Here is a 69,672-nt window from a genome sequence, read left to right on the forward strand (position 1 = left end):
CATTTCTCCATGACCTCAAGTTTCCATATAGAGATTCCATGTAAAAGACCTTCAGGTAGAGAAACAATTTTAGTTTCAATTCGTCCCTTATTCATTCTTCACCTGAAAGAAAGAAATTGCGTGGTGGTAGATGGCATTCATTTGTCCATGATTATTAATTGAGTGCATCTAATGGAAGAAGCTAGATCTGTATTGTGCAGTAGTCATTAGCCACATGTGTCTATCTATTTTTAAATTAGGTAAAGTTAAATTAATTTGAATTAAAATTTCAGTTCTTTATTCACACCAGCCATATCAAGTGTTTAATAGCTACATATGGCTAGTGACTACCACATTCAGATAGAGGACAGTTCCATCATTACAGAATGTCCTATTGGATAGTGCTGGTCTGTACACACAGGGAAGGACACTGTAAGAGGATATTAGAAAGTTCTCTTAACTAAAGAACTACAGTTTTTTTCTTCTATTATCATCTGTATCGGTAATAAATCTGACATTTTGATCTATATCTTGCATCTATCTCTCAATTGGTCCCTATCTTCAGAGGGAAGAAAGGAATTTTATGTAACCACCTTTTAAAATTCATGAAAAAATGCTCAATATTGCTAATTATCAGAGAAATGCAAATCAAAACTACAATGAGGTATCACTTCACACAAATTAGAATGGCCACCATTCAAAAGTCCACAAATGATAAATGCTGGAGAGGGTGTGGAGAAAAGGGAACCCTCCTACACTGCTGGGGGGAATGTGGTTTGGTGCAGCAGTCATAGGAAACAGTATGGAGAGTCCTCAAAAAAACTAAAAATAGACCTACCACATGATCCAGCAATCCCACTCCCAGGCATATATCCAGAGGGAATTGTAATTTGGAAAGGTACATGCACCCCAATGTTCATAGCAGGACTATACACAATAGCCAAGACACGGAAACAATCTAAAAGTCCATTGACAGATGACTGGATAAAGAAGTAATGGTATATTTATACAATGGAATACTACTCAGCCATAAAAAAGAATAAAATAATGCCAGTTGCAACAACATGGATGGGCCTAGAGATCATCATTCTAAGTGAAATAAGCCATTAAGAGAAAGAAAAATACTATATAATGTCACTCATATGTGGAATCTGAAAAAAAGAAAAAAAAGAGGACACTAATGAACTCATCTACAAAACAGAAACAGACTCTCAGACGTAGTAAACAATCTTATGGTTACCTGGGGAAAGGGAGTGGGAAGGGATAAATTTGGGAGTTTGAGATTTGCAAATGTTAGCCACTATATATAAAAATAGATTTAAAAAACCCAAATTTCTTCTGTATAGCACAGGGAACTATATTCAGTATCTTGTAATAACCTTTACTGAAAAAGAATATGAAAATGAATATATGTATGTATATGCATGACTGGGACATTGTGCTGTACTCCAGAAATTGACACATTGTAACTGACTGTACTTTAATTAAAAAATAAGATAAATAAAATAAAATAAAATAGAAAATAAAATAAAATTCAATACTGTTTATCAGGGTAAAAATGTAACATAATCCCTAAATCTTATCTCATATAAAAACACATGCCAAATGGATTAAATATCTAATTATAAAAATACAATATTTCATCTATCTTAAGATACATATTTATTTTGCACATTCTAACATCTGAAATGGGATATGTCTTACGATCAGTGGTGTTTTACAATTGCTTGTAGACAGATGGCAGTCATGACATAGTTGTCACTGCTTGCACATGCCCAAGTTTGGTTGTCATTTCTGGTAAAATGACTGTAGAGCTGCTTTCCTTGAAGATTAATTCAATAAACCATACCAGAATCATTTGATGAAGGAATATGAGTCCATTGACGCCCACTGGTAAAGTAGAAAAAGAGAACTCATTAAAACTTACAGAACAGGTGCTTGAGGTTACTAGCAAAATCCAGCAGACAATAGTAGAGTACTCTTGAAGGCACAGAAGTCAATATTTTGTGGCAAAATACATAAATATATGATTTTGAATTTGAAAAACAATTCAGAACAGCTGGATCTTCAGAGTAAAGAAATATGAGGAATATTTTCATCAATTTACTTCCCTTTTGTTTCCCTTTATATACATGCACAATAATGGTATAGTATAAAATCTCTATCTAAATAAGTGTTAAGTTTTTCAACAGGATTTTTTAAAGTTATAAGTGATAATTTAAGTATTGTATTGTTGAATTGGCAGTATCATTTTTTCTTTGCAGTATATAAAATAACAATGCATCATAAAATTGATAGTATCTTAATAGACAAATATAATATATAATATTATTGCTAGGAGAAAATTTCGTAAAATATTTTGTATAAAGATAAGATGTGGGGAAATGATTAGGCTAGGAAGCGAATTCATAATCTGTAATGCCAATTATCGATATTTTGATTGCCTAAAAAACGTCATTTGGAAACGAAGCCATAAACAATGACAAACTATGAACAACAGATGAGAATAAATATTTGCAAAGCATATTACAGAGTAAGTATTAATAGCCCTAATAATAGAAAAAGCTTTTAAAAACTGCAGAGATAAAACAAATAGCCCTGTTAAAATATGAGAAAGGGGTATTGAAAGAAAATACAATTAAGAAAAATATTTTAATAAAAAGTCAGAATATTCCATTCACTAAGATCATACTCTAGAAATTCATTGCAAAGTCCAAAATCCTGCTAAGGCCTCAGTTCTGTCATCTATTCCAATCACAAGTAAGCAATGGAGACCAGATATATCTAAACATCTGTTGTTTCTTAGTTTCAGAGAGCAAAGATATATTGTTTATCTGAAAGGAACTCTTAAGGGTGAGATAGCTCTTTGGCCAATATCTGTTTCCTGAGTTCCTAAATTTTTCATCTGAATGTAATTTGAAAAAAGAAAAAGTATAATCTGTACAGGGAAATGTGGCAGACTACATATGCTCACACATTCTTTGATACTGATCCCATGGAGAGGTTTATGACATTGACCATAAATTGGGTGGACTCCCTTACTGCTTTGACCATCAGAATATAATAAAAGCAATGCCAAATCAGATTCTAGACCTAATCTTTAAAAAACTGGCAGCTTCTACTTCCTGCATTGCAGAACACTTGCTCCAGGAGCCCTGAACCATCATATTCAAAGAGTTACTACCCTACTGTAGAGGTGATGTGCACAGGTTCTGAGATTACACAGACAGAGAGAAGCCCAGATAAGTGCAGCCTTCTAAGCATTGCCTCCAAGGTGACAGACATGTGATTGAAGCCATCTTGGACCCTTCAAACAGGATCAAACTTCACCAAATATCACTGAGTCACATCAGTTAACATTATGTCTCCACTGAGGGATACTCTGTGAAATGCTGCCAATTTGGCCACTATATTTCAGGAGGCTGCAGTGCCCTTGAATTTGATATGTAACAAGGGAGTTAGGAAGCCTTTCTGAATTTTGTTTTATTTGGAATACAAGCCCCCAAAGATATATTAATTATCCAGAACTGCCATTTCTATTTTAAGAGGAAATAAGATTTTCCCAATCAATAGCACTTTCTCTTTCATATTCCTACATAATATTGTTTAAAGAGAACTCTTGTTCCATAACTTTTAGGTAGTCTGGAAAGCAAGGCTTCTATAATAGTCTTACTGAAATGTTGAATTCAAACTTTAACCATGATTAAACAAGTATTATATCTAGATTATAAGAAATTCTAAAATATAACTGGCCGGGACTCTTCCAATTATCAGTATAATAAAAGAGAGGTAAAGGTGGAGGAACTATACCTGATAAAGAGAGCCCAGTGACAACCAAGTGCAATGTGTGTTTCTTGATTAGATTCTGATTTGTGTGTGAGAGGTGACAAGGACGCCCTCCTTGACCAAACTTTAGTCAGGTTTCTGTCAGCCCTCTTCCCAGCTAGGAGGCTTGTCCAGTTTGGGCAAAGAATTCTGTCAATCCCAGTCTTAGCAAGAATCCTGCTAAGACAGTTTAGTGAGAACAGCCTCATTCTTAACACCTAATCAAATTCCTCTTCCTCCACCCTTAATATCTAATTAAACTACTCTTAGTAATGTTTTTATTCGCTGACTCCCTCACCCTGCCCATTGACTATAAATCCACATCTGCCCTGGCTGTATTTGGAGTTGAGCTCAGTTTTGTATTTAAGTCTCTCCCTCTACTACAATAGATCAAATAAAATCTATCTTATCATTTTTAACAAGGGTCCATCGCAATGTCCTTTCAACAAGCAGGACAGCTCCATAGAATATTTTTGTGACTTTTGAAGAAATTGCAACATAGATTGTATTTTAGGTATGATTATTGTTTCAGTTCTAAATATTTTAAGTATGATAATGGTATGTGTGTCCTTGTCTTAGGAGATACATGTTGAAGTATACACTGGTGGAGTTTCAAGACATCTGAAACATATTTTCAAATGATTTATGTGCTATGTCAAATGAGTGTGTGTATGTGTGTGTGTGCGCACGCGTGCACATGTAGAGATATAGATAGAAAGAAAGAGAAAGAGATTATTGCAGGTGTGCTCATTATGTTATACTTTAACATTGCTGTAGCATCAAAAACTTTCAACATATAAATAGTTGGAGAGAAACAAAGAAATAGTCTCTTGAAAGCTAGTAATGGTTGTTCCTTTCAAAAGAGGGGCTTATTAACAGGAACATGAGAGACAAGTGGGTCTTTACAGCTTATATCTTATTTGTAATGTTTAGGTCTTAAAAATCAATGCATATACATGTACATTATTTTATCTCAAATATGAGATAGCATTGATTCTTATACACTTTTAAGAAAAAGGATTCTGCTGACTAGACTATGACATAAAATTTAATGGTGATCATGACTAACAGAATGTTTTAATAATAATCCTGTACTACATATGAATGGATTATATCAGCCTCTCATTACATTGAATTTTCTTTCAACTATTCCCAGGTATATGGAAATTCTCTTGCCTTCAACTGCATTGCTTGTCATGTTATTGGCAAACTGTTTGCATATATCTCAGTAATAAAACTTAACAGAGCTTCATATACTTGGATTGTTCTTTCTGTGGTCTCTTAAAGCACCTGGTTTTAGTCTTGCAAGAAAAATGAAACTATCCTCTGGTGGATACTGTAATGCGCCTTCTGAATCTTTCAGAAATGAAGGATGTAATCTTCCAGCCCCTAAGAGTGTTGCCACTAGGCAGCCCACAGGTGTCAACTTTCTTCAGAATTGTCTTGGCCAAAGACAATTGCCACATCCAAGGGCACATTTCATTCATGGAGCAACTGATATCAAGTGCCTAAAGGCCCACTCTATTTCAACTCTGGATGATTCTGAAGGACAAACCAGCCCAGCATCCCAGCTCTTTATGAGTACAGTCAAGGCATTGTAAAGATGCAAATCTTGCCCCCACTTTCTCCCGTCCAGTTCCGCTTCTTTGTTTTCTTTCAAGAAGTGTTGATCACAAGAACACTCCCTAATAAATATCCTGAACACTAATACTCATCTTGCAGTCTACTCTTAGGGGAATTAAATTTGCAAAAAGGTCATTCCACTAATGAGATTATTTTGTTTACTGGTATCAGATTCATGACCCCTGATCTTTTTCCTGCTTTTCTGCATATCCAGTAGCTTTTCATTTCAATGCTAAATCAGTGTGATATTTTTTGCAAATATTTTAAAGAGCAATTAAGTCCAATGTCTGTACTACAGTAATGTCCATAACTCAATTTGAGTGATGACAGTATGAAAAGTTTGATTGCATTTGAACATGTGCAGGTAGTGACAATTATATACCATGACTGCTTCCTGGACAAAGGCAATTACAAGACATCATCAATTGCAAGTTGCATCCTGTTTTCAAATATGCTATTTTGTGAAAAAAAAAATGGATGCCTCAGAATTTGTGTAATATATTTTAAAATTTTATGTTAGTGATGGTTATCTGGACAGAGAGACTATTGATTCTTCCTGATATAAATTCTGCATTAAAAACAAAGTTATTTTTAAATGGAAATATCGTCTTGAATCACACCTGGATATTTGGAAATGCTAATGTATGTCAACCAGAGTTTAAAAAAAAAAGAGATGACTGCAGTATGTAGTTTGGTGTGAATATAGTGGTGGGCTGGAAGGATAATCTCTGTGGAAATACAGTTTAGGAGCACTTTTCTCCTGCTAACCTGAAACTGTATGATCTGGAGCTTTGAGTATGGGAATGGGGATAATTATAAAGTTTACAAATAAGGCTGAAGGCTAAGTTTTGAATGATTTGAAAGAAATGTAAAGGTATCTTACTTCTAACTACATGATAAATAATCTTATGGTTCATTTCAAGATTTTTCAGTTACCTTTGGCACAGGGCATAGTCATTGAATATTGTACAGTTCTCAGTGTGACTTTCTGAGTCAAACTAATGTTAAATTTATTTGACCTTGTTAATATGTGTTATTTTTGACAGTTTGACAGTTCTGGCAACTCAGATTTGAGCATCTGGCCTGCCTAGTACAGTTTTTAACTAAATTTGCTTTATTGAAAACTTACCAAATTTAGACTATATAAACATTTCATTAAAAATATATATATATTTGAGAAACAATCCAATTTCCATGAGTCACATCTGAGCTAAATAACACTATTTAATTCATATGGTAAACAAATGTTAAATAAAAAGATAATGTATTTTGATAAGTTCTTTGCCTGTTTGAATATACCATTTTTATAAGACTTTTCACAACTTTTCTTCTTAATGGTTTTATTTTTCATATTTTTTCTGTCTGAAATGTTGACATTTTTCAGATTATGTTATTGAATAATTGCCATCAACTTTAAGATGACTTGATGCCTAAAAGTATCTGAAATATAAACATATTTCTACTTCACAGAGACAAATTCTTTTAGCCTTTGTTCTATTACTCAGTTACTTTTCAGAGTTAATTGTTCAAAATTGTGATAAAGAAAATAAATTCTACTAGAGGTAGGATCTGGATGGAGGAGTAGGAAGATCCTGAGCTCACCTCCTCCCACAGTTACACCAAAACTAAAACTACATATAAAACAACTCTTTCTGAGAATAACCTGAAGACAAGCAGAACAGCTATTCTACAATTAAGGATATAAAGAAAAAAAACACATTGAGATGGGTAGGAGGGGCAGAGATGCAATCTAGTCAGGACCCAGATCCTCACTGTGGTGACCCACAAGCAGAAGGGAATATCACAAATGCAGAGGTCCTCCTAAGGAGTAAGGGGTTCAAGTCCCACATTGGGCAGCTCAGTCCTTGTGACTAGTACCAGAAAGATAAGCCCCTACAATTAGTTTTGAAAATCAGCAGGGCTTACTTCCAGAGGGCTATAGGAAACCAAGACTCCACTCTTAAAAAGCTTGCACATAAACTTTGAGTCCTAGTGCAGAGGCAGCAGTTTGAAAGCACCTGGCATTCTAGCTGGCTTCCCAAGGCCACCCCAGCGTGCCTCTGGCCCATGCCTGCACCAGCTCCAGCTTTCCTGCCAAGGAGGTGGCCCCAACACATCCCAAAAAAGATCTAGCCTGTGTCCACTCCAGTTCCAGCCATCCCACCAAGGTGGTGGCCTCAGTGTGCCCTAGGAAATCTCTGGCTGGCACCCACTATAGCTCCAACCATTCCACTAAAGTAGTCCTAGCCCAGGCCAGTATACCCCAGGATCACCCTGGCCCATGCCTGCTCTAGCCCCAGCCAGCTTACTAAAGTTGCTGGCACACACAGTCTATATAAGGGACACTCCTACACAAGACCATGCCTTCAAGACCAGGAGAGGTACTTATTTCATCTAATTCATAGAAACAAACACAGAAAGACAAACAAAATGAGGAGACAGAGAAATTTTTTTCCAAAAGAAAAAAATAAAAGAAAACCCCAGGAAACAAACAAACAAACAAACCCTAATGAGATGGAGATAATTCACCTGATAAAGAGTTCAAAGCATCTGTCATGAAGATGCTCACCAAACTCAAGAGAGGAATGGAGAAACATAGTAAGAACTTCAACAAAGAGTTAGAAAATAAAAAAAGAACCAATGAGAGCTGAAGAATACAATAGCTAAGTGAAAAATACATTAGAGGGAATCAATAGCAGATTAGATGATACAGAAGAACACATAAGTGACCTGCAAGATAGAATAGTGGAAATTGCTCAGTCAGAATGGCAAAAAGAAAAAAGAATTTTTAAAAAATGAGGATGGTTTAAGGGACCTCTGGGACAATATCAAGCATAGTAACATTTGCATTATAAAGGTCTCAGAAGGAGGAGAGAGAGAAAGGGGTAGAAAGCTTGTTTGAAAAAATGTCTGAAAACTTCCCTAACCTGGGAAAAGAAACAGATATCCAGGACTAAGAAACACTGAGAGACTCAAACAAGATAAACCCAAGAGATTCACACCAAAGCATATTATAATTAAAAAGACAAAATTTAAAGATAAAGAAAGGACTTTAAAGGCAGCAAGAGAAAAACAATGAGTCACGTGTATGGGAACCCCCATAAGGTTATCAGCTGATTTTTCAGCAGGCCAGAAGGGAGTGGCATGATATATTTATTTAAAGTGTTGAAAGGAAAAATTCTACAACCAAGAATACTCTACCTGGCAAAATTACCATCCAGAATTGAAGGAGAGAGAAAAGTTTCCCAAACAAGCAAAAACTAAAAGAATTTATCACCACTAAACTGGCATTACAAGAAATGTTAAAGGGTCTTCTTTAAGTAGAAAAGAAAAAGCCATAACTAGAAACAAGAAAATATATGAAAGAAAAAAAAATCATCCCAAAAAAGACAAATATATAGTAAAGGCAGTGGACCAACCACTTAAAAAACTAGTATGATAAAAAAAAAAAATAAGCTAGTATAGAGGTTAAAAGACAAAAGTTGTAATATCAACTATAACTACAATAAGTGGCTAAGGGATACACACAGTAAAAAGATGTAAAATAACGTCAATAACATAAACACGTGGGCGGTAAAGTGCTGTGCTTTTACAATGCATTTGAGTTTAAGTAACTATCAGCTTAAAATGAACTGCCATATATACATATATAGGTCAATATATATAAACCTCATGGTAACCACAAATTAAAAAAACCTACAATAGATACACAAAGAATAACGACAAAGGAGCCCAAACATAACACTAAAGAAAATCATCAAAACACAAGAGAAAAGACTAAAAAAGAAGAAGAAAGTAACAAAAAAGAACTAGAAAAACACCTAACAAAATGGCAGTAAGAATAGACATATCAATAATCACTTTAAATGTAAATGGATTAAATTCTCCAATCAAAAGACATAAGGTGGCTGAATGGATAAAAACACAAGACCTATCTGCATGCTGCCAACAAGAGACTCACTTCAGATCTGAATACACACACGGACACACAAAGTAAAAGTATGGAAAACAATATTCCATGCAAATTGAAATGAAAAGAAAGATGTGGTAGGAATACTCATATTAGATAAAAGAAACTTTAAAACAAATACTATAACAAAAGACAAAAAAAGGTCATTAGATAATGATAAAGGGGACAACCCAAGAAGAGGTTATAACATTTATAAATATTTATGTACCCAACATAGGAGCACTCAATTATATAAAGCAAATATTCACAGATATAAAGGGAGAAATTGACAGTAATACTATAGTAGGAGACTTTAATACCCCAATTATATCAATGGATAGATGATTCAGACAGAAATCTATAAAGAAACATTAGCCTTAAATGACACATTAAGCCAGATTAACTTAACAAATATATACAATACATTCCATACCAAGACAGCAGAATACATATTCTTTTCAAGTGCACATGGAACATTCTGCAGGATACATCATGTGCAAGGCCACAAAGACGTCTCAATAAATTTAACAACATTGAAATCATAACCAGCATCTTTTCCAGCCACAATGATTTAGAATTAGAAGTTAATTACCAAAAGAAAACTGGAAAAAACACAAACATATGGAGACTAAATGATATGCTACTCAACAACCAATGGGTCCAAGAAGAAATCAAAGAGGAAATGAAAAAAATAAACAGATAAAAGAACCTTGAGACAAATGAAAATGGAAGCACAGCTTTCCAAAATCCCTGGGAAGCAGTAAAAGCAGTTCTAAGAGAGCCATTCACAGTGATGCAGGCCTAACTCAAGAAAAGAAAAAAAAAAACTTAAATAAACAACCTAACTTTTCACCTTAAAAGAACTAGAAAATGATGATTAAACAGAGTCAAAAGTTAGCAGAAGGAAGAAAATAATAAGGATCAGAGTGGAAATAAATAACATAGAGACTAAAAAGCAATAGAAAAGATCAATGAAACTAAAAGCTTTTTCTCTGAAATGATAAACAAAATCAAAACACCTCTAGCCAGACTGCTCAAGAAACAAAAAAGAGACACACATAGATCAAGAAAAAAAGAGAGAAGGCCGCAATTTATAAAAGCAGAAATGAAGAAGTTACAATCCACATCACATTAATACAAAAGATCACAAGAGATTACTATAAACACTTATATGACAACAAATGGAACAATGTAGAAAAAAATAGATAAATTCCTAAGAACAAATCTTCCAAGACCCAATCAGGAAGAAACAGAAAATGTGAACAGACTTACTTACTAGTAATGAAATTGAAAAAGTAATAAAAAAAAACCAAAACTCCAGGGCCAGATGGCTTCATTTAAGAAAAACATTTAAGAAAAAATTGAAGAAGGAATACTTCCAAATTCACTCTACAAGGCCAGCATTAATTACTCTGATAACAAAACCAGACTAAGACACTACAGAAAAAAAAAAAAAAAAAAAGAAGGAAAAGAAAGAAAATTACCAGCCAGTGTCCATGATGAACACAGGTGCAAACATCTTCAACAAAATATTAGCAACCTGAATTCAATAATATATTAAACAGATCATATCCCATGATCAGCAGGATTTGTTCCAGGATTCCAGGCATATAAGAATGGTTCAATAACTGCAAATCAATCAACATGATATATGCCACATTAACAAAATAAAGGGTAAAAATCATATGATCTTCTCATAGACACAGAAAAAGCATTTGACAAAATCCAACATCCATTTATGATAAAAAAAAAAACCTCTCAATGAAGTGGATACAGAGGGAAAATACCTCAACATAATACAGGCATATGTGGAGATATTGTGGATTTTTTTCCAGACCCCTGCAATAAAGCAAGTATAGCAATAAAACAACTCACACCAATTTTTTGGTCTCCCATTGCATATAAAAGTTACATTTACAACATACTGTAGTCTATTAAGTGTGCAATAACATTATGTCTTTAAAAAAAAACACTGTTCATACCTTATTTTAAAAATAATGCTGTTGGAAAAAATCATACCAATAGACTTGCTCAACACAGGGATGCCACAAACCTTCAATTTATAAAAAATGTGATACCTGTGAAGTACAATAAAGCAAAGCACAATAAAACTAGATATGCCTATAAAGACCATATATAACAAACCCACAGCTAAAATCATAATGCTGTTCCTTTAAGATCAGGAACAAAACAAGGATGCCCTTTTTTGCACTTTTATTCAACATAGGATTGGAAGTTCTAGCTACAGTAGTCAGAAAAGAAAAAATTTAAGTTGGAAAAGAAGTAAAGCTGTTACTATTTGCAGATAGCATAATACTATATATAGAAAATCCTAAAGATCCGACCAAAAAAACTATTAGAACTAAGTGAATTCAGTAAAGCTACAAGGTACAAAATTAATATACAGAAATTTGTTACATCTCTATACACTAATAATGAACTATCAGAAAGAGAAATTAATAAAAAAAAATCTCATTATAATTACATCAAAAAGAATAAAATACCTAGGAACAAGTTTATTTAACCAAGGAGGTGAAAGATCTGTACTTTGAAAACATAAGACATTGATGAAAGAAATTGAAGATGACACAGATTAATGGAAAGATGTCCTGTGCTCATGGATTGGATGAATTAATATTGTTAAAATATTCATACTACCCAAAGCAATCTACAATGATTCAATGCAATTCCTATCAAAATATCCATGGCGTTTTCCACAGAAGTGAAACAAATAATTCTAAAGTTTGTATGGAAACAAAAAGGACTCCAAGTAACCAAAATAATCTTGAGAAAGAACAAAGCTAGAGGTATCATATGCCCTGATTTCTAACTATACTGCAAAGCTACAGTAATCAAACAGCATGGTCCTGGCACAAAAACTGACACAAACTTACATCAATGGAACAGAATAGAGACCCCAGAAATGAACCTACATTTGTTTGCTCAACTAATGTATGAGAAAGAGGCAAGAATATATAATGGGGAAAATACAGTCTTTTCACTAAATGCTGTTGGAAACACCTGACAGGTGCATGTAAAAGAATGAAACTAGACAGTTTTCTAACACCATATACAAAAATAAACTCAAATGGATTAAAGACTTAAATATAAGACCTGAAACCATAAAACTCCTGTAAGAAAACATAGGCAATACATTCTTTGACATCAGTCTTGGTAATATGTTTTAGACCTGTCTCCTCAGGCAAGGGCAACAAAAGTAAAAATAAGCAAATGGGACCTAATTAAACTTAAAAGCTTTTGCACAGTGAGTGAAACCATCAACAAAACAAAAAGGTAACCTACTGAATGGGAGAAGATATCTGCAGATGATATGCCTGGTAAGGGGTTAATATTCAAAATATATAAAAAAACACATACAATTCAATATTAAAAATTTGATTAAAAATGGGCAGAGAATTTGAATAGACATTTTTCCAAAGAGGAAATGCAGATGGCCAGCAGACACATGAAAAGATGCTCAACATCACTAATCATCAGGAAAATGTAAATAAAAGCCACAGTGAGATATCACCTTACACTTTTCATAAACAAAGACAAGAAATAACAATTGTTGGTTTGGAGAAAAGGGAACCTTAGTGAACTGTTGGTGGGGATGTAAACTGGTACAGCCACTATGGAAAACAGTATCAAGATTCCTCAAAAAATTTAAAATAGAATTACCATACAATCCAGCAATTCCACTTCTGAGTGTTCATCTGAGGAAAATGAAAATACTAATTTGAAAAGATACGTGCACTTCAATGTTCACAGCAGCACTATTTATAATAGCCAAGATAGGCAAGCAACCTATGTGTCTATCAATAGATGAAAGGATAACAAATTGTAGTATAAAGAAGATGAAAACAAATATATGTATGTATATGAATGACTGAAACATTATGCTGTACACCAGAAATTGACACATTGTAACTGACTATACTTCAATTAAAAAAAGTGTGTCATTTGGGACAGCATGAATGGATGCAGAGGGTATCATGTTAAGTGAAATAAGTCAGACAGAGAAAGGCAAATAAATATTATCTGCTTTCACTTATATGTAGAATCTGAACTATAAAACAAAAGAACAAACATAACAAAATAGAAACATACTCATAGAGAATATACTAGTGGTTGCCAGAAGGGTTGGGCTAGGGGGAGGGGGTAAAATAGGTAAAGAGAATTAAGAAGTACAAACCTCCACTTACAAAAAAAAAAAAATAAGTCATGAGGACATAATGTACAGCATAGGGAATATAATAAATTTTTATGGTGACAATTGGTCACTAGACTTGAGGTGATTATTTCATAATGTATAAAAATATCAACTCACATTGTACACCTGAAACTAGTATAATACTGTAAGTCAACTATAATTCAATAGAATATATTCTAGAGAAAAGTAACTATTTTCTAGTTGTAATGTTATTGGAATAGTTAGGTGAGGCTAGGTTATGCTGAGTGAACTAACTATCATATAGTCTCATCAGCTTAAAACACAAATGTGCTGAGGATCCCAGTGACTCTCCAGGGTAGCATTCTGTTATGAGTTGCTTTACTATTCCAGGCTTCTTTAATTTTCCAGTTATACAGGTATTTCCATAAAGTAGAAAAGCTGGAGAGTTGAGCACAACAATTAAATATCTCCATTGGATGCTCAAACATCATTGGCCAAAGCTGCTCACCTAACCATGTCTAACTTTTGCTGGATGGGGTGATGGAATATTCTTGTGTCCCAGGATATAGAGAACCAGGTATTGGTGACCAATAGTAATGCCCACTACACTAAATGACAAATGCTATATAAAAATTTCATCATTTAGTTATAAAAATAGGTTTCAGTTTTTCAAACTCAGTATCTATATGTACCATCTTTCATTGTGTACATATAAATACAGCTTTTTAAATAAAGTTAATGATAATTCCTAGATACATACTCTTCCATAAGAAATTCAAGATCATCTTACCCAATCTCTGACCTATCTAAAGTTGGAAGTTAATTGGAATGTGCTGGAGTATCCTCTTTAAAATTGTTGACTCAAATGGTTGGTAAGTTAGTACTGACTGTTGGACCTGAGATTTTGGTCCTTTGGTTCCTCCCCAACCGGATCTCCCTACATGGCTGTTTGGATTTTCTCAGAGTTATACTGACCAGATTCTAGGAATGAGAAACCCAAGAAAAACAAACAGAAGCGTCATCACATTTTATGGTCTAGCTTCAGAAGTCACACATTGTCACAACGACACGGTCAAAAGGAGAATCAAAGTCATATTGTAAGAAGATTGTAAGAAGTGCTTGTGGGATTGGCCATCTTTTGAATTTACAATCTGACACACAGGTTTAAGGCAGAAATTGGGTAAAATAATTTTAAAGTTCAATGGAAAATCAAATAGATTAGAGTAGCCAAAAACATAGAAATATAGAAACAGAAAAACTAAAAAGGAATTTAGCTTTTCCAACATACCAAAACAATGGTATTGGCAAAAGCATGAGTAAATAGATTAACTGGACTGAAAGAGAGCCCAGAGGTAGATCCCAGTATATATTGCAATCTATTCAAAAGACTATGTTCTATGCAAATGGTAAAAAACGTTTATTCAATAAATATAATGGGCATAACTCATTATCCATCTGGGAGAAAACAAAGTTGGACTTCTATACATCATATTCAGAAATAAATTCCAGAGAGGTTAAATATGTAAATATAAAAACTAAAGCACCTGTAACATTTTTAAACTTATAGATTGTATATGTGACCAATGACCCGGAGAGAGTTTTCTAGGAGAGGAAATACAGAAGCTATAAAAGATAAGAAAGAAACACTTGATTCTTTAGGAATTAAAATTTTTTTTCTCAAAAAAAGAGTTAAATATGTTAACTATGTGCAGTGATTGATGTGTTAATTATCTTGATCTTGTATTCATTCTACAATATATATGAATATCAAATCATCATATTGTATACTTTAAATATATACAAATACATTTGTCAATTATTCATCAATAAAGGTATAAAATGAAAAAGTTTTTGTCACAGATGTATTACACAAGGTCAAAACATAAATAATGTATTAGGAAAAAAATATATGCAAGGCAGGTGACAAATAAAACATTGATACGAAAATGTACAGACTTCTCAAACTGAAAACAAAAGACAAAAATTTAATTGAGAAAAGAGTATGAGTAGATAATTAACAGAAGAACAAATCCAAATGACTGATAAATATCAGATCCTTAATAGGGAAATTCAAATTAAAATAAAAATGAACTGTTGTTTTCACCCAACAGATTTTGACCAAATTTTGAAAGGCCATAAAACTATTCCTGGCAAGGAAAGGTCTGTGGAAAATTATCCTCATTCATTGCCAGTGGATTTGTGAATTGTTTTAATGTGGAAAAGTACTCTTGCAGGAACTATAGAGAATAAGTGAAAATATACTATCACCTCTCTGTTGCTTTTAATATATTTGGTTCTCTCTCTTCTCTCTCGTCTCCTGTCTTCTCTTTTTTAAAATTAAAAAAAAATTTTTTCTCTCCTCTCTTCTGTCCCTTTCTTGATCTGTCCCTCTCCAGCTTCTTTTTCAGCTGTTTTATATCAGGGAATCTATCCAATAGAAAAACACTTACATAAGAAAAATCAAAGCCCTCTTTGCACAATATTTGGCAAAACGTGGAAAACACAGTGTGAATACTGATCACACAATGGAATATGATGCAGCCATTTTCAAAAAGATTTGGCACCGAACCACCTAATTTTGCCTAATTTCCACAACATACTTTTGATTGAGCAGAGATGCAGAGAAATATAGTACAATCTTATTCTGTTAAAAATTGCACATGTGAGTATAAATGTTTGTTTATGATAAATATGAACATGGAGAAAGGTATAGAGAGTCAAACCAGGATGTGACCATTGGTTATTTAGAGAGTGTGGTTGAGGTAGATGCCTGGAGGTAAGGGAGTGGGTAGTAGTGTAGGAAAAACTGCAAAGATTATCATTTTTTTTTTTTAAAGCAAGCAGACTCAGTGGCTGTGGTAGCTGGAATGAATTAAGGATCAGGAGGAGATAGAGCAAACAGCCTTGACACAAAATGTAGAAGACATTTAATTAAATAAATAATTATAAAGGCTATCTAGTGATATTTTAGCAAAATATGCTAAATATGTATGCTCATCATATGTAAAATAAACAAACATTAATATATCCACTATTTGACTATATATTTATATCTATGTTTTTATCTCTATTGTTATATATCTATAGCTGTCATCTAGGTAGCTGGCTAGCAATATTACACACACACACGTGAGCAAGTACTAAACGGGAACAGGGAAAAATTAGCATAGTATATTTGGTTTGGATGAAATATTGAGTTAATTTGTTATCATTTTTTGATTTGCTGTTTATGCCACCATTTGGCACTAAAAAATCTCTCCAGTACATACAAGAGTAATTGCAACACATTTTATACATAAGACATTTTTCCCTTTCTCTGTTTCTATCACTATTGTGTATTTCTTTTCTACCCTCTTTTTTCATATCTAAGCTTTACTCTTTCCATATTTTTACCTGTTCATTTTTTTTTGTACTATTAGTTTTAGCACCCATATTTCTTCTTCTCACTTTTTTTCCCCTTTCTCCAAGTTCTGTGTCTCCCACATTTTATTCATTAGATTCCTGTTGTGGTGCTTTACTACACCTCTTTTAAACTGGTGAATTTCTCATGTTAGCTTTCAATCAGGTGTTTCCACATGTGCAATACAGGGGTTCTGCCGAGATTTTGTACTGTGACAGCCTGCTCTTCCTTCAGCCTTGTGATCTTATACCATCAGCATCTACAATTACAGGTGCCATCTTACCAGATGGAAGACTTCTGCAGCACTAAAGAGCCATGGTTTCCCACAGGATGAAGTTTTGAAGACTATACACTTGTTTCCTCTTTCTCCTTATTTCTGTCTTTATTATAAAATTTTTCTGTCCATATGACTGTGCTTTTATTTGCTGTAGATAATTACATTATCGTGTATTTTTCCTTTTCTGTACTAGTCTTCCTCTTATCTATTTATTATGTATTTTATTCTATTTTATAGACTCCTCATTCCTACATTCTCTGGGTTAATAGTCTATTTTATCTTTTTTTTAACCTCTATTTTATCACAGATAGTGCTTCTTTTAATTTTTTTTTGCAAATTGAAGCTTTGTGACAACTCTGCACCGAGCAAGTCTATTGGTGCCAGTTTTCCAAGAGCATTTGCTCACTCCATGTCTCTGGGTAACATTTTGGTCACTCTCATGGTATTTCAAATTTTTTCATTATTATTATATTTGTTATGGTGATCTGTGATCAGTGATATTTGATGTTACTATTTCAAAAAAGATTATGACTCACTTAAGGCTCAGATGATTGTTAGCATTTTTTAGCAATAATTGAAGTATGTATATTGTTTTTTAAAGACATAATATCACTGCACACTTAATAGACTACAGTAGAGTGTAAACATAACTTTTACATGCAGTGGGAAACCAAATAAAAAATTGTGACTTGCTTTATTGTGATATTTGCTTTATTGCAGTGATCTGATAACAAACCCACAAATCTGAGGTAAGCCTGTAATTAATAAAGAACACAACCTTTACAATCAGTGTTGGGCTTATTTCCTGGTTCTGCTACAGGCATTTGCTCTGGCCCTCATTTCCTTTATATATGAGTAAAAATGATAATGTGAATGAAGTACCTATACAGAAATAATATGAAGTGACACCCCTCCACATACAATCAAAAAATGTGTCAGTTCCTATCTTATCTTAAAAAGGGGACAAAATGATTCAACATAAGTAGCTAGAGTAAATGTTGAGGATTAAATCTAGCTTGGACAGAGTGGAACTAGTTCAAAATATCTTGGCTGTTAGTTTGGCCTCAATACTGTTTGTATTTTCGTTTCAGACTCCTGTCACAGGAAGTCTAGGATTTATATTCTGATATATGTGGGAACTGGGTAGAGGATAATGCTAGTGAATTAAAGAACAAATGGAAATCTACTTTCTTCAGCAAATAGTATTCAAATAGCTCTTGATTTGGGTATAGACACCGTTGTACCTTTATCATAAAACAACAGAAAAAAAAAACACTATAGAAATCGCACATTTGCTTTTCTTTTATTTTTTTCTCCCAATTCTATGTTAAGCACTGCACTATTAGAGAAATGGTGTTGTTTCTTTTGCTTTATTGGTTGTCCCCTCCCACTCTGCACTGTGACAAATATTTCCTATAGGTTATTTAAACCACCTGTGCATAGGAGCAATAATAAAAGCAAAAGGAAAATCATTACAATTTTTTTGTACTAAATGCAAACCTTAAATTAAGCTCAAGAGATTCCAAGTTTTGAATTTAAAAAAGAAGCCTTTAAAAATGTCTAAGATTATGAGAAAAATTAGTGCATAACAGTGGCTATTTCATGATATTAAGGAATTGCTAATTTTAAGAGTGATGATTGCATTGTGGTTACTCTTTTTTAATTCTTAACTTGCAGAGGCATATACTTAAATATGAAAAAATATCATTATGTGATTTGCTTCAAAATAATCTCAGGTATGGGTGGGGCAGGGACTTGGTGGATGAATAGATTAAACAAGATAGGACATGAACTGTTGATGAATAATTTGAATAACTGAAGAGTTTTCAAGTTTAGTGATGAGACCGAGTGACTTCATTATAAAATTCTCTTTGTATAGGTTTGAAGCTTCTCATAATGAAAAAAGCATAATTGTAAAAAAAAATTAATTGGTTAATCTATTACTGGCTTTTAAGGGAAATATTTCTATTGTAGATTTGTTATGGATTAGTACAGGGAGGCCCTCATGAATTAAAAATATTCTGCTCTTTTGGGACCAGGGCTCTTTCCAGTTACCCAAACCTTGGATTTCCAATATCTTCATTGAAGAATAGGTAGCATCTTTCCAGAGACTCATGAATCTCAAAGCAGTATTAGCTCAGGAGAGCAAGAAAAAAACACGTGTTCGGTTTTGATCAGGAACTTCACAATACATTTAAAATGTTCTAAGTTTGGGTGACAGAATTGTAGAAATTAAAAATACCAAAACAACCACTAAACAAATCAACAGTAGTTGTAAAATAATCATTACTACAGTATGACATTGACTCAGAAGGTCTACAATATCATCAACACTCATCACTCTATTCACCTTTGTATTCACTTTAGTTAAATCATTAAGGTTTCTTACTGACTTGACCTTACCCTCTTATACACTCATGAGGCAAATTTCACTAGTGTTTCGCTGAATAGGAGATTTGTATGTGACAACAGCTTGAGAGGTTTGCTGTATCTCTTCCTTCTTGTATTGCATCTCACAACTGCTCAGCCCAGTATTCTTCTGACAGATTTTGCCATAAAGTATATATTTTCAGCTATAACAAGAATAAAATTTACACTTCAAGAACTATTTGGCAACACACTGGGAAGGTTTTATAGCACACACAACTCATTGAAAGTCCATATCCTAGTGATGGAATTCAATATAATCTGTTCATTATAAAGGTCTTGTAGTTGTTTTACTAAGGTGTCTCAGAGTGCCAAACTGGCTATTTTTCACTTAGTGTCACTGGTCAGTTATAGAAGTACAACCATGTGAACACTATTAGGAAGGCGTAGTAACACTGAATTGTACATGAGAGTCCTATGAGGGTAAACCATAATCTAGAAGACATTTTATCTAGTTACCTAGATAGTCCCAAGGAAAAGATTTCATTCCAAATCATAGAAAAAGGGTATTTTTATATGTCTGTGGTTGTCAGAACACTACTTTTATCAGATCCACCAATACTGCTCTTCATGTCATGCTGTGGGTACCTGGCATTAGTACATCCATGATTTTGAGAATTACTTTCCCTGAATGTTTCCTACTGCTTTCCTGAAAGAAAGATTTGTGAGTGAAGTAATAAATTATTAATGCTACATGTCATGAAGTAAAATATATTCTTTTTCAGAACTTGATTCACTAATCAAGAATAAATGAATGCATCTGAATTATTCAAAGAACCTAAAATTACACAAATTGTACTCAAATTGAATATTTTGAATATTCTATTCAAAATGTAACAGAAGGGATCACTCTTCACATTAACCTACAGTTTTACAAGGTAGCATTCAGGTTCTTACATGAAACATTTAACAGTGCATTCTTTATGAATTAAAATGAAAAGAATGTCTTATAAATTGCAAAATTTGCATTAGATGCAGAGCAGAAAGTCAGTTTTCTTGACACTAAAAGCTTGTTGTGCTAGGATGAACTTCAAGAGATCAGATTTCAAAGCATCCCATTCCATACATTTAGCCAAACTTCAATCAAGATTGCCATGATAATGCAGTCGCTTTCTATATAAAGTGATATTTATTACTTCTTGATGGTTTTCAATGACTGCTTGAAAACGGGCCTTCTGAAAATGCTACATATTAACAACAATGCTTTGAGTTAGTCTGTCACACTTATGAGCTACATTAGGCCATAGGGATCTAGGATTAGAGGTGACCTACTTTTATAATGTCTAGCCTTTTTTTTTTTTTTTGGTCCCAGGACTTCAGTCTATGGAATGGATAGGTCAAATGTATTTTAATGGAGTTTATGTTGTTATTTGTTAATTGCTTAATCTGTTTTAGTTTCAAAATTAGTTGAATCCCACTACACTGAAGACAGAAATAACATCAGGATTATAAGCTTTTTGTGTTATAGTAAAATAGCATGTTACTGTGGAAATTAAATTATTTGAATAATGCAAATCATATTGCATGCTAACCAATAATAGTAGCTAGTGCTATTACAATTACAATTCATTCATCTACATTTACACAAAACACTTCTGCCTATGGAATTCCGCCATCCTTTGAAAAGTCTACTATCTGTACCTTACAGGACATGCTTACACTATTCCTTCCATGTGAGGATTCTCTGTCTCTCTTTTCATTTTTTCTTTCAAATTTGTAAACAACCCTTCCTTTCACAACCAATCCTGAAAACCTACAAAAATTTTACAATGCCTTTCAAAATTAGAAAATGTCTTGGAGTACTCAGGCTCATATCTATGGCTGAAGAAGTTACTGGAGTACCTGAAGGCATAATCTTCCATTTCTCTGTCAGGTAAATAAGTTTCCACCACCATTATGTGTGCTTTTCCTAAGTACTCAATTCCTTTGGAGTTCTGCAGTGCCTACTGTTACCTTTTCTATTAGATAAAAGAGGTTTAGAAAAAATATTGGGTTGAAAATAGGAAAGTGATTGAAAGAGTGAATACTGAAGAGTTAACTTCCCACTTGCTCCCCCTTCCCTATAAAAGAAGCACTATCTCCCAAAGGCTATCTTCTAGATACAACAAAGTTTCTAATCAAAAGAAGTTAAACGATCCTAGAGTGAAATTTTCTGCGTTCTAGCATTTTGGGCATCCACTAGCATAATGTCTACATCTCAGTTCAATCAAAAAAAAGCTCTCACTAAGCTCATCAGTAAGGAAGTCCTATTTCTGGAGGATAGGTTCTTGCCTCACACAGGAAAGAATTCAAGAGCGAGGCATAGTAAAGTGAAAGCAAGTTTATTTAGAGAGATAGACACTCCAGAGACAAGAGAGCGGTCCATCTCACTCAAAAGGGAAAGTGGCTTAGGAGACACACATTCCATAGGCAAAATGTGGGCCATCTGCAAAGGCAAGAGGGAGAGAGACCATGAGGTGTGGGGTGTTTAGTTTAAAGAAGATACACACTCCATAGACAGAGTGCAGACTGTCTAAGAAGGCGAGAGAGAGCGTGACCATGAGGTGAGGGGTTGTTAGTTTTTATGGGCTGGGCAATTTCATATGCTAACAAGTATGAAAGGACGATTATTCCAACTACTTTGGGGAAAGGGTGAGGATTTCCAGGAATTGGGGCCCCTGCCCACTTTTGGACCTTTTATGGTCAGCCTAGGAATTGTCATGGCACCTGTGGGTGTTCCAGGAAGCTCAGGGTCTAATGGAAGTTGAATCTTCCACCATCTTGGTTCTAACCAGTTTGTCCTGTCCTCAATTGCCGTGTCATTCCTTAAGTGGTTGTGCCCCGCCCCTTTCCCTCCTGTCTCAACCCTATCAACCTATATAGAGCTTCTAAATACGTTTTAGTTCCTGATTCTTACCTTTGGAATAAATACTGAATTTTGAGGAAAATTAGAATATAAATTATCAATTAAAACAACAAGGGAGTGATATCAGCAAGATGGTGAAATAGGAAGTCCCAGCCCTTGTTCCCTGACAAAAACACTAATTTAACAATATATGGACCACAATACCTTTAGGAGAGGTCTAGAATTCTGTTAGGAAGTTGCAGTACTCCAGATGAGCACAAAACAAAGAACAGGCACATTGAAATGAGAAAGAAGAGCAATTTTATTTAACCTGAGCTACCCCCTCCCTCAAGTCGGCACAGCTCAGCATGGAGAGGTAACCTTGGCCTGCAACTTCTCCAACAAGGGGAAAGGAAAAATGGAACATGCTTCAAATATCTTGGTGTTTACATGCACTGCTGGAGAAATTGGTTTCTGTCTTGCATCATATGTAGCACTGGTAAAACTGGAATAGTTTAGATGCCAGGGGGCAGTTAAGAATAAAAGAAATGGGGCAGAGAGCCTCCTGTGGCTGGCACTGCTCTGTGAGATTGCAATCAACTGCAGAACCTGAAGCTTCTCCCCTTGGAGGTGGGGAGAGGTATGGAGAATACCTCCAAAATCCTGGCCTTCTACTAGGCTGCCCAAGAGGTTGGTTTCTGTCGCACCTCACTCAGGACCCTGATGGAATCAACCTAGTTTTATGGAGGCAACTAAAAAGAAGTAAAAGTAAAAAAATGGCTTGCTATTCCCTGCACTGCGCTGCAAAATTGGGAGGAGGGGCATATCTTAAGGCATCTTCACAGGGAAGGAGAGGGAGGAGTAGAGCATACCTCTAATGTCCTAGCCCACAATATAGCAGCCAGACACCAGAGGGACAGAAGGAGCAAGAGATTACAGATTCTTGGGGGTAAAAAAATGAAGGAAATGAGTAAATCACTTGAATTCACAATCTACATGCACAAGTTCAGAGACGATACATTCACAGAAAACGTTTGAGAGGCATCCAGAATTGCTAGCCAGGCTGATTGGTGAAGGCCTTTCCTTGTTAAAGCCAGTCTATAAAGACTGGAAGAAGTGGCTGTTTCTTCAAATGTAAAGACATCAAAGAAAAGTTACAAGGAACACAAAGAATCAGGAAAACATGACATGATAAAGGAACAACAACAGGAAACATGTCTAGTAATTGACCCTAAAGACATGGAGATCTGTGTATCTGACAAAGAATTCAAAATAATCATTTTAAAGAAGCTCAGTGAGTTATAAGAGAATACAGACACACAACTGAACAAAATTAGGAAAGGAATACATGAATAAAATGAGAATAACAGCAAAGAGAAACTATAAAAAAGAACCAAACAGAAATTCTGGAACTGAAGTATATAATAACTGAAGTGCAAAAATTCACTAGAGGGTTTCAACAACAGACTTGATCAAGCAGAAAAATGAATCAGTGAACTTGAATACACTTCACTTCTGGGTATATATCCAAAATAATTAAAATCAGGAATTGAAGCGATATCTGCACTCCCATGTTCATTGCAGCATTATTCACAATAGCCAAGATATGGAAATAACCTAAATGCCTGTCAACAGATGAATGGATACAGAAAATGTGGTATATACATACAATAGCATATTATTCAGCTTCCTGAAACTCTTGGATCAGAGACAAAGGATAGTTTATTATTCACAGCAATAAAATTAGCTAGAGTATCACCTTTTTGCACTGGTTTCCTGAGCCTCAATACCTGCAGGGTGATACAAAGAAAGTCACCTGAAGCTCGCACACACAATGGGATGCATTATAGTGGGTGAACTTTGAGTTTATGGAATTCACATCTTTTATAGTAGGCTTTAATTATGACTGCTCTTTTCTTTGGAAGGAAGTCACTACCTCCGTCTTCCAAAGCTCTTCTCTATACAAACATCTTTGAAAAGCTAGTCCAGAACAAGAGACAGTTCGTACTTCCCTCACAAAAGATGTAGAAACTCAAGAGGCCCATTGAAAATTTCCTCCCAACAGTGACTATTTTAAATTTAAATTTCATAAAATTTAAAAATTCAGTTCGTAAGTTGCACTAGTCACCTTTAAAGAATTCAATAGCCATATGTGGTTAAATGCTACCATATTGGACAATGAAAATATGGAACAATTCCATTAATGAAGAAAATGCTATTGGATAGAGTGGCTCTATGTCATATAATAATAATAATAATGAGTAATAACAATAGTAGTAGTAGCTAATATTTATTAAGCATTTCCAATTTGCCAAGAATTTTAAATGCATTATCTCATTTAATCCTCACATTAGCCCTAAAAATTAGAAGTTAATATCCCCACTTTGCAGATGAGAAAACCATGCCTTAGAAAGGTGGAACAGTTTACCTACGTGGGATCACACTTGTAGTCACTGTCAGAGACTGAACTGTACTTAACTACTCTCTTATGTGACTTTCTTTGGATTCCTATAGCAGATTGCATTTCTAAAGGACTGCAACCATGTTTACAGTCCCACATGCACTTCTGGATTGTCACAACAACCCTATCAAGAGTCAGAACCTATATTCTGTCCTCTTAAAGTTGGGTGGGACTTTGTTACTGGACTGATAGAAGTGATGTTACATACAGTGTAAGTGATGTTATATGAAGTTCAAGAATAGGTCATATTCTTGATAAGGGTTCATATCTTTGACAACATAATAGAGCTTCTATCTGGCTTCCTCATAGGACAGCAGCTCCAGGAAGTCAGCTGCCAGGTTGTAAGGAAGCCCAAGCGACATGGAGAAGCCTTGTATGCATTGTTCTGTTTGGCCTCACTGTGTGTCAGACACATGAACTTTTGTTCAGTAACAATAATAAAAGAAGTTAGAAGCAGTTTATATGCTATTGCTTTAAAATCATCTCAGGCAGTTACAATGTCGTTTCTCAGCAACATCATCTGTCCTGAAGCACAGAAGAAGGATAAGGAATCAGGAGCTAACAGGCTGGAGGACCCTGGAGCTACATTTACAGATTCTTTCTCAGTTTTTTTTAATGTAGTTTATTCACTATAGCTTAAGGGGTAAGCAAGTGTTCACCACCCACTACTCTTATTATTTTCAAGGGTAGACAATAACAAATGCTAAGCAAATAAATCTTTTGAAACCATTTTAACCTACTTCTGATTTTTTTTAGGTAACAAAAGCTTACAGAGTTGATCCTAGATGTTTATTTCTATATCTACATGTATTTTTCCATCTGTCTTTATTTACATATAAAATTGGGAAAACACCCACCATGCCTGAGGTATTCTCTGAACAAGGGACAGAAAGCAAAAGTATTTGGTATGGGAAGGGAGTCCCATCTAAGAATTTGAATTGGGTATAACTGAAAATAACTGTAATCTCAAATCTGCTGTAGTTTTGTCTGGTTTAAGGTTAATACTTCAATAGACAGAACTTTTGTTGTGCAGAATGTCCTAATACACTTAGTTTCTTATCTGTAGGCCTCAGGGTTTACCCTGCATAGTAAACAGTTGCTGTAAAAAGTTCTACTGCTGTAGCCAACAGCAAAGCATGTGGAAATATTTCTGTACACCCAACTTTATCCTGGGAATGAGTCAGAATAGTTATACAAAGAAGTCACTTAAAGAGCTTGAATGGGTCCCATCTCTCAGGCTTCTAAATGAGAATGCTATAGAAAATGCATGATGAGACTTTTCCAAAGCCTGTCATGTGGGGAACTTTATTCCCAGCCACATAGAGCAAGAGGAGGCCTATCTGTTCCTGATCCTTACTCCTCTTGGAATAGACATGCAGCAGCACTTCACCCCAAAGCACACACATACACTGCCTGGAAGACGATTCATCCTGCCCTCTTACCTGGCTTAGTTAGCCATCTACAGCCATTTATATGTACTTGTGGAAAAGCCTCCAGGCTTCCAGGGAATAATATGCAGCCCTGTCACTACCTGTGTAAAGCAAATACCCTTAAAGCTTCCACCTGCACTAGTGGGCCCATTTCCATCCATTCCCAAGTGTATAATGGAAGAGATTTCATCTACTGATCATCAATTTCAGGGAAGAATGTGAATAATAAATTTATATACATTTGGAAGGAGCTCACACCCACTAACAACACTAATTCACGTAGACCAGGAGCAGCAAACTCATTAGACAACAGTCAGGAAATGTAACTATGTGAAACATTTTTGGTGGAAAACATCAGTGATTATGGGGACTCTGGGGAACATGACAGTAAATCCACTATACCAAACTACAGGCCCCATTTTATCACTGGCCATATCAGTATATTAGTAGCTCAAAATAGAGAATTCAAATTGAAAATTCAGGTCCAATGGCTGAGTGTAATAAGATGCTTCATAGAAAGAAAAAAAAAAAAAAAGGAGAATGCTTTGAAAAAATTCTAAGCCATATCCTTTGAAATACACTTAAAAATCAAGTGCAGACTTACGTAAAAGGAATAATTTCTCAGTGTTTTAGGGTTTTTTAAATTGCCAAAAATTATATGAAGGGATACATCACTTGCAGAATATACCCTGGCAAAAGCATATCTAGCTATATCTATCTATCTATCATCTATTTCTCTGTCTATTTGGTATTTTTTAAACAGAAAATTTACATTGTCTTCAAATCTTTATGGCACCTTTCAAATAGTGATCATCTATATGTCATGAAGAAAATTATTATTTTTCAAACACTTGCTAAGTGTTTTTTACATATATAATCCTCAAAAGAACCCTGAAGTTTGATACTGTTATTCTCTGTATTTTAAATATAAGAAAGAAATGTTTCCCAAGATCAAAGAATTAATAAATAGTGGAGCTGGTTTTGAACCCTGCCCAAGCTGCTAAATATTAAAAAATTGTCAAAAAGATCCACTCCCAAAACCAAAAGTGTGGGACTAGACTAAATTGAATATAAATTCTACCAACCTTTCAAGTAATAAATAATTAATATGTCATTTAAACCAGTATAGCATAGATAGAGAAGGTAAACACCCAAATTCGTTTATAAATCTGGAGTGATGCTGATAATAAAACATGGTAAATTTAGAAAAAAAAAAGAATTAACAATAGCCTTGTCTCCCTTATGAATAGAAGTTCCTTCTTTATTTGATGTATATTTGACTGTCTATGCTGTACAAGGCTCTACACTAGGCACCAAAAAAGAAGTTGACTAATGTACTGTTGACCATATAATTATATAGAAATTTCCACATCTAGCTTGTCCACTACTTTATCTCCAACACCTAATGCAGTGACTAATACATGTTAGAAATTCAAATATGTATTGACTTAATAGCTTAATGAAAGTGTGGGAATAGATAAGGAATTTGGAGAAAAAGTTGTTTAGGACTTTCATTAAAATATATCAGAACATACTTTAAAGCTCTAAGATTCAAGAGTTTTGAACTAATGTAGAAAAATTGATCAACTGAACAGAGTCCAGAAACAGAATAAAATATATATACGAATTTATATAAAAAGGTAATGTTTCAAGTAATTGGAGAGAAAGGATGAATTATTCAATAAATTATGTTAGAATAATTAACCATTTGGAAAAAGAATACAGTGAGATATTCGGCTCACATCAGTATTTCCAGAAATAGATTCCAGATGGTGGAAAGATCTAAATGTAAACGAAAGGGATGATAAAAAAAATTGTTAAAGTCTTAAAGGAAAATATTAGAGAATATGTACATAAACATGAGTCAAAGATTAAAAATTTAAAAGAGAAATTTAGGCAGGTTTGAATGCAGAATTTTTTTTAAATCTATGTGAAAAAAGACACTATAAACAAATTTAGAGAACAAGTATACTGGGAAATACATTGACAAATATATGTGACAAACAAAAGAGTCAAGTCTATACTATATGAGAATTTATAAACCAATAAAGATGAATACCTCATTTAAAATAAGTAAACACAAGAATTAACAAAAGAAGAATTGCAAATTGTTCACAAACATAGGAAAAGAAACTTTAAATTTACAATCAAACAGATGCAAATTAAAACATGTTCTCTCTGCACATTTTCAAAGATTTAAAATATAGAAAAAATTTAGTGCCAGCAAAAGCATACTTTTATAATGTAGTTACAAGCATAAATTTATGGAGCATATTCAGAGGATCATAGAAATATTAATTACAATGTAAATTCAAGAAAACTATTGAATTATAAAATTTGGTCAATTTTTTTCTGTATAAGCATTCACACAAATGTGAATAATATTCAGAGACAAATTTTTTTAATATTGGAAGCAATTAAATTGCCTATATATTTGAATGTCTAAATCTTGGTCCCTCCACATAATGGACCACTCTGCAACTATCAGACAGAATGTCATTATAAGATATCCAGTTTATATTTTTAGGTACAAAATCAAGTTGCAGAAAATAATAGCACAGTATAATAAGTTTTTAAAAGAAAATATTTAGAATATTTACATTATTTTCACTGTTGTTATTTTAATATATGAAGTATTTCCAAAATACAGGGAAGAAAACAAAAAATGAGATATTACTCCAATATCTTCCACCTATATTTAATATGTTTACTTCTAAAATACTTTTTAATAAATAAATGTTATAGTTACAGTTGAAGCCCACCTATGCCTTGCCATTGACCCACTTCTACCCACCACCTTTCTCCTCCTCTATTTTAGAAAGTAAGCATTATCCAAAAGTTGTTGTCATTGTCTCCATTCATATTTTTCCCCACATGTCAAACATATGTACATGTCCATAAAATTGTAATTTACTGTGCTTTTAAATTTTACATAAATGATATTTATTAGTTATCATTGCTGTATATCAAATTACCCTAAAACTTAGTGACTTGAAAGAACAAACATTTATTATCTCACAGTTTCTGTGGGTCAGGAATCTATGTGTGGCTTCACTGGGTGCCTCTGGCTCAAGGCTTTTTCATAAGCCTGCAGTCAAGACATTGGTCATAGCTGCAGTGTCATCTGAAGGCTCAACAGAGGGAAAATCTGCCTCCAAGTTGACTCACACAGTTGTTAGTAGAATCCTGTTCCTTGTGAGCTGTTGAACTGATGGCCTCAGTTCCTCACTGGCCATTGACCAGAAGTCTCCTGTATCAGTCAGGGTTTTCCAGAGAAACAGAACCTATAGGGTAAATAGACATAGACATAGATATAGATATAGATATAGATATAGATATAGATATAGATATAGATATATAGATGATATAGATATAGAAATATGAGATTTATTATAGGAATTGGCTCACATGATTATGGACCAAGAAGACCCATGATCTGCTCTTTGCAAGCTGGAGAACCAGGCAAGTGAATGGTATAATTCAGTCCAAATACAAAGGACTGAGAAGCAGGGAAGTCAATAGTGTAAGTCTTAGGCTGAGTCCAAAGGCTTGAGAACCAGGAGTGCAGATGTCTGAGAGCAGGTGAAGATGAATGTCCTAGCTCAAGCAAAGAGAGAAAATTGGCCCATCTTTCACCTTTTTGTTCTATTCAAGTCCTCAGTGGATTAGATGATACCTAGCCACACTGGTGAGGGCAATCTTCTTTACTCAGTCTACTGATTCAAATGCTAATCTCTTTCAGAAACACCATCACAGACACACACAGAAATAATACTTTACCAGCTATCTGGGCATCTCTTAGCTCACCCAAGTTAGCATATAAAATTAGCCATCACACCCCCCTAAGTTTCTTGAAACATGGGCTTCTCCATAGGGCAGCTCATAACATGGCAGCTGACTTCCATCAGGGCTACCAAGTAAGAGAGCAAGAGAGGGCAAGTAAGACCAAAGTCAGAGTCTTTTTGTCATCTACTCTTAAGAACTAACATCTCATTGATTTTTTCATATTCTATTCATTAGAATCAAGTTACTAGGTTCAGCCTGCACTGATAAGGTGAAGATTATACAAGGACATAAAAACCAGGAGGTGAGAATCATTAGAGGTGATCTCAGTGGTTGCCACCATAGTTATCATATAGGGCATACTTTTCTGCAACATTGTTTAGTTATCATATTTTGTAGATTTATCAATCTATCATTTAATCATTTTAAGTATTGTATAGTAAAATTTATATAACCATTTTCATCATGTTAAGAGGCTTTCTAATACAGTTTTAACATTTTACACTCCTACCAGAATTGTATGAGAATGCAATTCCTTCAACTTTGACTTCCTACATTTCTGTATTATTTTCATTTTGTAGAATACACAGGTATGACTTCCATACTTAGAAATACATTAAAATTATAGATAAACTAAAATATGCATAATCCAAGTCTGTGTGGGTCACTGTGGTCAACTGTATCATGTGACATTAGAAAGAAACTCAATGTCAACCACTATAAAGGCCTAAAAAGCAATTTAAATCATCATTCAATAATTTCAGAGTAATGCATGTGCAGGACACACATTTAAATGTGCTAAACTTACTCACCTCTCATCTCAATGTCTAACTCTTCACAGTGTTATTTTCCAAACTCCTCTATATCCACTACCACCTCAACTTCCCCAAGAATTAATTATTATAGACTTTTAAATTTCAATCTACTCCTCTTCCTCTCAATTGTACTTCAATATATTATTTTATAAACAACTGTAGCACTTCAGAACTTCACTCATGTGTTTTCTTCACCCATTATCTTGTTTGCACAAAGTGTCCCAAAACTTAACAGTATAGGCAAACACAGGAATTTTCCTGGAGGAGGGATAGGTTTGGTATGAATAAGGGAGATGGAAAGGGAAAATCTGCAAATGTGTTAATAATTCTTTGTCATGCAAAAACAAACTCTACCTTGGGGGAAAAAAAGGAAAACTATATAAAGAATCAACTTGGTTTAGTATATTTAACTAGTGTTTTTCGGCAGTGTCAAAATTTAAATCAGTTGCTGTGTTAAAAATAATCCTACCCAAAGTATGTTAATGGCACAATATCAGGAAAACTCTGAATTTCGAATTCCTCTTGAATTCTCTGATCCATCTGTACATGTGTTTCCTTTTTAAAAAAAAAATTAGACATTATATTAGTATGTTTATTTTAGTAGATATACTAAACTTGTTACATTTCAGTCAAAGACAAATTATCTATTCAATCAAAACAGAGATGTGCTTATGAATCATTCCTGACCCAAGAGAGATTATATATAATGTTGATTACTAACTATTCTAGTTGGCTTTACAGTTATTTAGAAGTATTAAGGGGAGAAGTAAACAGGCATTCCTAACTCATCTAAATGGGATCTTCAAAACCACCATGCATGCCAGACCCTTAAAAAAAATGAAATAATCTAAATAATTTAGGCAAAGAAAGATGACATCATGCCAAAATCATCTGCCCCTTACTCTCCCACCTTTAAAGCCAGAAAGGATTCTGGGTTCACATCTATCCAATGTTATTGGTTATTCTATCCCATTCAGTTCCAATGAATTGATGTGTCTAGCCACTGTTGCTATAATGTTAAGTCATCCTGGAACACATCTTGGCTGCAACTGGGCCCACATCTTTAGTTTCTCATACCAAATGGAGAAGCTGAGAGTTTCAGTTAGGTCTCAAGATGTCTTGCATACTAGCAGCATATGGGTCTTAAAATTGTCAGTGTTTTTGGGCTGCCTACCCTCTCTCCCTCCATTTCTTTTACTAGAAATAGAGCCTGCTTCTTTTGATGCATAACTCCCAGTGCTGTTTTATCAGAATCAAGGACCAAATTTTAATTGAATTATTTAAATTTAAATTGCCCTAATTAGAAGCAGATGCCCAAGTGCTGGAGACTCAACTCTTTTATGTTGCTTAATGAGAGAAAGTTTAATACTAGTAACTAAAATATTCTTTAGGCCATATAAGCAATGACTAGTATATAGTGTTTATTTAGCTTTGTTATAATACTTGCAAGTCATCAAAAACACTTGATTTTGTTCTCCTTTATGCATCCCCCAAAGTGAAATAATCACAAGCAGAATTTTAAGGTATTCCTTACTTTAACTCTAACTTTGATTTTCATCATAATATTCCCATTAATTATTTTGCTGTCTGCACATTCATCTCAATTATTTTTTTCAGATTTTCCTAATATTCAATCACTTTTTATGAAATAATTTCTTTCTTCAGGTCTACACAGTTTATTCATAGACATTAGAGTCTTGATTTAAAGAAGCTGAAAAAAGAGAAAGAGCACAATTAATGAAAACAAATATAAAATAGAGATATATGGAAAGAAAATCAGTCAAAAATTATAAAATATGTATAAAAATAATTGGTGCATTCTTTAAAGATAGATCAACTTTTTAATTTTTTTCTTGGCAGTGTATTTAATTTCTTTCAATGGCAAATAATGACTGTGGCACTAATAATTTTTGAAATAAAATTTATACATATATTTAGATATGAAAAATATATTTGCATTAAAATAAAATATTTTTAAATCCCTGTAAATATAAAAACAGTTTATGATTTTTGAGAAGGTTGTAAAGTTCATTTGTATTTTATTTGTTTGGAAATTAATTATTTTTCTCCTAGGAAATATTTGGTATGGCAAATAGATATCTACACCACTCCCATAAAATCTTACTGAACTTCTAAGGTCCCTTAAGTTTTGTTCTAAACAGATTGTAGCACAAAACATTATATTATGTTTAACAAAGTTTCTATGGAAAAATATGTTCAGAGGTCCAAATTAGACTACCAGGAATAATTCTTCCCTCACTGAGGTGGGGTCATTGTGCCTATTAGATAACATTTGTTGAACATTCACTCTGTGTTGCAAGAGGACACAATGCTAATTGCTCTACATACATACAGCAGGATGAATTTTTTAGTATTTCCCTAGATGGTTTTTTCTGTATAATTCTTTTTTTTAAACTTCCACCATTAACACTAAAACTAGAAATTGAGACATTTTCTTCAAAGAAGAAAGAAAAGAAATTTTTATTGAGATAATTATGGATTCACATGCAGTTTTAAGAAACTATAGAGAAATCTACTGTGTATCTTTTACCTGGTTTTCCCAACAGTAATATTTGTAAAATTATACAACAATATCACAGCTAGAATATTGGCATTGATAAAACCCAATGATCTTATTGAGATTTCATGAGGTTACTTGTACTCATTTGTGAAGTGTGTGTGTGTGTGTGTGTATGTTTGTATTTAGTTCTACAACATTTTATCACACCAGGAAGTTTGTGAATCCACTACCACAGTCAAGATACTGAACATTTCAATCAAAAAGAATCCCTGATATTGCCCTTCTATGACTGCTCCCACATCTTTCCCTCTCCCTCTTGTCTTTAACCCATGTAAACCTCCATTTGTCCACCATTTCTAAAATTTGTTATTTCAAAAATGTACATAAGTGAAACCATATGGTATACAGTCTGGGATTGACTTCTTTCACTCCACATAACTCCAAGGAGATGCAACTAAGTTGAATCAGTATGTTTATTTGCTTAAATTGCTCAGTACTTACTTGTATGTTTCAATAGTTTACTTTCATTACTGAGATAGTATTCCATGTTATGCATGCACCACATTTTGTTTGATCATTTACCAGTTGAAGGACATCTGAAACTTTTGGCTTTTACAAATAAAGCTGCCATGGACATTTATGTACAATCTTTTCTGTGAACATGAGTTGTCATTTCTTTGGATAAATGTCCAAGAATGAAATTTCTGGATCATATGGTAATTGCATGTTTAGTTTTATTAGAAACTGCCAATTTTTCCTAAAGTGGCTCTATCATTTCACATTAGCAAGGCACAAGAGCTCCAGTTTCTCTGGATCTGGATGTGCTAGCATTTTGTGGTGTCACTCTTTTTTATTTTAGTTATTCTAATAAGTGCATAGTGATAGCTTACTGTAGTTCTTGACTTGCATTTCCCTGATCGCTAACATTGCAGAATGTATTTTAATGTGTTTCTTTCACATTTACATGTTCTCTTTAGTGAAATGTCTGTTGATGTCTTTGGTCATTTTTAATACAGTTCTTATAAATATTTAATTTCAAGAATTCTTTAGTCTAGATACTAGTCCTTTGTAGGATAGGCTGATTGCAAACGTTTTCCCCAAACCAAGACTTGTCCTTTTATCCTGTTCACATGAGCTTTCACAAAGGAAAATATGTTTTTAAAAAAAATTTGATGAAGTCCAATTAATCAACTTATCTTTGTATGGCTCATGCTTTTGGTGTCAAGTCTAAAAACTTTTTGCCTAGCTCTAAATTATGAAGATCTTCCCATAACTTTTCTAAAATTTTATAGTTTTACATTTTACATTTAAGTCTGTAATCCATTTTGAATTCTTTAAAAAATTGTGTGTGCGTGTGTGTGTGTGTATGGATGTGTAATTGCTCCATGACCAGTTGTAGAAAAGATTATTTTTACTCATTGAATTTTTAAAAATTTTTGTCAAAAATCAGTTGGGCATATTTGAATGGGTCTATTTCTGAGTTATGCTTCTGTTCCATTAATCTTGTGTCTATCCCTCCATACCAATCCTACACTGTCTTGATCACTGTAACTACATAGTAGGCCTTAATCTAGGAGACAGAGTCTGCCCACTTCACTTTTCTTTTCAAAATTATTTTAGTTTTTCTAGGTTCTGTGCCTTTCTGCATATATTTTAGAATAAACTTGTTTATGTCTTTAAAAATCTTTGGCATTACTGGAAGGTATGTAACTAGGTTCCAAAGTGTTGCTGGTGACCAGGTTCTTGTCTCATTGCAGAAAGAATTCAGAGATGAGACACAGAGGCCCAGAAAATAAACTGAGGATTTATTAAGCTATAGATATTACCCTCTCAAGGGGAGAGTGAGCAGACTCAGATGAGTAGCTTTGCTGAGTTTCTTTGGCAGTTTGGTTACATAGGGTGTAAAAATGAATGGGGGGAATATTCATGTGGGGAAGGGTTTGGGGTCATATTCCCTGATTTTCATCCCAGCCCCACCTTCCTGAGGGGAGGAGAGATTTTTGCTTTTATGTAGTCTGGATTAGAAGTGTCATGACATTACTGCATGATGGATACGTCTAATCTGCAAGGCTAATTTTACTGTAATGAGGCCATAATGAGCAAAAGGTTACATTCAGACACTGGAGATTTCTCCCTTTTCCTACTTTTCTTTGTCTGCCTCCAGGACACTTGTCAACCCAAACTGTGTGATTTCTTGTACTCTAGAGGTTCCTGCTTTTCTGTCTGCCCAAGGACCGCTGTTGTTCACAAGATGTGTGGTTTCCTGCCATTTGTCCCATGCCCCTCTTTCTCTGCTCATATCTAGCTATCTGCCTGCTCTAATATAAGGAAAGTGTTAAGAATAACATGTGCTTCATGAAGGTAAAGATGGAAATTATGGGTTGCTAGGTATGTTGGAGGCTATAGGCTTTCAACTAATTTCCTGTCAAAAGTTTTAACATTCTGTGAAAAAAAAAATCATTGAGAAAGTATCAAGTATTATAACTACCTAGGAAACGCAGATTTCCTTGAGAGGTAAAACCTCTGAATGAAGATATTTCCTTCAATATGTTTTATAGGAGTTTGAGCCACAAGAAATTTAAGGCAACTGATGGTATATCTTTATGACCGTGTAACTTCTAAGTGTGTGAATAAAATTTACTTATTTTATCTCATCTTCACAACAACTCTACAAAGTAGGTTCTATTATTCACAGTGAGGGAATTAAAGCTTAAAAAGTTTAAATAATATTACCAAATGACTTAGACAGTGGTGAAGCAGGGATTTAAACATAGTTCACTCTAACTCAATAGCCTCTCAAAAAAAAAAAAACCAAAAAAACCCCAAAACACAATTTCACTATTCTGAATCATGTATTAACAACAAAACCTGGGCTAAGAAAAGAAATGTTTTAAAGGTATATCAGATTTTTATTGTAGCAAGCTGTATAGTGAAAGAATGCAGTTGTTCTGAAAACAATCTAAATGCAATTTTCATTCCAGTGTTTTCCTCATCTCAATTATAATAGGTATCTATCTATAGCTGAGCTATTTTCATCTTGTTGTTCACTTTTAAATTAGGTTTTAATAGTTGTCTGAATAGTTTGGATAACAATCATTTTTGTAGTATATCTTTTGCAAATATTTTCCCCCAGTATGTGGCTTGTCTTTTCACTCTTTTGACAGTGCCTTTTGCAGAGAGGAAATTTTTATTTTTAATGTAGTTCAGCTTATCATTGCTTTCTTTCATTGACTGTGCCTTTGATATTGTATCTAAAAAGTCATCAGTAAACTCAAGGTTATCTAGATTTTCTTCTATGTTATCTTCTAGGAGTTTTACAGTTTTGCATTTTACATTTATATCTGTGATCCATCATTAGTTAATTTTTCTAAAAATTGTGAAGTCTGTATCTAGATTAATTTCTTTGCATGTGGATGTCTAATTGCTCCAGCACCATTTGTTTAAAAAAACCTTAAACTATCTTTTCTCCATTGCATTACTTTTGCTCCTTTGTCAAAGATCAGTTGACTATATTTATGTGAGTCTATTTCTTGGCTTTCTTTTCTGTTCCATTGATCTCTTTGACTATTCTTAAGCTAATATCACACTTTCTTGACTAGGGTAGCTTTAGAGTAAGTCTTGAAGTCAAGTGTCAGTCCTTCAATTTCATTCTTGTCCTTTTTGTGCTGGCTATTCTGAGTCTTTTACCTCTTACTGAAAACTTAATAACAGTTTGTCAATACCCACAAAATAACTTGCTGCAATTTTGAGTGGGATTTTATTGAATCTATAGATCAAGTTTGGAGTAACTAACATCTTGACTATACTGGATCTTCCTATTCATGGATATGGTATATTTCTATATTTATTTAGTTCTTCTTTGATTTCTTCTGAGTTTTATAGTTTTCCTCATATAAAGCTTACACATACTTTGTTAGATTTACACATAGGTGTCTTAGTCAGTTGGGGCTGCTAAAACAAAATATCTTATACTGAGTTGCCAAAACAACAAACATTATTTTTCAAAGTTCTGGGAACAGGGAGGTCCAGGACCAAGGTGCTGGTTGATTCAGTGTCTGGTGAGTGTGTTCTTCCTGGCTTACAGATGGCCATTTACTTGCTGCGTTCTCAATTTGTGAATAGACAGAGATCAAACTCTCTGGTCTCTTCTTATAAGGACACTAATTCCATCATGAGGACTCTACCCTCATGACCTTATCAAAACCTACTTACCTCTCAAGGTTCCACCTTTTAAAGCCATACATTGGTGCTTGGGGTCTCAACATATGAATTTTGGCAGGACACATTTAGCCTATAGCATTCTCCTTCTGGCCTCCCAAAATTTATGTCCTTTTCACATGCAAAATAGATACATTCCATCCTGATAGTCCCAAAAATCTAACTTTTCTCTAGCATCAGCTTTAATATTTAAAGTCCAAAGTCTCATCTAAATGACATGTAAACCAGATATGGGTGAGACCCATGTGATTCATTCTGAGGCAAAATTCCTCTCCATCAGTGAACCTGTTTCTCTTAGCATATAAGTTATACTATTTTTACTTTTCATAGTGGTTGCCCTGAAGTTTGCAATATACATTTACAACTAATCCAAGTCCGCTTTCAAATAACACTATACCAGGGCAGGGGGGTAATAGCTCAGTGGTAGAGCACATGCTTACCATGCATGAGGTCTTGGGTTCAATCTCCAGTACCTCCATTACATAAATAAACAAACAAACAAACAAATAAGAATAAATAAATAAACCTAATTACCTCCCCGACACACACACACGCAAAACAAAACAAAACAAAAATAAATAAATAAAACAAAAAAAAAGGCAGAAAAAGGAGAGAAAAAATTAATTTCAACTGTCTTTTAGTGAGCCTGTGCCTCTGGACTATGATATTTACAAGTCTTCTCTCCTTCAGGTGGGACAGAATTGTTAGAGTGGTTAGAGTGGGCTGGAATTGGATATTTGCCTTCCCTTGCATGAAAGGACAGAGTGAGCAGGAGTTGGAGTTTCCCTTCTCCCAAGTCAGTTAGACTCTGACAAAACCCTCGTAAGTTGATAAAACCCTAGTAAGTTGAGTCCTATTTAACTAGCTCTTCCTGAATGTAGGCCTTGATAATAAGAACAGATTGCTCTGATGTATTTCAAAATGGCTACCTTTTCTTTCCTCCTTCTGCCAGAAACAGAAGGGTGTTTTTTTGTTTTTTTTGTTTTTTCCCCTCCAAAATATTCACTGTGAGAACTTGTAAGCTCCTAGAGGTAAAACTCACCCCACTATGACTGGGTCCCCCAGGAGTTTTTGACTCTCAGACTTGTCCACACTGAGCCTCCAGTGATTCATCGGTGACCATTCAGGTTTTCTTACCCCAGCACAGGTTCCCATGGAGGTGTCTGTTCATGGGTTTCTGGTCTGGTAAGTTGTTATTCTCTGTATTTACCTGTCTGTCTTTCCAATTTGGGGGAAAGTGGTTTGCCTTGTGAACTCACTTCTCTTATGGATCTAAGTAGAGTTGTTGATTTTTCAGTTTGTTCAGTTTTTTATTTGTTGTTAGGACAGAGTGGTAATTTCCAAGCTCAGTCCATCATGGACTGGACTGCAAACTGGCAGGTCTGTTCTCTCTGTATATTTTTGTGTATCAGTAGAATAAAATTTTTCAAATGTGTACATTTATGCAATTGTAATAAATTTTAGTACAATTTTATATTTACGTAGAGATTTTATTTGAATAGTGATTACCAACTATATCATTAAATTTTAAAGTTTTCATAACCACTCTGTTTAAACATATGGCTTCCTTCTTTACTATCGCTCTACTCAGGAGTCCCTACCCCAGTTTAACCCTTCTCTAAGCTAAGAACAACATTTAAACAGACTGACAAAGGAAATCACCTCCATCATGGTATTCACGCACTTCCATCATTCAATTTTTTATTTCCTTTATATATTCAATCTATAAATATGTGAGATGTATTATGCCCACCAGTCATGGAGAATAAAACAGTGAGGAAAATAAAGACATTTGCTGCCCTCAGGGGCTTCACACATTGTTCTAGATTTTTGATTGTTCATTATTTCACAGCCAGTGGCTTATACACAATGAGGATCTCTAACGTATTTGGGGGGAGCCTCTGAAAATCTTTAGGGGACAGCCTTTGGTATAGCTGTATTTGTTGTCACCTTTTCCCTACTCAAGAAACTAGTAGACTTCCTTCTCCTTCCGTGTGCACTAACAGATGTTTTATATCTCCACCACAGACATTAGGAATTCTGACTTATTTGAAGTTTTAATTCAACTAAATGATTTTTACTGAGTACTTTCTATATGTAAGCAATCTGTTAATCACCACAGGGAAAATAAACATAAAAAAGATTGCCCATTCTCTTAAATTGCTTACTTACTAGCTCGGATAAAGTTGGGAAGTGGGGCTGTAAGGTAGAGATGGAAGGGAGATATGTGAAAATTAGCTAGAGTAGTCATCAGAATGTGATGAGTACAGTAAAATAGGTACAAAATGGTGTGGGAACAAATGAATAAAAGGTCACATCTAATTAGGGGGATTAAAAGAGGTTTCATTAAAGAGGTGGTGAGATAAAATTGCAGAATTTTAAAATATGGACTCCAGGGTGGGAATAGAAGACATTCCAAAAAGATGGATTAAAATAAGCTTGGAAGAAGCAAAGGATGAGTCAGTAAGCACCCCAGTATGTCTGTAGAGTGATCATTTATAGATGGTCTAGTAGATTAGACAAATAAAAACCTGGAAAAGTAATTTGAAACAAAATGATGAGAGTCTTGGATGCAAAGTGATAGTTTCAAGTTAATCTGATAGTTAACTGAGGAGGAGCAATGAACATTTTAAAGTGAGAAAATAAAATATATAAGGCGTTACCGAAAGAATATTTTTCTAATAGAAGGGTAAGGTAATTTGGAATTGAGGAGGCTGAAAAGATGAAGACCTGCTAAGAAGGCCTTATAAAAGCTCAAGATTGAGTCAATCAAGCCTGAACTTAATCAGTGGCAGAGGAAACAGAAAAGAATGGATAAAAAGTATCCCATGGAAACTAAAATTAATACAATTCAGCAACTGGTTGGCCATAAGAAATGGAAGAGAGGGACGAATCAAAAATGACATAGAGATTTCAAGCCTGAGTAGAACTGTTGGAATAAATTAAATGTCAGGAAAATAAATTGTCTTGAGCAAGAAAATGAGGAGTTCAATTCTGAAAATATTGAATTTGTAGTGCCACTGAAGTGGAAATATCAGTGAAGCAGTTGGCTCTGCAGGTCTTCTGTTCTAGAGAGATACTAGGACTGAAGATACGGATGTAGGAGTCATTTACATAGAAGTGATGGTTGAATCTATGGATGCAGATACATTTTCTGAGGAATGGATTCTAAAAAGCAAATGACCAGAAGGTCAGGAATAGAATCTTAAGGAATATATGAAAGTAGCAAGATCCAACTTAAAGATAAAAGTGCTTAAGGAAGATCTGCAAATAATCGTGATGGCTCCACAAGGTAAATTTGGTGAAGATTTTTTTTTTTTCTTGGAAATAATTCAGACTTAGATAGGCATGCCCAGCAAACTGGTGGGCTCTTCCAACAAAAATCTCCTGGCAGGAAGATTTAAAAATCCCTTGCTTGGCCCCAGTAACAAAGCATAGTTAATTTAGGGAAGAACATTCTAAGAAAAAGATTATTTCCATAGCTTGGACTCTGAAACATGGTAGAGTCTAGCGGTTAAGAGTAGAGTCACTAGAGACAGACTGTGTGGGTTTGAATTCCTGCCCTTCCACTTAGTAACTGTGTGGTTTTGGGCAAGTATCTTAACTTCTCTGTGCCTCAGTATTTTAAAACGCATAACTGAAAAAATAATATTGTCCCATAAATCTGTTGTAGTGGTAAAAGAAGTTAAAATATAGTCTGAATATAAAACAGTTCTTGAGATGTAGTACAGGCTCAACAAATGTTAATTATTAAGTTTAATCTCCTGGTTCAGCTCCAGTTGGATTGTCTGAGACCTATGGAGAGATATTTCACTACATACTCTTTAAGATATGGATGCACAAGAACACTTCTTTGGGATTAATTTAACAAATTGGAAAATAAAGGGGAGGGAGTTACACTCCATCATACTGTCATGCAAACCCTTTCACCTTTGGCAACAAGAAGAGAGAAATGTCACGCCAAGCAGATCAAGTAGAAAGATGACAGTATCCACAAAAGTAGGAACAGACTAGTGACAACAGTCTGACCTACAACACTGCATCAATGTCTGCTGTACTAGGCAGAACAGCAGCCAACAAAATTAGAGAACCATACCTAGCTGAACAATGGGGGCGGCCATAGCAAGTTAATACAATGCTGATACACTGAGAGTGGAGCACGGAAAGGTATTCCTCCAAGGTGAGAAGTGATAAGGGCAGGCATTGTAGGGGGATCGGAGTAAAATTTGCCAGCAAGTGGGATAATAAGATAGTAAAATTGGGGTTGTATATATTTAGCAGCCTGGAAGAAGAGAACTTGACAAAGGATACAGAAAAACCAGTCAGGTAGAAATGAGGAGGGTACATTTTTACAGAAGCCAAAAGAGGAGGAATTCTTAGAAGTATGGAGTTGTCAACAGCTTCAAATATTGCAGAAATGTCAAGAAAAATGAATATTGATGTAGATGAATGGATTTGGAAACCAGAAGGTCATTTTCAGTGTCTAGTAAAGCAATTTCATTAGAATGGTGGTGTTGAGACTGATTTTAAGAAGTAAAACTGTGAATGGGTGGTGAAGAAGTGAAAACCATTGTGGAATCTTCTCTGAAGGAAATGTGAAAATAAGAAAAATAGACAAGATAGTACCTTGAAGAGGTGACAGGAAGTAGTAGATGAATTTTTAGTTTAGAGAGAGTTGAGGCATGTTTGTAGACACAGGAGGAAAACCCAACACTGGGAGATATTAAGAATTCAAGCAATAGAGAGACTGATTCATGGAACATCACACAAAGACCAGACAGAGAAGAGTTTCCATACTATATATGTTTTTCCTAGTTGGAAGGAACATAGTCTCTCTTGGAAGAGTTCAAGTCATGGGTGATAATATGAGGATAAATATGAAAAAATTGTGACAGGGCTTCCCTGGGAATTCTAAAAGCTGAGCAGAACAGTAGTCAGATTTCACAGAGAGAACTATAACATAGTTCTGAGGCCATTTTATGGACTGTCAAGACTTCCAGGAACCTCTGTAGCAGTTGCTCATGGATTTTCAATTTAGTGTTGTACCATTAATGTGACACAGCTACTCTTTTGGTTTCTGATGTTTTCTTTGTTTCTACTTATTTCTCCTCCTTCTATGCATTGACTGTTTTAAACTCTATTCAGTATATTTTCTCTCTTCCCTGCTATTAACCAGGTTGATGATGCATAACTCACCATATTCCAATATTTTAAATTTAATTTATAATAATTTAAAAAATTTGTGTGTAACATTAACATCCTATAAAACAATCTCCATCTTATACAAATTGTCTGCTTGCTTATAATTTGACCAATCCATGAACTTCAGTTCAATCACCTTTTTTATGGTCCCCCTTGCCATTTTATCCCTCTGCACATGCTTTTAGCCTCAGCTGTGTCTATTAACTACACCATTATCTTGGGATTCCTAGTTTATATTTATTTAAAAAAGAATATTATTGTTTAGTTTATCCTCATTTGGCCAGAACTGTTCATGTGTTGTTACCTCATAAGCTTCTGATTAAGTTCAGAGAATGGCTTGTCACAATGCAGTGACCATTCATAGTCTAATACCCTATAGCTAAGTGTTGGTTGTGGAAAAGTATAAAGTGGGACATCATGTAAGTAGAATATGATCAAGAAATGACCAGGGGTCACTTCCCCTAGCAGGGGAATGGCTTTGACCTAGTTGGTACTATGATTGACTGATTGATGACCCCTGTGAATTAAATAAATTAGCACAGATAAACCAAATCTATTTCTGAAATGATTCTCAGTTCTTCTCCTTTTCATTCTGATCAACAGTGTCTTAGTTTACACATTCTTATCATCTATTATCTGGACCTTTGCTAACTTGTCTCACTGCCTCTGGTCTCTTTTCCATTCTAAACTATCTTACACATTGATGATGGGATTTTCTTTCTAAAACTTGGGGATTTCAACTATACTGTACAACACATTTAATGACAATAAAAACTAGCATTTTAAAGTGCTGTCTACATCTTATTCACTTAACATATACAGTCTTTTTTTTATCCTTTTCAGATAATAGATGACTATTATTATCCTCATCTACTTGATGCTCAGAAATGTCAAGTAAAAAATTAATTAATGGTGAAATCAGGATGTAAACCAGTATTTACTGATTTCAATATCATTTCAATATTTATGATTTGAACTCTATCCTATATAACTTCTCGTCAACCGCAGAAATAAGCATAAAATCCTTATATTCATACATAGTTCTTCACAATTTTCCCAACCCACACTGAGAAGCTCATTTCTTGCCTCTTTCATCATGTACCAACCTTACAATTTAGCCATAATGAACTTCTGCAGTTTCCTAAATATGCTACTTAAAAAAAGTATTTATTCCCAATATCCTGGGATGGATATGTTTAAAAGACAAAATTTTAAGTTCCTTCTAGCATGATTTTTAGTACTATAGTAACTGGAAAGCTAAAAAATAAATATCCAGAAATCTCTTGTGACTGGAGTTATGGAGGCCATGATAGACAAGACTCTACTAAGATTCCCATACTCTGGTTATCCAATTAAGTATTAATCTAGGTATGGCTGTGAAGGAATGTTACAGATGAAATTAAAGTCCCATGTCAGTTGACATTAATAAACAGAGGTTATCTGGATGGACTTGACTCAATCAAGTGAGTCCTTTCAAATCTGAAAATTTTCTCCAGCTGATGGCAGAAAGATGTCAGAGTTTTCAAGCAGGAGGATTTAATGGGCCTGCTCTTGCTAGCTTTAGAAGATGAAGGGAACCATGTATAAATGGAACAGAGAGTGATTTCCAGGAACAAAGAATGACTCCTAGCTGATGGCTTTTAAGGAAATGGGAACCTTAGTCCTATAACTCCATGGAGATAAATTTTGCCAACAGCTGTTTTCCCAGACCATTTAAACCATAACTCAGCATGGTTGACACTTTGATTCCGGCCTTGTGATATACTGAGCAGAGAAGCCAGTGGTGACATGTCAGATTTCTGAACTAGATAACTGTGAGCTAAAAAATGAATGTTGTTTTAAACTGCTAAGTTTGTAGTAACTTGTTACTCAGCAATATAAAACAACAACAGAGTCAAATTAAGTTTTGCTAATGAGTTGTGCTAACATAAGATTTGGAAGGCAGAAGTTAGGCATAAGCCCATTAAAATGGCTTTCCAGTTTTCTGGCTGGCAAAAATTGGCTGTAGAGATGTCATTGCTCAATTTCCAGTTTCATGAAAGTGGCAATTACAGCAATAATAGTGGCCAGACTCCACATTTCTGAGTCCAGCCATTAGCATTATGGGTGTTGAGAAAGATAGTGGTTATCATGGTCTAGATTCCACATTCCAGTGTCCGGACAGATGCAGTGTTTGTAGTAGTCATAGTCATAGCTTCCTGACCAGCCTTTCTTATCCCTGGATCATGGCTACAATGATATTACATTAAAGTTCATAACTTACGGGGTCACCTCTTGATTCCCCACCTTCCTGATTATGATGAAAAATATTAGTGCTTCAAATATATATGTTCTAAGGAGTACTAGGTGTTACTACTGGAGGTCTAGTCTTGAGCTTCATCCTCCAACACTTGGAAAACTTCATAAATCCTGAATTTACTATTTTAAGTCCATTTTACTTAAAATATTTGGAATAGCTTCTATTACCTAAACCAAGCCCCGACCCATAAAGTATTTGATACTAGAAGTAACTGCAGGCAATAAAACTTTAAGATTGGGAATCTGGGATTGGTTATCTGACCTGATTGGGTATAAAAGCAGTGACAATCTTGTTACTATTGGAGAATGCATCACTGTTAGTTCATAGCAAACAGTGGCAAATAGTTACTTAAATTTTCACTGGTGACTGTAATGAAGAGGTATTATGATACACTGTTATTGTTGGAACGAGGAATACAAGGTTTGTGGGTTGGATGTCTATTTCTGACTGCACTTAAGAGCTTAAGGAAATAAAATTATATACTCAGGCTTATAAATTCTTGGTTCGGGATAGCTACTTTAAGCCAAAACCTCTATAGAGGACTGAGTTATCATAGGTTAAAGGACTCCCACTGGCTACTGGCAGAAGCCTACATAAATTCTATTTACAGAAAACCTTCCTCAAGTTATAACCACAGGATATGTTCAGATTAACAGTAAGCACGTATATACAAGAAACCCAGTTTAAATATAAAGATACATATAGATTAAAAGTAAGTTTATGTGGGAGATCTAGATTTGCAGATACTAACTATTATATATAAAGTAGGTGAACAAGTTTATACTATATAGCACAGGGAACTATATTCAATATCTTGTAGTAACCTATAATGAAAAAGAATATGAAAAGGAATATATGTATGACTGAAACTTTATGCTGTATATGAGAAATTGACATGACACTGTAAACTGATTATACTTTTAAAAAGTAAATGGATAGAGAAAAAAACACTATGCTAACCCTTATCTAAATAAAGCAGAATAGCTAAATTAATTTCAGACAGAGAAGATTTTGAATATAGGATAGTTATCAGGGATAAAGAAGGACATTAAATAATAAGTAAGGGGTTGATTCTTCAAGACATAACCCTTAATGTGTATGCACCTGTGTTACAGTTCCCCAAAGAAACAGAACCAAAGGATATATATATGAAGTATTTATTATGAGGAATTGGGCCACATGATTATGAAGGCTGAGAAGTACTACAATCTGGTGTCAGCAAGTTGGAAATTCAGGAAAGCCAGTGGTGTAGTTCCAGTCTGAGTTTGAATGCCTGAGAACCAGGGGAGCTGATGGTATAAATTCCAATCCAAGGGCAGAAAAAACCCCCAATGTCTCAGCTCAAGCAGGTAGGCAGAAAGAACAATAAATGAACTCTTCCTTCCTTCACCTTTTTGTTTTATTCAGGCCCTCCATGGATTAAATGATGCCCACCCACATTGTGAAGGGCATTATACTTTATTGGGTTCCTTATTCAAATGCTAATCTTGTGTGGAAAGATTCTCACAGATATACTCACAAATAATGTTTAATCTGAGCACTCCTTGGCCAAGTCAAGTTGACACATCAAATTAACTGTCACAAGTCCACCCATTGTCCACTTGGCACCCATAAGCATCTCCTTAAACCATACTTAATCTCCAAACAAAGACAGTAACAAGGTCATAATTCCACCTATCATGATACAACTATCCTGTGTACAATACAAAATGCATTAAATCTGTCCCCAGAAGATGAAATTCAGCCTTTGAGTGATGCTTATTCTATCTTGTAACAAAAACAGTATAAAGTTAAAAATTCTTAAATACAATGATACAACAATCAGTATGTCTTACGTTACATAACAAGAAATTAAAAGAGGGAAGAAAACAAAAATACTTGTTATACAAGCATATTAAGAACAGAAGAATATCAGGTTCCTTTTATGAACAAAATGGAATGAAATTAGAAATCAACAATAGAAGGAAAATTGGAAAATTCAAAAATATGAGGAAATTAAGCAACACAATCCTAAACAACAAAGAATAAATCAAAGGGACATCAGAAAATAATATGAGAAAAAATAAATAAATAAAACAAAATATTGCAAAACTTTGGGGATGCTGTAAAAGCAGTACTAACAGGAAAGTTTACAGTTATAAGTGCCTACATTAAAAAAGAAAAATCTGCAATAAACAACCAAACTTTATTCCTCAAGGAGCAAGTAACAGAACAAATTAAGCTCAAAGTTAACAGAAAAAAGGAAATAATAAACATTAGAGCAGAAATAAATAAAGAATAGAAAAACAACAGACTAAAGTCAATGAAGCCAAAAGTTCATATTTAGAAAAGAAAAGCAAAATTGATAAGTCTTTAAGTAGACTAACTGAGAAAAAAGAGAAAAAACTCAAATAAATAAAATCAGGAATGAAAGAAGAGACATTGAAATGGATACCACAGAAATAGCAAGGATTATAATACTATTGTGAAAAATTATAAACCAACAAATTGGGTAACCTAGAAGAAATGGGTAAATTCTTTTTTTTTTTTTTTTGAGAAAAGCATTTCTTATTACAATGAACCAGAAACAAAAAATTCCACTTAAAGTGGAACAGTTGACAGCATATGATTGAACTTAATTAAACCTTCAAGTAAGAAGAGGGTCAAACAAAGCCAATGAATGGAGAAGCCCAAAACTGGTTTGAGATAAACATAAAGATAATAGCATTTCAGCATGAGTATCATCTGACCCCTTCCACCAGGTATCTGCTATCTTTTCCCCAGCCCTTTCCCTTCCAAAATATCTGCCACACCAAATGGCTTTTCCCTCTTTTGCTTATATAAGCCAACACCAAAATGCCCTTTTGGACATGATGCAAAGCCAAGAGGAATGTTTATACATTTCATTCCAGGGTAGAAAGTGCACATACTCAACCTAGTACACTGGTTATGTGGTGTCAATGTACATGGTAATAACTGCAATGAAATCAGAGCTACTACCATGTGTAACCTGTTAGGTGGACCTATAGCTATGTCAATGTTCCTAATTTATGATACTAAAACATCAACGTGGCAGAATGCATTTTAGAGCTCCAGATTTTCTAAACACTTTTAAGAAGCTATTAAAAATGATGTAAAACAGAACTGTATCTCAGAAATTTAGATTTTAAGAAGGAACATTGATGGGCTCTTTCTGGGACTTTTTCATGGGGGCACAGAGATGAACAGAGGAAACGTTAGAATGTCAAAGACTATGACAGGTGAGGGAAGGCAGAGGTGGGAAGAGGGTGTCCTAGCCACAAGGCTAACACGTTCATAGTGATAGAGAAGTCTGGGCGAAGGAAAAACTCCCCAAACAACAACAAAACCAAACCAAACCCAAGTCAGAGGGAAAAAAGGGTTTCATATAACACAGTATCAAAAAGTAAAAGGAACACACTAAATGCACAAACTGGTGGCAAGTCACTCCTTCTATTATGATAGGTCCTTCCAGCATCAATCAGGCTTCTTCTTATCTGTTATCTCAAGGTTATTTACAGATGTGTGACTTTAACAAGAGTCTGTCACAGGAGGGAAGGCAGGCTTCAATCATTAGTTTCAGGATCTGTCTGTGCCATATAGGTATCCAACTTATCATCCAGGTGTCCTCTTGTTTTTGACATGTATGCAACCAATTGGTTGTCCAGCTGCTCCTTGGTCAGTACTGGGCAAGCAAGGGCACTTCTCCCTCATCCACAGCCTCAGCCTCGGCCTCTAAAGCCCCCTCTTCCCTGACCTATCATACCCCGACCTCTACCACCGATTCCACCATGACCCATAGCTCCACGCTCTAGGCCCCCTCTCCCAGGACCTCCACAACCTCGAACACCACCTCTTCTTAAGCCATTCGGGGAGCTACGGCTCTTCCACCTTGGAGCAGGTTTTGACCTCAGAGCAACATCCCACCCCTAAGTAGGGTTCTTGTGGCACATCCCCCACATAGTCCTCCTCTGGGCAACGCTCTCTGGATTATGGGCAGGCCTCATCCATTGATTGCTCCCCTGGCCAGGGCCCCTATGGGTCGGCCTAACCGTGCCTGGATGTTACTCTTACCCAGGTGCTGCTTTAAGCTCTTTTGCTTAAGTTTTAATTCTGCCTGGACAGAGGGTCTATTCTCCATCTGCTGGGCCAGTCTTCTGTTTCTGGCACGGGCTAACTGCCACCAACTCGTGCTCAGTGTCTAAAACAAAATGGCCACCACCGAAATGGGTAAATTCTTAAAAGCATATAGCTTACCAAGAATGAGTCATGAAAAATAAAAAATCTTAACAGACAAGTAACAAGTAAGGATATTGAATCCAAAGAAAAGCCTAAGACCAGATAGCTTTAGTGGTGAATGCTATTAAACATTGAAAGAATTAGTGACAATCATTCTCAAACTATTTAAAAAATTGAAGAAGAGGAACATAGAAACATATTTTATGAGACTAGTGTTACCCTGATACCAAAGCCAGATAAAGAAAATGACAGAGCAATATCCCTGATGAATATATATGCAAAAATCCACAAGAAAATATTAGCAAACCAATTTCAATAGGGCATTAGAAGGATCATATAACATGACAAAGTGGGATTTATCTCTAGAATGCAAAGGTGATTCAGCATATGCAAATCAATTAATGTGATACACTACATTTGCAGAAAAAAAGGATAAAAGTCACATGATCATCTCAATGAATACAGGAAAAAAAATTGATAACATTCAACACTTATGTGACAAAAACTCTCAACAAACTAGGTATAGAAGATCTGTATCTCAACCAAATAAAGGACATATATAACAACCCCATAGTTATCATCATATTAAATGGAGGAAAAATGAAACTTTCCCCCTAAGATCAGGAATAAGACATGGATATCTAGTCTCACTACCTCTATTCAAAATAGTACTGGAAGTCATAGCCAGAGCAAGAAATTTTGGCAAGAAAATAAGTAAAAGGCATCCAAATTGGAAAGGAAGAAATAAAATTATCTCTGTTTGAAGGTAATATGATCTTATATGTAGAAAATCCTATAGATTCCACAAAAAAAAGCTCTTAGAACTAATTAATGAATTTCATAAAATTTAAGGATAAAAAAATAGTGTAAAAATTAGTTGCATTTCTATATACTAACAATGAACTATCCAAGGAAGAAATTAACAAAAGCATCCCATTTATGATAATATAAGGATAACAAAATACTTGGGAATAAACTTAACTAAGGAGGTGAAAACTACAAAAAATTGATGAAAGAAATTAAAGACAGAAATAAATGGAATGATAACCCATGTTCATGGTTTGGAAGATTCAATATTGTTTAAATGTCCATACTAAACCAATGTGATCTACAGAATCAATGCTAGCGCCATCAAAATCCCAATGGCATTTTGTTAAGAAATATAAAAAAATTCCTAAAATCTGTATGTAACTGAAAAAGACTCTGAACAGCAAAAGTAATCTGAGAAAGAACAAAAAGCTAGAGGCATCAAACTTCCTGATTTGAAAATATATTACAAAGTTTGACATCATCAAAATGACAGAATAGGAGTTTTCTGTTTTCTCCACCCCACCTCCCCCAAAGAAAGAACAACAACTTTGACAATTACCTACATATGACAGTGTCTTTGTGGAAGTCTGGGAGTCTAGCAGAGAAGTTCCAGCACACAGTTGAAGAAAAAAAATTCTGAGATTGGATACATTGAAGAGGGTAAGAGGAACAGTTTCACTTTCCCCATGTAACACCCTTCCTCAAGCTAACAAAGTTCAGTGCCAAGAGAAACTTTTTGCCCTGTGATTTCTACCACTGGGGAAAGAAAAATTTGTGAGTTAATGCCCAGCTTCCACAGTCATGGGGAACTTTAATACCCACTTTCAACAGTGGCTAGATCATCCACATAGAAAATCAATAAGGAAAAATGGACCTGTAATAACACTATAGATCAAATGACCTAACAGAGATATACAGAGCATTCAATCCAACATTAGCGTAATATGCATTCTTCTCAAGTACACATAGAACATTCTTCAGGATAATATATGTTAGCTCACAAAACAAGTTACAGCAAATTTAAGAAAATCATTATCATAAATCATATCAAGTATCTTTTTCCAACCACAATGGTATGAAACCAGAAATGAATAACAGGAGGAAAAATGAAAAATCCATAAATGTGTGGAAATTAAACAATACAATCTTGAACAACAAATGGGTCAAAAAGTAAATCAAAAGGGAAATTAAAAAATCTTGAAACAAACAAAATTGGAAACACAACATACCAAAACTTATGGGATGCAGCAAAAGCAGTCCAAGTGGAAAGATTATAGTGATAAATGTGTAACATTAAAAAAAAGAAAGATCGAAAATAATCAACCTGACTTTTGAAACCATTTGGCCCTGGGCTTTTCTTTGTTAGGAGGTTTTTGATTACTGACTCAGTCTCCTTACTCATTATTGTTCTCTTCAGACTTTCTAATTCTCTGTGATTCAGTTTTACTTGGCTTTATGTCTAGATATTTATTCAATTCTTCAAGCTTATCCAATGTGTTGATGTATAATTATTCATAGTAATCTCCTATGATGATTTGTAATTCTGTGGTACCAGTTGTATTCTCTCCTCTTTTATTTCTGCTTTTATTTATTTGAATCTTCTCTCTTTTTTCTAAGTCTGGTCAAAGGTTGGTTAATTTTGTTTATCTTTTCAAAAAAAATCAGCTCTTAGTTTTTGTCTTTTTAGTATTTTTTTCTGGTCTCTAATTCATTTATTTCTATTCTGATCCTTGTTATTTCCTTCCTTGTGGTAACTTTAGGCTAAGTTTCTTCTTCTTTTTCTAGTTCCTTGAGATATAAAGTTAGGTTACTTCACAGTTGCAGTAATGAAGACAGTGTAGTACTTGCATAAGGATATACATAAAGACCAGTGAAATAGAATTGAGAACCTAAAAATAAATCCTCACAGATAACGGTTAATTGATTTACAACACAAATAAATGCTCACAGATACGGTTAATTGATTTACAACACAGTGACAAGACAGTTCAATGTGGAAAGAACAGTGTTTAACAAATGGTGCTGGTAAAATTGATATTCAAATGTAAAAGAATAAAATTGAATAAGTACTTTATATCACATACAAAAATAACTCAAAATGGATTAAAGACCTATATTTAAGACTTGAAATGCTAAACTCTTAGAAGAAAACAGAGGGAGCAAATTGTGATAATCTTTCATTTGGCAATGTTTCTTAAATATGACATTTAGAACAAAGGCAGTAAAAGAGAAATAGATAAACTGGAATTCAATAAAATTAAGAAATTTGTAAATCAAATCATACTATCAAGAAAGGGGAAAAAAACAACCCACATAATGGGAGGATATTTGCAATCATGTATCTGATAATTTAATATCCAGAATATATAAAGAACCCCTAAACTCAAAACCAACAAAAAATATGTCAATTAAAACATAGGCAAAGGACTTCAATAGACATTTTTCCAAAGAAGATATACAAATGGCCTATAAGCATATAAAAATATACTTAACATCATTAGTCATTAGGAAATATAAATAAAAACTGCTATGCACCACAGCAACAAATAAGAAAAAGAAATAAAAGGAATTCAAACTGGAAAGGAAAAAGTAAAACTGTCATTGTTTGCAGATAACATGATGATATACATAGAAAATCCTAAAGATGCTACCAAAAAGCTACTGGAGTTTATCAAAGAATTTGGTAAATTTGCAGGATACAAAATTAATATACAGAAATTTGTTGCATTTCTACACACTAACAACAAACTATAAGAAAGAAAAATTAAGGAAACAATCCCATTTACAATTGTATCAAAAAAAAAAAAAACTTAGAAAAAACTTACCTAAGGAGTTAAAAAACATGTACTTGGAAAACTAAAAGAAACTGATGAAAGAAATTGAAGATGACACAAACAGATGGAAAGATATACCATGTTCATGGATTGGAAAAATTAATATTGTTTAAATGACTATATTATCCAAGCAATCTACAAATTCAATTCAATCCATATCAAACTGCCAATAGCATTTTTCACAAAACTAGAACAAATCATTTTAAAATTTGTATGGAAACACAAAAGACTCCAAATGGCCAAAACAATCTTGAGAATGAAGAACACAGCTGGAGGTATCACACTCCCTGACTTCAGACTGTACTACAAAGCTATAGTAATCAAAACAGTATGGTACTGGCACAAAAACAGATACATAGATCAATGGAACAAAATTGAGAGCCCAGAGAGAAATCCACCCACTTATGGTCAATTAATCTACTACAAAGGAGGCAAGAATATATAATGGAGAAAAGACAGTTTCTTCAATAAGTGGTGCTGGGAAAACTGGAAAACTGTATGTAAAAGAATGAAATTAGAACACTTTCTCACACTATGTATAAAAATAGTCAAAGTGGATTAAAAGCCTAAGTGTAAGACCAGAAACCATAATACCCTTAGAAGAAAACATAGGCAGAACACTTGTTGACATAAATCATAGCAATATTTTTTTTGATCTGTCTACTAAAGCAAAGGAAACAAAGCAAAAGTAAACAAATGACCTAGTTAAACTTAAAAGTTTTTGCACATCAAAGTAAATCATTGACAAAATGAAAAGACAACCTACTGAATGGGAGAAAATATTTGCAAATGATATGATTGATAAGGGGTTAATATCCAAAATACATGAACCATTCATACAACTCAATATAAAAGAAAAAAAACTCGATTAAAAAATGAGCAGAAGACCTGAATAAACATTTTCCTAGAAAGACATACAGATGGCTAACAGGCACATGAAAATATGCTCAACATTGCTAATCATCAGAGAACTGTAAATCAAAACCACTATGAGATATTGCCTCATACCTGTCAAAACTGCAATCTTCAAAATGACCACAAATAACAAATGCCGGCAAAGATGTGAAGAAAAGGGAACCCTTGTACATTGTTGGTAGAAATGTACATTGGTGTAGCCAGTGTAAAAACAGTATGGACTTTCCTCAAAAAACTAAAAATAAAACCAGTATATGATTCAGCAATTCCACTCCTGGGTATGTATCTGAAAAAAAGGAAAACTTTAATTTAAAGAGATACATGCACCTAAGTGTTCATAGCAGCATTATTTACAATAATCAAGACATGGAAGCAATCTAAGTCTCCATCAACAGATGATTGGATAAAGAAGACTTGGTATACATATTAAAATGCAATACAACTCAGCCATAAAAAGAACAAAATTTTGCCATTTGCAACAACATGGATGGACTTGGAGGGTATTAGGTTTAGTGAAATGACTCAGACACAGAAAGAAAAATACTGTATGTTATAATTTATATGTGAAGTCTAAAAATTAAAACAAACTAGTGAATATAATAAAAAAGAAACAGACTCACAGACACAGAAAACAAAACTAGTGGTTACCAATGGGGAGAGGGAAGAGGGAAGGGACAAGATAATGGTAAGGGATTAAGAAGTACAAACTATGATGTATAAAATAAATAAGCTACAAGGATATATTGTACAGCACAGGGAATGCAGTCAATATTTTATAATAACTATAAATGGAATATAATATTTAAAAATTGTGCATCACTGTGTTGTATACCTGAAAATTATATAATACTGTAAATCAACTATACCTCAATTTTCAAAAAAGTGCAATGCAATATATACTTCCCATGTACTAGAATGAATATTAAAAATAACTAAAATAACAGGAATTGGCAAAAATGTGGAAATATTGGAATCTTTGTATATTGCTAGTAGGAATGCAAAATGGTGCAGCCTCTGTGCAAAACTGAGTGTTCCCTAAAAGTTAAACATAGAATTACCATAAAGGATTCAAACAAATACTTGTACAGAAATGGTCATAGCAACATTATTCACAGTAGTCAATAGATGGAAACAGCCCTAGTGTCCATCAACAGATGAATGGGAAAAAATGTGACATATTCATACAATGGAATATTATTCAGCCATTAAAAGAATGAAATTCTGATACATGCTACAATATGGATCAACCTTGAAAACATATGAAGTAAAATAAGCCAGACACAAAGGGACAAAAATTAAATATCTAGAATAAACAAATTCACAGAGACAGAAATTACATTAGAGATTAACATAAGTTGTTGGGAGAGGAAATAGGGGGTTATTGCTTAATGGGCATAGGGTTTTTCTTTGGTGTGATGGAAAAAGTTCTGGAAATAGATAGTGGTGATGGTTGCACAACACTGTGAACATATATAGTATAATTTAAAATGGTTAAAATGGCAAATTTTATGTTATGTGTCTTTTACCACGTTAAAAATTAAAAAGTAAGCATGATCTCTGAAAGAAGAGGAAACACCTGAGAAGGCAAGTTATGGTTTTCAATGAGCAAAAAGAAGAAACAACATATGTAGAACCCCATGGACTGCAAATATATACACTGTCAGACACAAAGTATAGAATAGTTATGCACAAAATGTTTAAAGAGATCAAGAATGAACTTACAAAGATCATTCAATAAGAACCTGTCAAAAAACAATCGACATACTTGGTGAAAATGAAAGTTCCAGAAACGTAAAACTATATATTCAGTATAATAATAAACCCCCAGCAGAGGGGTTAAACAGAAAATTGCAGTTCTTATACAACTAAAAAGATTATTAGAAGATATATTTAAAGAATTTATTGAGAATATAGTTAAAGATATGAGATGGAAAATATGAAAAAGAGGCTAAAAATGGAAGATAGAGAAGTTCTGATATTTAAATTTGGGTTTACAAAGAGAAAATTAAGAGAAAGTACAAGAGGCAAAAAGTCAAAATTGGAATAAATATTTGTGACTTCCATTCTCAGTAATGACTATATAAATATTTCAGAAAATAACTTCAGTAATGAATATATATATCATATAGATAATCATATCTATCTTAAATATACCTTAATATACTTAGAACCATTTGAAGAGAGTAGGGTTCAGATATTTCTAGAAATTTTAAGATACTGAGTAAGTTGCATATGCATTATAAATATTAAGAAATTATCATTAGACATATTCTAATAAAATTTCATAACACCAAGGATGAAGAGAATTCTTAAAAGCAACTAGAGAAAAATGTCAGATTGCCATGAAAAAGTACAGTTAACTAGAAATCTGACTTTTCAACTACAGCAGTGTTCAGAAGACAGTAGAATGACATCTTCATTATGCTGAAAGTCAACAGCTGCCAAAGCACAATTCTATACTAAGTGAATATATTTCAAAAGTGAGGGGAAACAAAGACTTTTATAGGCAATGAAAACTGGGATTTTTCTAAATAAGCACTGACTACGTAAAACAACTACAATAACAACATCCTTGGGTATTTAAAAAGAGCATTAAAATAAATTAGAAAAATGACAAATGCCTTGGGAGGCAGTTAAATTGAGTGGAAGTGTTCTAAGGTTTTTGTTGTTTTAATTATACTAGGTAGGTAGTTTTAATTCACTAGGTAGACGTATGTAATCTCTAGGTTACCTATAAAAAATAAAAACAGAAAATAAAATTTTACAACTACTAGAGAAAAAAATGGAATGATAATAAAATTAGTACAAAACAAGGCAAGAAGGAAAGTAAAAAAAAAAAGGATAGATAACACAAATAGAAAACACAACATAATATAGTTCATTTAAACTCAAATGTGTCAGTAATTTTAGTAGTTATAAATGAATTAATGCTCCATTTAAAATTCAAAATATGATCAGACTAGAGAAAAAATCTGCCTATATACTATTTTAAAGAGACACCACTAAAGCATAAGAATACAGAAGTTTGGCATAAAAATGAAAATTGAAATAACAAGTCCATATGAATATATGCAATATTCACTAAAATGTTAAGGTGAAAGGTTGATGAGTAACTATAATGGATATACCAGGTCTATAACGCCTGAACTTAATCAAATGTAACATTATAAAAGTGAAACAACTAGATATCATATGCCTATAATGCCACATTGCATGATATGATGTAATAAAAATACTCAGCACGTCATATGAAGCCCTCTTTTCAAAGAATCAGATGTAATTTTGATCAAGTTTTATATCTACCTACCAGAATACAGGAAATGCAGAACAAAAAGAATCATGTTAAATACAACAAGATGATGCAATCATGCAAATACGGAACATGGGAAATTCAATGACACAAATGACTTGGTTTCCCCAACAAGTAGTAGAAAGGGAAAGGGAACTCTTCTAGGATAAATGAGATAAGAGGCATATTGAACAAATATAATATGTGAACCCTGTTTGGACCCTGGTTGGAAAAACTAACTATAAAAATTCTTATTGAACATGTAGAAAAAATTTTCATATTGTTTGGAATTTTATCACTTTAAAGGATTATTAGTGATTTTTAGGTGTGGTACTGGATTGCGGTTATATTTTTAAAGTTCTTATTTTTAAAATATATATTGAAGTATTGAATGAAATTGTATGATGTTTTGAATTTCCTTTAAAATAATTAAATATTTCATTAGTTGTAACAAAATAAAAAAATAAATGAAACAACTATAGTTGTATACATATTTGGTATCTGTTGAGGAAGGCATTTCTGACTTTCCAAACAGAGAAGAAATCAAGAAGAGAAGATTGTCATATGATATATATGGTTTAAAATATCTGTACATAAAAATGACACCAAACCTGGTGTCAATCTTTACAACAGATGTAAAAGTCAAGAGTTAGTAAATTTGACATGCATCCTCACTATGTTGAGAGATCTTAGACATTAAAAAGAAAGCATCTTTTTGAGGATCGTTTTGAACGTATGTGGTAACAACTCAACATAAAATAGCTCATGTAAAACAGGAAATTTATCAATATGTGTAATGGGGGAAGACTATGAGGTTTAATTTTGAGCATGACTACATTCAGGTATTCAAATGGTCCTGTTCTCTTGTTCTCCCTCATTCTTTTGACTATGCTTCATGTTGTGAGTTGTGTGTTGCCCTCTTTCTCTTCTGAATATGGGCTTCCATCTTGTGAGCTGGGAGCAGTTAGAAGACAGTACACTAGATATATATATATATATCTCCAAGGACAAAGCATAAATGATTAGCAAATAAAGTGTTGGCTTAATTATCACTATCCAATATATTTAAATTTTGCGTGACTATAAGAAATAATGTTATAGACATATTTAATTATCTAGTAGTGTTCCAAAAGTGCCCTCAGATATGAAAATCCAATGTCACTTCTTTATTATATATAACTGACTTGATTTTTCTGGCAAGACCTGTCACTAGTTCTATTGGATAGCAATGAATAGAAACAATAAAAATTAATGTCCTCTCAAAATTGAGTTCAAGCCTGCAATCTCATTCCACTTACATAACAAAACTGTCTCCTCAGGCAATTCAGTCAGTTTCTGCTTGGAAGATTCAAATACTTGCTTTAATTTTTAGTGTTCTACCTTCCTCCTCTTGATCCTGTCTCAGATGTCTTCCGGGTGTGTTTGGAAGGATGGTGGACATGGTTTATGTAACATCAGGGCACTAAACACCCTTAAGAAGCCCTTTGGATACCCATGGGTCTCACTGTATCCTCAACACCCTATCTGTGCTGCTTCTTAGAATTCTAAGTGCTGAAAGAAAACTGGCCTCATTTGCCTTCTCAGGGGTTCTGTGCTGCACCTACTTGTGGAACTCATATTCTTGGACACTGGCCCTTGTTCTTGAAGTCCATGATGGTCTCTCTTCATTGCAATCCCAGGTTTCTGCTGTGCCAAAAATGTTTCATTAACCTTAAGTAGCACCCTTGATGAGACACACTAGAACATCTGGGTCCCTGTTGTTCAAAGCGACAGGGAATTGGGGACTTTGTCACAGGCTTATCAAACTATTTGCCTCATACTTACATCTCAATATCATAGGTCAAAATCTGTGTTGATACTAGGAGCATGTGGAGATTCTTCTAGAGGTTTGCAGTCTCTCTCTGGTGTGCCAATAGCACTAATCTTTTCATCCACCTGACTCTTCTATGCCTGTCTGTTTATTTTAGTAGGAGTAACAAAAATCCTAGTAACTAATCTCCTAATTCTCCTTTTGTCCTGATTCTTTTCCACCCAGAATTTACTGGAACCAGAAGGAGCTGGCTTTCTTCTTTTATTCCATCTTGGACTATTATGTGAAACATTAGAGGCAAATCAACCGTCTGCCTCTTGAGTCCTTAAATGGGAGCCGAACTTATTTAAACAATCCTTTCCTGTTGTCTGACCTTTAACAACCCTTATCTTACTACATAATTTAAGAACATCAATTTTGACATTCATGGTTGATCAAAGAAATTGATCATGTTTTCAAGGAAACTTCCTTCCTGAAAGACTTGGAGGTGGAAGGCTGCAAATTGACAGTGTTTAAGAAAAGAAGGGAATAAATTTAACTTTTAATTTTTCTAAAATACAATTCATTCTAAGAGGATATTGAGAAATATTGCCGCATGAAAAAAATGGGCAGATGTGGACGGTACCAAATCATGAAACTTCATGAGTCAAAGAAAAAAATCAGGGTCGTGAGTGATTTTAATTTTTGTTACTTGTCATAAATCATATTACATTAAACTATAATACTTTATTGATATGAAAAATTTCCAGTGATGGGGAAGGCAGATGAATAAGACAAGCATGTAGGATTAACTGGTATCAGGACCTGAAGTAACATTAACATAAGGCAGAGACTTTGGGAAAGTGAGAATTCTCATGGGTGATTCAGGATTCCCTGTAGAACACTGATAAAAAGTATACCAGCAGGTAGAGATAGGTAGAGTTTTCTTATGGAAGTGAGTAGGAATGAAAGTTAAATATAGAAAGAATGAATTTAAAGGAAAAATGGTAGGATATAACATTTCAGAAAATCAGAAAAGAACTGAAAAGAAAGATCATATAATTCTACCAGATACCAGATAAGATTCTGACTTATACCAATCAATTCAGCTGGATTCTTGGCACTAATTCTTCTGATTCAGTGATATCCAAAGTGATCTGTAAATACTTAGTTTGCCTATTCAGTAACTAACCAGCTGGCCACTTTTTTCAGAGTTAAGTTTCCTGTTGTTTTTTTTTTTTTTTAATCTTTCTGCTAGTGTCCTCTATTTTCATGCTCTTCGTACATATTCTACATTATTGTCTTACTATGGGTTTTCTGTACTGCATGACACTTAATTTAAAATCATCATCTTCAATTTGAACTGGTAATTCCAACATCATATTATTTGGCATTCCCACTAAGAAACAGACCCTACTCAACTGTCAGATCCAGCACAATAGCAAAATGATGATGAGTCAGCAATTCAACCTGATTACTATGGATCCAATTACTGGCATTATACAGCCTATCTAGTTTTAGTCCAATATTGCCTTTCCTTAGAACAATGTATAGATGCAAAGCAACTCTAATTAAAACCATAGCCAGTTGCTTTTGGAAGTTGATAAGGTGATTATAAATTTGTATGTATTTGAAAAGGGTCAAGAATAGTCAATAATGTTGAGAAAGAAAAACATGCCTTACTAAAAAGGTATAGTAATTAGGATGATGCAGTACTTTTTTTTGTAAGAATAGACCAGTGAAACTAAATAAAGAATCTAGAGCCCAGAAACAGACTCACATAAATTCACCTGATTTACTTCAAGGATAACACATCAGAATAGTGGGGTGAGAAATTTCCCTTCAACAAATGGTGTTGAACCAACTGAGTATCAAAAAATGGCAGCTCTGTTGTTAATCAAGCTGGGAGGACAGACATGATAAAGTCAGCTGTGGTTAAAAGGAAACATTGTTTCTTTCAAGGCATGCAATAACTGTAACATGCCCTAAGGATCACCTCTTTGTGTGATTGCTACTTCCTTACTATTGACATCCGCAGGCCAGATTTTCTATTATTTGTTACTAGAATAACCCAAATGCTATACTTCTCTCATTTCCTGCCAGTGACCAAATCCTTATTAATCTGTGCTTCTAATCTAACTTCAGAAAGAGCATACACTCTGGAACTGATCCATGCTAACTTCAGACTGTCTTCAGAATCTGTCAGCAGTAAGCCAGACCCTAAAAGACACTTCCCTCTTCCATCTTGTCAAATGACACTCCACAGGCCTTCTAAAATGCCCTTCCTTTCTGGCGAGTCAATAAATCTGATTTGGCTAGGTTATTGGTTTGTTCCTGGTGATCTTTAACAGGAGTTTCTGACCTCTAAATGTGAAATGTAAAACTAGAAAATATTTGGAATGTAACATAGAAGAATATCTTTATGATGTTGTGATAGGCAAATAAATGTTTATAAAATGGAAAAACAGCACTAGCCATAAAGGAAATGATTGATAAATTGGACTCCATTAAAATGAAAAACTTCTTTTGGTCAAAACATACCATTAAGAGAAAGAAAATGCAAGCCAGAGGACGACTGGACATTGGAAATGCATTTAACTGATAACACATGTTATGGACAAAAGTTCTTAGAAATTAATAACAGACAGACAACCTAACAGGAAAATGGGAAACAGGATTATCAAAGCTATTTGGAAAGAAGATATCCACATTGGTAAAATTATACTGTAAAACTGTTCATGAGCCTCTGTTAAACTTGAATATATGCACAGCCTTTGAACCAGCAGCTCCATTCAGGAGTGTATGACCAACAGAGAAGGGTGCATACATTCAGCAGAAGGCAAGTGCAAAAATGCCCATAGCACAATTCTTCATAATATCCAGAAATTAGACATGACCCCAAAGGCCATTAAGAGTGGAATGAGCCAATGAGTAAGTTTCTTTGCAGGAAATTCATACAGTGAAATACTATGGGGAATTAAAAAAAGGAAAAAGTGTCCCCATATGCAACAATATGAATGAATTTCACAAATATAATGCTGATCCAAAAATGTCAGTGACAAGAAAATACATACGTTATGAGTTAATTGATGAAAATTACAAAAAGAGGTAAGACTAACCTACAGTGTTAGATAGGAGGATTGGAATAGTGATAGGTATGCGACACAAGGAGGGCTTTGATACTGGCAGTAATTCAATATGTATTGACTTAAATGGTCAATCCACCCACTTGTACACTTATGATTTAGTAACATTATTGTCTGTATGATATTCTTTTTTTTTTTTTAGACACTCATTTTAAAAAGAGGAAGGGCAGTTAGGCACAGAGAGGAGGCAATTCACAACTCCAGTCAAAGGAAATAGCTAAGACATAAGTGAGTCTGTAAAATTGAGATTCTCAGTTCCCAAAATGCATTTCACATTTTCTTTCACTGTCAATCGTGCAAAACAAGACTTTAAATGAGAGGGTTTATCTGGGAAGTGACAGGGGAATTGAGGCTTTTCTGGGAGATTTCTCAGTCATTACTGGGTTACTAGGACATTTGGGATGAATTGACAGAGTATAAAAAGGATAAATTGCACAGAATTTCACTAGGATTTCCACCTGGTCTGGTGTACTTGAGTTGGGGTTTCTGCAAAGCTGTCATCTGGGAAACCACCCCAAAGAGTAGTTGACATCAAGTCTCTGATTGATTCAGAGATGTGAATCTCTATCCCACAGCAGATATATTTGCAGGCAATAATCAGGTCAGGAGAGGAAAGGGGGCCTGGGTCAAATGTAGAAAAAAAAATGCATAGAAACTAAGTACTTTTATTCCTTTGCTAGTGCTGCCAAAACAGTATTACAAACTGGGTAGTACAGAAATTTATTTTCTATCAAAATTCCGAGGTCAAGGTGTTGGCAGGGTTGTTTACTTATGAAGCTTCTCTTCCTTGCTTGTAGATGGTTTTCTTCTCCACGTGTCTTAACAAGATATTCCCTCTGTGTGTGTCTGTGTCCTAATTTCTTTTTCTTATAAAGACACTAGTCATGTTGGACTAAAGCCCACCCCAATGACCTTACTCAACTTGAATTACTTCTTTAAAGGCTCTATCTCCAAATAGTTATATTCTGAGGTACCGAGTGTTGGGGCTTCAACATATGAATTTAGGGAGGAAGGACACAATTCAAGCCATAATAAATAGTATCTATATTTGTGCATTAAATGATTAATGTAAAAATAACTCATAATTATTTTAAAAATTGAATTTAACATTAATCAAGGCTAGTTATGCCCATGAAAATGTCAACCATCATGCCGGAACAAAGGAACTGACACAAACTTAAGTGAGTACATACAGTTTAGAGCTGTTTAGTTACTGCAATGGACTAAATTTTGCTCCCACCCCCAGGCATCTGTTTTAAACCTTAACCCTCAATGTGACTGTATTTTGAGACAGTGCTTTAAAGAGGCAATTAAAAGAAAATTGACCAAGATGGCAGAGTAAGATGATGTGGAGCTTACCTCCCCCCATAAACACATAAAAAAAAGCATCTACGTGTGGAAGAATTGTCACTGAAAACTAACTGGAAACTGGCAGAAGGACTCCTGTAAAACTAAGACTGTAAGAAAATTACACATGTAATTAGGTAGGAAGGGAAGAAAAGTGACAGGGTTGGAACCTGTGTCCCTAGGAGGGGACTGAGAGGAAAAGGGAGAGTATACCAGTTGACATCCACCCTGGGGAGTGAGTGGTTCAAGCCACAGCTCTGCAGCCTCCCACAGTCTTGAGTCTTACAAGAGGAAGACAAGACCTCTTGGATGACTGGAGCACCCCTGGGACTAACAGAAGGGTGGTGGGAAGCCTGGACTCTGCCAGTGAGAAGCACGTGCATGATGGCTTGCATGCTTGCTTGAGGCAGGGCAGAGAGAGGTTGCTCTAGGAGCTGCTGGGTTTCCTGAAACCACTTTGCCACACCCCAGCCCAACCTCAGCAAACACTCTGGCCCTGCTCAGTTCATGTCACTCTGTAACACTGGATCTGGGGGAGCCATGACCAGGGAAAAGGCCTGACTGTGAGTCACAGAGACAACCTGATCCCAGGGCAGTGTCTGGGTGCGGTGGCAGCCATTGTTTGCACTTAATCAAATAATGCCTAAGAAGCAGCCCAAATCTCTGATGGTGGCTGCTCTGTCACAGCTCACCCTCCTGATACAAACTGAGACTCCATGTGGCCTTTCCTGCCCTGTGGAGTGGTTCCACAATAGGGCAGGGACAACGGAAGCTAAGAACTGTGAGGGGACAAAGGAGACTTGTACTTAAAGCTGCATCTGAGCAGACTGAGGGAAAAAAGTGTGGGCACCTACACAGGCAGGGCATCAGAATTAGCTTAGACCTCTGTCTGTGCCCAACATGACCTGAGTGCCTGTACAGGCCCCCCTTTGCTTCAGCACTCCCCCTACTCTAGGGCAAGGGTCTCAGTGTGGGGAGAGGGAAAAACACACACTTAAGGGGAACAAAGTCAGCAGGGCCCCAAACCCCAAACTTCTACTCCAGAAACTTGGGATCAGACCCCTGCCCCCAATAGGGTGATGATGGCAGCTGAGCAGAGGGGAAGTCCTGCCTCACACCCAGAACCAGCTATAGACCCTCCATCTCCAGCCTCATACCCTACCAAGATGATAGCTGACAGCACACCCTGAGAAAAAATGTGACTGGTATCCAAGTCAAATCCAGCTATCCCACCAAAGGCATTAGGCACATATAGTCTGTATAGGAGCGTTCCCACATAAGAACAAACCTTCAAGAATGCAATAGGTAACTGTTTCTCCTAAATTCATAGAGGCAAAATAAAAAGACAGAAGAACTACTACCAACTGAAAGAGCAAGAGAAAAACCTCTGAAAAAATAAATACTGAAACAGAAATAAACAATTTACTAGATAAAGAATTCAAAACATTGGTAATAAAAGTGTAAACTGAATTAGGAAAAATAATTAATGTAAACAATTAGCATTTCAGCAAGGAACTAGAAAATATAAAGAAGACCCAATCAGAAATGAAGAATTCAATAGCTGGAATAAAAAATACACTAGAAGGAATGAATACCAGATTAAGTGATATGGCAGAAGGCTTAAGTCATCTGGAAGATAGAATAATGGAAATTAAAAAATCAGAACAACAAAAAGAGAAACAAATTTTAGAAAAATGAAAGCAATTTAAAAAATCTCTGTAATAATATTAAGTGTACCAACATTTGCATTATAGGGGTCCCAGAAGAAGACAGAGAAGAGGACTAAAAAATGTATTTGAGGAAAATATGGCTGAAAACTTCCCAAACATGAATAAGGGGACATATTTCTAGATACAGGAAGCACAAAGGGTCCTAAACAAGATGAACCCAAATAGACCAACACTAAGACATATAATGAAAATGGCAAGTTTGAAGACAAAGAGAATTCTGAAGGCAGGGAGAGAAAAACAGAGTCAGTTACAAGGGAATTCCCATAAGACTCTCAGCTGATTTCTTTATTGAAACTTTGCAGACCAGAATAGAGTGGCATAATATATTCAAAGTGCTGGGGTTAAAAAAAAACACCCTACAGCCCAGGATACTCTAGCCAGAAAGATTATCAACTAGAATGGAGGGAAAAGGAAAGAACTTCTCAGACATGCAAAAACTAGGAGTTCATCAGTACTAAACCTACCCTAAAAGAAAAGTTGAAGGTATTCTCTAAGTAGAAAAGAAGTAAGAATTTATAAGAAAGGGAAAAATTCCATTAGGAAAAACAAATAAATAGTAAGGCCTGAGGATCAACCACTTAATAAAGCCAGTACAAAGAATAAAAGACAAAAAATTGTAAAAGCAACTATAACTACAATAAAAATTTAAGAGATAAACATGAAAGTATGAAATAAGACATCAAAAACAAAAATGTGGGGATGGGTAGTCAAAAATGCAGATGTTTTAGAATGTGTTTGAGATTAATGACTATCAGCTTAAAACAAGTAGATATAGTTATAGGTCAACATAATGAACCCCATGGTAACTATAAATAAAAACTTTACAATAGATACACAAAAACTAAAAGGAAAGGAACATAAATGTACTGCTAAAGAAAAGCATCAACCAAAAAGGGAAGAAATAAAAAGAATAATAAACAAACAAAGGAGAACTACAAAAAACACTGGAAATCAAGTGATGAAATGGCAATAAGTACATACCTATCAGTAATTATTTTAAAAGTCAATGAACTAAATTCTCCAATCAAAAGACACAGAGTAGCTGACTGAATAAAACAACAATACCTTTCTGTATGCTGCTTAGAAGAGACTGACTTCAGCGCTAAATGCACACAGACTGAAAGTGAGGGGATGGAAACAGATATTTCTTGCAAGCAGAAATGACAAGAAAGCAGGGTTAGCAACACTCATATCAGATAAGATAGACTTTAAAACAAAGAGTATAACAAAAGACAAATGAGAGCATCATATAATGGAAAAGAGATCAATACAAGAAGAGGATATTACACTCATTAACATATATGCACCCAATACAGGAGCACCTACATATTTAAAGCATTTACTAACTGACATAAAAGAAGATACAGAAAATGATACAATAATAGTAGGGGACTGTAACACTACATTTAAGGCAGCAGTGCTCTTAAATGACATAATAGACCAATTGGACTTAATAGATGTCTACTGGACATTCTGTCAAAAACAGCCAAATACACATTGTTTTCAGGTTCACATGGAATATTCTCCAGGATAGATCAGTCACTAATCCACAAAATAAGTCTCAATAAATTTAAGAGAATAGAAATTATATCAAGCATTTTTCTGACCATAACAGTATGAAACTAGAAATCAATTACAGAAAAACACTGGGAACATAAAAATCATGTGGAGACTAAGCAAAAATGCTACTAAAAAACCAATAGGTCAATGAAGAAATCAAAGAGGAAATCAGAAAATACCTTGAGGTAAATGCAAATGGAAAAACAACACTTCAAAATCTGCAGGATGGATCAAAAGCGGTTCTAAGAAGGAAGTTTAGAGTGACATAGGCCTTCCTCCAGAGACAAGAAAAATCTCAAACAAACAACCTAAGGTACCACCTAAAGGAATTAGAAAAAGGAGAACAAACAAATACCAAAGTCAGCAGAAGGAAGGAAATAATAAAGATCAGAAAGGAGGTAATTAAAATAGAGGTAAAAAAAATCAAATTTCAATAAATCCAAGAGCTAATTTTTTGAAAAGATAAATTAAATTGATAAACCTTTAGCCATTCTATTCAAGAAGAAAGGAAAGAAAACCAAAAGAAACAAAATAAGAAATGAAAGAAGAGAAATAACAACTTATATCACAAAGATACAAACAATCATAAGAGAATACTGCAAACAGTATATGCCAACAAATTGGACAACCTAAAAGAGTTGGATAAATTTCTAGAAACATACAATCTTCCAAGACTGCATCAAGAAGAAACAGACAACTTGAAGAGATCAATCACTAGCAGTGGAATTGAATTTGTAATAAAAAACAAACTCCTAGTAAACAAAAGTCTAGGACCAGATGGGCTTCACAGGGGAATTCTACCAAACATATTAAGAAGAACTAGTACATATCCCTTTTAAAGTATTCCAAAAAATTGAAGAGAAGAAACACTTCCAAATTCATTCTATGAGGCTACCATTATCCTAACACCAAAACCAGACAAAGAAAGTATAAAAGAAGAAAATTACAGGCCAATATCATTAATGAATATAGATGGAAAAATCCTGAAATGATATTAGCAAACCAAATCCAACAATGTATTTAAAAATTCATACATCATGATCAAATTGGATTTATTCCAGGGATGCAAAGATCATTCAATATTTGCAAATAAATTAATGTGAAGCATCACATTAACAAAAAGATAAAATCACATGATCATTTCAGTAGATGAAGAAAAAGCATCTGACAAAATTCATCATCCATTCATGATAAAAACTCTCATCAAAGTGGATATAGAGGGAACATATCTCAACATAATAAAAGCCATTTTTGACAAACCCACAAACATCATACTCAACAGTGGAAAGCTGAAAACATTTCTACTAAATTCAGGAATAAAACAAGGATACGCACTGGAGTCACTTCTATTTAACATAATATTGGAAGTCCTGGTCACAGCAATCAGACAAGAAAAAGAAATAAAAGATATCCAAATTAGAAAGGAAGAAATAAAACTGTCACTATTTGCAGATGACATGATACTTTATATATAAAACCCTAAAGTTTCCACACAAAAACTATTAGAACTAATAAGTTAATTCAGCAAATTTGCAGGATTCAAGATTAATATAACAGAAATCTGTGACTTTTCTATACACTAATAATTAACAATCAGAAAGAGATAGTAATTGTCATTCTGAGTGAATTAAGCCAGAAAGAGAAAGAAAACTATGATATCACTCATATGTGGAATCTAAAAGAAAAAAGAAAAAAGAAAAAAAAGGACACTATGAACTCACCTACAAAACAGAAACAGACTCACAAACATAGTAAACAATCTTATAGTTACCAGGGAAAGGGGGTGGGAAGGGATAAATTTGGGAGTTTGAGATTTGCAGATGTTAGCCAATAAATATAAAAATAGATTAAAAAGTTTCTTCTGTATAGCACAGGGAACTATGTTCAGTATCTTGTAATAGCCTTTAATGAAAAAGAATATGGAAATTAATATATGTACGTATATGCATGACTAGGACATTGTGCTGTACACCAGAAATTGACACATTGTAACTTATTGTATGTCAATTAAAAAAAAGAGTAAAAAAAAAAATCCCATTTAAAATCACATCAGGTAGAATAAAATACCTCAGAACAAGCTTAACAAAAGTGGTAGGAGACATATACTCTTAAAACTATAAAACATTGATAAAGGAAATTAAAGATGATATAAAGAAATAGAAAAATATCCTGTGCTCTTGGATTGGATTGGAATAATTAAATATTGTTAAAATGACCACACCACCCAAAGCAATCTACAGATTTAATGCACTCCATATCAAAATATCCATGACATTTTTCAAAGAACTGTAACAAATAATCTTAAAATTCACATAGAACCACAAAAGACTCAAATTGCCAAAGGCAGTCTTGAGAAACAAGAACACAGCTGGAGGTATCACCTTACCAGTCTTCAACTGTACTACAAAGCTACAGTAATCAAAACAGCATGGTACTGCACAAAAAGAGACATACAGATTAATGAAATAGAATAGAGAGCCAAGATATAAACCCATGCACCTATGTTCAGTTAATCTACAACAAAGGAGACAAGAATATATAATGGAGAAAAGAGAGTCTCTTCAATAAGTGGTGCTGGGAAAACTGGACAGCTACATGTAAAATATTAAATTAGAATATGTCCTGAAACTATATATAAAAATAAACTCAAAATGTATCAAAAATCTAAATGTAAGATCTGAAACCATAAAACTCCTAGACGAGAACATAGGCAGAACACTGACATTAATTTTAGCAATATTTACTTGGATATGTCTCCCAGGGCAAAAGCATAAAAGATTAAAAAAAAAAAGGGACCTAATTAAACCTA

General features: G+C 34.3%; 1 non-coding gene and 1 pseudogene across 1 annotated transcript; one reads left to right on the forward strand and one right to left on the reverse strand.

The window, feature by feature from the left end:
• The first annotated feature begins 38,111 nt into the window (after positions 1-38,111).
• Positions 38,112-38,184, forward strand: TRNAG-ACC. The gene has a single exon. It is a non-coding gene; the product is annotated as a tRNA-Gly (tRNA).
• A 2,716-nt stretch (positions 38,185-40,900) lies between these two features.
• On the reverse strand, positions 40,901-60,474 carry LOC102515049 (annotated as a pseudogene).
• Positions 60,475-69,672: the final 9,198 nt, after the last annotated feature.

This window comes from Camelus ferus, chromosome X (assembly GCF_009834535.1).
Source record: "Camelus ferus isolate YT-003-E chromosome X, BCGSAC_Cfer_1.0, whole genome shotgun sequence".
Taxonomy (NCBI): Eukaryota; Metazoa; Chordata; class Mammalia; order Artiodactyla; family Camelidae; genus Camelus; species Camelus ferus.